This window comes from Schistocerca gregaria, chromosome 1 (assembly GCF_023897955.1).
Source record: "Schistocerca gregaria isolate iqSchGreg1 chromosome 1, iqSchGreg1.2, whole genome shotgun sequence".
Taxonomy (NCBI): domain Eukaryota; kingdom Metazoa; phylum Arthropoda; class Insecta; order Orthoptera; family Acrididae; genus Schistocerca; species Schistocerca gregaria.
Window position 1 is genome coordinate 525,445,445 of NC_064920.1, and position 72,089 is coordinate 525,517,533.

At 42.8% G+C, this 72,089-nt stretch overlaps 1 protein-coding gene across 1 annotated transcript; it reads left to right on the forward strand.

The window, feature by feature from the left end:
- The first annotated feature begins 15,528 nt into the window (after window positions 1–15,528).
- Window positions 15,529–51,511, forward strand: LOC126279021 (uncharacterized). Its single transcript, XM_049979454.1, has 8 exons — window positions 15,529–15,777; window positions 28,944–29,093; window positions 29,331–29,534; window positions 29,622–29,815; window positions 33,010–33,109; window positions 46,784–46,897; window positions 49,447–49,602; window positions 51,452–51,511. Exons 1-8 carry the CDS (start codon window positions 15,529–15,531, stop codon window positions 51,509–51,511), a joined length of 1,227 nt encoding a protein of 408 aa, XP_049835411.1.
- Window positions 51,512–72,089: the final 20,578 nt, after the last annotated feature.

The following is a 72,089-nucleotide window of genomic DNA, read 5'->3' on the forward strand; positions in this document are numbered from 1 at the left end:
CGCAGCTCCATTACGTGTATTCCCGCACAGGGGACACACTGCTATTGCAAGTCTTTTGACCGGTATCGGCGTGTTAGTAAGATACAGCAGCTGATCGTTGCCCATATTCGAAACTGTGAATACATTTCTTGTGTTTCACGCATGCATGTCCAAAGGAACATTGCATCGTAATTCAAGCAACACAGTCACTGCAGTATCGTATAGTAGAAGACTCTATCGCCACCGGGAAGCGTCAGCGAACTCTAACAGAAGTTTCTCCCCATGGTGTGATGTATGATCGCTGGACATTTCAGACAGAGGCTTTGGAACACTGTATAGAGAGTACTCTACTCAAAAAAGTGGAATTGATAATGACGGTGTACGAAGCCTGTCAGTACATTTTACTATTAAGTGCGTCTTTTAATATTAACTGCGCCATTATTATGTTACCGACGGCAATGAATCTGAAAGGCTTGTATGTTACTTGACGCCACAGTAAGAAGGTTCCTGGGGAGGGGGGCGTTGTAAATAATTTTATAATACCTATTTAAGATCAGAAGTTTAAAACCTGTAATAAATAAAGAACTACCTTATCAGCAATATTCGCCGGTTATGATATATAATTCTTTGTCCTTCCAACATTACACTGAAACTCGCTGATGAATTTATTTGTATCTGACCTGCGCTAAAACAGTCCTCAATTCAACTTGTAAATCGCGTCTTCGTGAAATTACATTATGAATTTCAACAAGATACTACACAGAAAAACTGTGAACATGACTGAGATGTACTGTATCTAAAGACTTCTCTTAGCAGTATTTGAATCACATACTTAATGGAAGCAGTAAGTACTTCTTTTTCAAATACAGCTTGCGCAACTCTAGAACATGGCGAATCTTGAAGGCCATTTACAGTGATTTATGATCATCCATTCCTCCATTTCCCTTTTTTCGTATTAGTTCTTGGATAAGAATCTATTCGCTTCATGAGTTGCAGTTACTTGTTCACAAAGTTTTCCGTATTTGCAGCAAAAGGTACTAACGGATATGACAACGAAATTTACAGTATAAATATACAGGAGACTTATCAACGTGTAAATAGCTAATTCTGAATCGTTTCGTATACGTTTAGTTTCTGTTGCTGAATGTGACATTCCATCCTTTACACCAACCGATTCGACAACGCTCGTTTGCAACAATGAAATCGATTCAACAATATCTTAGTACCCGTACGTAGTAAATGTAGTCTCTAAGGGCGCCTTCCCTCTGAAGCCTGGGTAAAAATATTGGACACTTAACTCGCTAAAGCAGTCCTGTCGTGGATCGTAGGGACCTGCCCAACTAAAAACCGCTAAAACTAAACTGCAGTCCTGTGGTGATCTAAAAATTCGTAAATTTCCCTTTCAGGTATTCTTTATTGCTGAAATGTTTAGGCGCAATAGTTACTTAACATATAGCTCCATACGATGAAAGCATTTGTAATATGCTTATTTCACAAAAGAAATACATTGGTACATTTAGAGTCAGCTTGCTTCGTATTGATGACAATTCCCATTAAGTGTTTGTTCAAAAAGTATCTTCCAGATTCAGTGCCGCACAGGTGGTATATGTAGCGAGAAAGCATTACGTAAGCTTTTTAACTCATTGCGGACGGTATTACTGTCGATCAAGAAGTCGTAATCATATATTCACCTATTTGTTTCATCTTAAGTGCCAATCGAGTAACAATAACAGCTTATCTTGAGAAACAAATATATGTTGCATCAGCATCATTTTCAGGGCCCGTTAAGTGTGCTCCATCGTTTGACGTTACATAATGTATCACACATTCATAACGAGGTGAAAACCCTCATATTCTCTTCTAACGAGTTAGAATGATTCATACATCTGTCTCGAAAGTCATATCAGAGCGTTACGAAGACGCCTTCGGAAAACACAGGGTATGCTTAACAGACAAGAATCATGAGCCAATAAAATGGAAGCACCGTTCTTGTGCCTTGACATTCCCATGAAACACGCGATCCAAGACTAATGCTTTAAACGAAGCAGCTGGGGTTACTTTCTCCACTTTCGCATTAGCCCTGCAGAGAGCGACTGGTGAACTGGTGGAACAACGTCGCGGAGTAGCCCAAGGTTTGTCAATCTCGGATTCTCAGCATCTCTTAACCAATTTATTTTTTATATTTTTGAAAAAATTTTTACTTGCAATGAATGTGTCTTCATACTTCCCTTCTGACTGAGGTCAATATACTTCTAAAAAAAGGCGGTACATTTTTTCTCTACAGTAAAGTTTGTATGTAAAGCTTGTTCCTCGTCGTATTATCAAGTTCACACTAAAAGTTACTGTATTCAAACAATGACACACTACCTATTTCTGGATAATACGTAATGCATTGTACACTAAACATTTAAGTATGTTCGCTTAACTCTAGTTGTTCCTTGGTAATGAATAGTCCTACGTCGTCAGGTGTACACACTCTCCACAATGAGCCTGCTTATGCTTCATACTCCCAATTTCCTGAGACACAGTTCTGTAGTATTCGGATAATTGGCAACGAATAAGAACGCCATATTAATACTTAGGCAGAGTTTATAGACCTACGACTGTCCTGCGATTTTCCTGTTTACATTTCTGCTTATACTCTCCACCGTATTACAGATCCCCTTCTTTTTTATACAGAGTGTTCTAGGAGCAATGGTGAGTATACAGGGATACGACAGGAACGGTTATTCAAAAACCTCTAGTAAACATAGGTTTTAAAACGCCTACCATGAGAGCTACGAGCGTTTGTTCATTAGAAGCTATGTGTTTCACAGTAGAGAAGACGAACAAATGTTCGTAGCGCTTAAGGTATGAAGGTTACAACCACTGTTTACTGGTCTTTCTTTTTGTTTCGCTCTGTCGTACTATCTCAAAAAACACTGAAAGCAAAGAGTCACAGTACCGAAGATCAATAAGTGCTCATAGATCTCAAGGCGTGCATTTTAGATCCCATGTTTACCAGACTTCTTTGCTTCGAATGATAGTTCCTGACGCATCGCTGCTGGGAGACCGTGTATAATATTACAGTTTTATAATTCATAACTGTAAGAGCTGAAACTGGTTCGTTATCTGCAAAGCTGCCATGTATCAAACAAATTTATTGTCAGGGAAAGCGAGAATTGTTCAACACGCCAACAGTAATTCTACACACTAGGCAGATTTATTATTCTGAGCCTTCTACCTCACATACAGTGGCCAACCAACTATCTAGTAGCATTATCGATTCATAAAGTCATACATTTCCAATTAATTTTTAATTTTATTACTGCACGGGATTTGGGAAAAGTGGGTAAGGGTCTGTATTCGCCACGATTCTTACCTAACAAAGAAGCAGTAATGAAAATGTGAATGTTAATGTTCTTCAGCATATCTTATGCCCCTTCAGGAAACTGAATGATCAAATGAAATAGTCCATATTTTTTCAACAGTGAGATTAGTACATAATTGGAAGTCTGATTCCGTTTGCAACAATATATAGAGGTACATTTAACCACACCGGAGCTCTGTTCTCTGTAGAGTAATCAAAGATGTATTCCGTGTGATGTCCGAATTCATCTTGAAAATTTGGAAAAAAACAGGGTAATCTCTGGCAGAGCGAGCTTCAATTCAAGCTTAGACGAATTTGGAAGATTGATGCTAAACGCTTTGTGATTATGTTCCGCCGTCTATTCACAAGGGCGCTTTAATATACAATACATAACACAATGAATGGATCACTTTTTCGAAAACCATAATTATTCCCGATTGCGAATGAGGTGTCTGAAATTTAGCAGAAAGGTGCCTACGACACTTGTGTGTAACGATGGGAAACCACGGCACTCTGTGACGTCACCCTCGGCCTCGCCGACGCTTCAGACAGCAACGCGTCGACAAGATCTAAGAAAATGCCAGAGCTCAGAAGTTCACGAGAGCTACAAGGTGAGTTGATGATGTCACGTTGGCACCAGATTATACCACAATGCTGCCAAACGTAGCCAGGTACCTGTTAGACAATGAGAATATCGTCAAAGTACCTCTTACATATCACCGCCTCTTTTGAAACATCCACGACGGGGATTTTAAGCTGCGAGGCCCAGTGTTAAAATCATGGAGTTTTTTAATTGTGACTGAAGAAACGGTCTGCTCAGAATCGACATAAAAAGGTTTCAGGATGCGGCATGAAACCAACCATTCCCTTGAGGCGCTGATACACACTCATTTTGCTATCGATAACGGCTGTTCACAGTTCGATGAGCAACAAGACGACGACCTCGACACTCTTTGACACTCCTGGAAGCTTCAGTCCTTACCGGAAGATGTCGTCGACCAGCAACCCATTACACATACTCCCATATCTTTGCATGCAGTGCAACTGCAAGGTTTGCTCTGATGTACGGTGTTGAACCACAATGGTCCGTTGAAAACCAGTGGACGAATTTTGAAAGCGATTCGAAGCGTGCTCATGGATGGCTGCAAGACTGATACTTGCAGGAATAAAACGGCAAAGCGTAGCTCTAAGATCCTACAGTTCGGCAACAGCCATAGTGCAGCCCGACTACCATTGTTGAGAAACTTAAAAATTTATCTTCACTTTACTTCGGTAAAGACAACTGCACCATCTGCTAATGGTCTTAAAGAGCATCCAACGCTTTCTAATAGATAATTTACATACATTGTAAACAGCAACAGTCCTATCACACTTCCCTGTGGTACTCCGGATATTACCCTTAAATCTATCGATTTAGTTCCGTTAAGAGCGACGTGTTGAGTTCTATCTGCAAAAAAATCTTGAATCCAGTCACAAGTCTGCTCCGATGCTCCGTAAGCTCGTATTCTTTCATTAAACGACAACGCGGGACGGTGTCAAATGCCTTACTGAAATCAAGGAACATGGCATCAGCCTGAGTGCCGTTGTCCACTGCGCTATGGATCTAATAGAGGAACAGAGACAGCGGAGTTTCGCAGGATCTCTGTTAGCGGAATCCATTTTATAAAGGACCTGTTCATTTACAAAGTACGTCATAATTCTTGAACATGAAACAGGTTCCATAATTCTACAACAGACTGATCTCAACGATATAGGTCTATAATTGTGTGGATCTGTCTTACGGCCTTTCTTTTTTCCAGCTGTTAGGTACCTTTCTTTGCTCGAGCGATGCACGATATATTCCTGCTACAAATGGAGCAATTTATTTCACCTAATCTTTCTAGATTCTTATATGTATCTCATCTTGTCCTGGCACCTTTCCAATGCTAATCGATTGTAGCTACTTTTGAATTCCGCGATCGTCTGTCTCAATGTGTGCCATTTCGACGTTCGTACGACGTTTGAGAGGAGGGACAGAGTTACGATCTGGTGCGGTGAAACAATTTGGGCAGACCTAATTCAGTATTTCGGACTTCTCTCTGCTATGTTCCGTTTCTGTACCGATGTGGTAGCTGAGAGAATGAATAGATGATTTTGACTAATTTACTGATTTTATATATAACCAAACTCTCTTAGGGTTTTACTCAGGTCGATTGACAATGTCTTACTTTCAAAACCATTGAACGCTTCTCTCATTGCTCTCCTTACGCTCATTTTCGCTTCGTTCTGCTTATTTTTGTCAGCTAGATTTTACTTCTCTTTGTTACGTAGCGCTTTTCAAACACGGCTATTAAACCACGATGGATCATTCTCATCCCTTAAAACCTTACTTGCAATATACTTGTCTATGGTATATTGAACGGCGCCTTTGAATTTTTTGCATTTGTCCTCCACATCTTCGTCCCTATCACCGAACATTTGTGTTGACTTATGAGATATTCTGAAATTCGTATCCTGTCACCCTTGATGAGCAAATATATCTTCCTGTCTTTCTTAACATCCCTTGTACGACCCGTCGTCATATATACTGTCACAGTCCTATGATCACTGACACCTTCCTCTACATTAAGATTCGATAAGTTCAGGTCTGTTTGTTTTCAGGAGATCAAGCCGTTACCGTCAGGAGTTGGTTTTCCATCTTTTCAAGGTAATTTTCGGCCAAGACAGTCAGAACAATGCCACACGAATCCCTGTCCCTGGCACTAGTTCTGATGACATCACACTCCCAATCTATAGCTGGCAAGTTGACGTCACCCCCTATTATAACAGCATGACCAGGAATATTACTAATGCTATTCTGCAGTTTCTGTCTGAAGCGCTATACAATTACAGATCCTGACCCAGCTGGTCTATACAAGCATCCGATCACCATTTTTGAAAATTCTTTGATACTCAGTTTCACCCAGATTAATTCATATTCCGAATCCGTGATAACCTCGCTAGATTTTAACAAATTTTTTACTACAATTAACACGCCACCACCATTGCCTGCATTCCTGCAATTTACTAAAATCATATTAATCTTTTCTATCTCTGATCTGGCACTATTTTCTGGGGTCATTGTGGCTCATTTAACAGGCAAACCGTCTTTGATCCCAAGGGAGGGGTTCTTTAACCGAAAAAAGCCCCATGTGCACGCTACACGTACTCCGATACCCTAGTATCCACCTTATGCGTGTGGTGCACGCTTGACATATCAAAGAGAACCCTTCAATTCTGCATCCGATAGCGGAGGTCGAAAAATTCGCATCCGATACTGTAACAGAGTCGTCTGAGCTCCTGGTTTAGACCTTCCACCCTGTTCCAAATCAGAGGACCGCGATCAACACTGGGTACTATGATACAAATAGACAGCTTAGCCTGCACCCAACGAGCATTGCTAGTAGCCTTCACCAATTCAGCTAGCCGCCGAAAGAAGCTGAGGATGGCCTCAGAACCCAAGCTGCAGGCGTAACTTGTGCCGACATGCGTCACTACATGCAGCAGGTAGCAGCCAGTGTTCTCAATAGCCTCCAGCAGGGACTTTTCCACATCACGGACGAGACCTCCCGGCAAACATACCGAATGTGCACTGGAATTCTTTCCCGCCTAGCCTTTTATCTCCCTGAGGGCCTCCACCACCGGCCTAAAATTGGAGCTCCCAGTGACAAGCACACGCAACCTCTGTACTTGTCCGGACTAGGCAGGAAAGTCGACCGCTGGCCCAACAGAAGACGCGTCCTGTGCTGGCTCAGAGCTGTAATCAACACTGGGAAGCACCTAGCACCAGTTGCTAACAAGGGAACCTCCCCATCGCGCACCCCCCTCAAATTTAGTTATTAGTTGGCACAGTTGAGCACAGATTAATCGTGAAAACAGAAAGAAGTTGTGTGGAACTATGAAAAAAATTAGCAAAATATACAAACTGAGTAGTCCATGTGCAAGATAGGCAACATCAAGAATAATCTGAGCTGAGAAGTGCCGTGGTGCCGTGGTTAGCTATAGTCGGCTTTCCCTGATACCAGAAATGCAAAAAAAAGAGACATCGAAAGCTAATCAACACAAAACCTGGGCTGATGAATCGGATGAAATGAATCAAGATGAAGAATTGAATGAAATTGGAGGAACGGAACAGACTCCTACCCCAAGAGATCAACTGAACACGATGGATACATCATTGCAGGAACATACATGTGAAAAAGGATTTTCCTCCGACAGCACTTCGTATGACGAATATTGACTTCGGTAATGAATAGGACAATATGAACGCAGCACAATCGTACAAAACCGCTACGTTGAACATTAATAAGATACGCTCCTCCCTGCATTTACAACATTTGCAAGACTTTCTATACGCAACTGACGTTGATATACTACTGTTACAGGAAGTAACAGATATTAAATTAGAAAAGATACGTGGATACAACGCCATAATAAACCCCGCTATCGGTGCAGAGCTGGGAACCGCAATTCTCACGAAAGCAGGCATCTGTGTCACACAAATAGCAAAACTTGAAAACAGCAGAGGGGTTGCAGTGACTGTTAATATTGCCCGCATCATTAACGTTTATGCACCGTCAGGCAACAATAAGAGGCGTGCTGGAGCGGATTTTCTTTTTAAGTGAAATCGTTCATCTCTTCGGTACACGTCAAGATTGTATAATCCTAGCCGGCGATTTTAATTCTGTACTTAGCCCGAAAGACCAGACACCGAATTAAAACAAGTCCTTAGAACTGGAAAGAATAGTCAACCAAATGCAGTTAACCGATGCCTGGGAACATACCCATGGCGCGCAGGCCGGTTTCACATATTTTACCAATCACTCAGCAAGCAGGCTAGACAGAATTTACTTCTGTCCAATCTTAAGAACCATGTACTGCAGTCTGAGGTCTGACCCACTATGTTTTCTGACCACGCCGCGTACATCACCACAGTAAATTTGGAAAAACAAGAGACTTACCGAGCGAGGGGCATATGGAAACTCAACATTACACATCTACAGGATGAGGAATGTCGGGTAGCATTTACTAATGTGTGCCAAGAATGCGAGAAACGATTCCCGCTATACAGTTCTGCCATAGCTTGGTGGTTACAATGTGCAAAGCCTAAAATAAGAAGAATGCTGATCGATTACTCACGACAGAAAAGTTCCTGGATTAAAAAGACGACTGAATTTTATTTTAGCTGCCTTAGAGACCTTTACACCTTGGGCACACGATTAATGGAGAACTTTAGCCCGATTCAGAAAGTTAAAGCAAAACTTTTAGCACTGAAGCGGCGACAGTCAGAAGGTTTTAAAGTCAGAGCGTGAATACACAACTTTGTAGAAGGGGAAGAAACAACTATGTACCATGTAATACGTGAGAATAAGAGATTAAACAGAAAAATACTGACAGAAGTTAAGTTACCTGATGGAGCAAGGCACACAAAACGGCATGAAATTCTAAACGCTGTTCATAAATATATCTCAGATATGATGACCACCAAACCTACCGTCGACGAGGCGCGGCGTGATCTTGTTAGACACATATCAGGACGAATTAGTACGGAGCAAGTAGAAAATCTCACGGCTGAAAAAGAAGGGGGCGAACTGAAAGACGCAATAGCACAGAGTCCTAAAACTAAGTCTCCAAGACCTGATGGTATCCCCGTGGAATTCTACCAAGTATTCTTGCCACAAATGAAAAGCAAGTTGCTATGTATGTACATTCGAAATCATGAATGGCTCTGTTGCCGCTCCCAAAGAATTTCCTGAAGGGAACATAGTTCTAATTCCTAAAAACTCACTTAGCAAAGCAATTGAAAACCTTCGCCCAGTAACTTTACTCAACAGTGATTACAAAATTATGACCCGCGTATTAGCAAGAAGAATAAAAATGGTTGTTAACTCTGTAGCTGGCACGTACCAAACATGTGTAGGCTAAGACAGAAACATCTATCAGAATATATGCGAATATAGGGGTATAATATCGATCACAGATGTATGCCGAATAAAATGTGCTTTAGTGTCATTAGACTTCGAGAAGGCGTTTGACAGAGCAGATCATAAGTATCTCCTTGGTATCATGGCAGTAATGGGATTCCCAACACGATTCGTGAGGATTATTCAACAAATTCTGAAAAACTGTGTGGCACGTATAATGATAAACGAACAACTAAGTAGAGAGATTGAATTGACTGGATCCGTACGTCTAGGTTGTCCAATGTCAATGGCCCATTTCGCAATAGCAAAAGAACCTCTCCTCGCGACACTCATGCATCACCTGCAAGGATTGTGTGGAAACGGCAAGAAAATAGTGTGCAACGCCTACGCAGATGGTGTGGGCATCCTGGTTATAAATGAAGATGAAGTGGCGATAGCTCTTCAGATTGTACACATATATGAACTTGCTTTCGGCGCCAAACTAAATAAGAGGAAGTCAGGCATCATGAACCTAGGCAGGGGAATATGCATGCAAAATCGGGGACAATTGACGGAAGTATCCACATTGAAATGTTTGGGTATTGAATTCAGGAGCAACATCCAACACACTATTGCCGTCAATTACAAAAAAAGTACTTGTAAGCATACGAGCATCTGTACAAGGAAACAGTATGAGGCAACTGGACGAGATACAGAAAACCAAACCAGTAAATGTGTATATAACATCCAAACTTAACGATGTTGTCCAAGCTTTACCGATGCCATTAGAAACAGCCAGAAGAATTTTATCCGCGATAAGAAGCTTTGTATGCCAAGGCAACATTTTCAAAGTGAAGTTCAATACACTAACACTCCCAACAAGGAAAGGAGGTTTAAACCTTGTTGATGTCAGTTACAGGTCACGAGCGTTATATGTGTGTCGCATGTGCAATCAATGGAAACAGATGCCCGACAACTTAACGGCCCACTTGCTGAATGAAATTGCTCCAGCAAGCATGCAGCCGCCAATAGATGTGAAGCATATACCAGCTGGTCTTTGTCACCTAAAAACTTTTCTTGTTGAGTTCAGTTATATCTCTTCGGGGCTCTCAGAACAGCAGTTGAAGAGAGTAAAGGACATCTATACATATTTGATGGAAGCTAAGGAAGGAAATATTATTGAAAGAAAATACCCCAACGACGACTGGTCTGCAATTTGGAAAAATATCCACGATCGGAACTTACCCTCTAAGGTTAGGTTAGGTTAGGTTAGTGGTGTTTAACGTCCCGTCGACAACGAGGCCATTAGAGACGGAGCGCAAGCTCGGGTTAGGGAAGGATGGGGAAGGAAATCGGCCGTGCCCTTTCAAAGGAACCATCCCGGCATTTGCCTGAAACTCTAAGGTGAAAGCAACTTGGTATAATGCAGTCAACAGGAAAATATCAACTAATTCAAAAATTTCATGCTATACATCGTACTAATTCATCCTTGTGCGCGTCATGCAACCTTCTTGAAACTGAAGAACACCGATTCGTGTGTGAAAGAGTAAGATACATATGGCATATAGTTAAGCAGATATTAGCGACCGTTAACAGAACATCTCCAACCGTTTTAACCGCCGCAGATTTTTTGACTCCAGACGCAGTGCCATATCCTAATACGAAAAGAAATGCTGTTAATTGGCTAAAAGGGCACACAGTGCACTATATCTTGAAGGCAGGAAATAAAGGCAAAGAAGATTACTGGGTGTATCTAACGACCCAGCATCTTCACCTTATGCGGGAAAAAGACTACAAAAAAAAATTACGCATGCTTCCTAAATAGAATCATGGAATAAAATTATACAGAGAACAATAACAGATTAAGATAGGTACGGATTTCAGAGATGTCAGCCTTGCACGATTACAGATAACTGGAACCGGAATGTCTTCGACCCTTTCAGGAGACACTACAGAAAAGAAATCAAGTCCGTGACAAGACTCACCGGGTTACATCCTCCTGAAGAAATTAGAAATCAATTTTTATGTATTTTTTTAATCATCTTATGCCATACGCAGAGAAGTTTTAAATTCTAAAAAACGTTTTTCAAGGGGATGCAAGATTTTATGTTTTCCTTATGAAGATGAGAGCCTTCACGTTTCAGTTTATTATAATATACTTGTCTTTCCATTAGCAGGAGGAAGATTCATTACCTTTAATTAATATTAAGAAGAAATATTTATTCTAATTTATGTTAGCTAAGGTAATCCAGTGTACAGCAAAAAATAAAAAGCCGAAATAAAAAATGAAAAAATAAAATAAAATAAAATAAAAAATACAAAGAACGAAAAGTGGCTGAGCACTCGCAAAAGTAAGAAAACTGAGGATTTGGTATCAAAAACATAAAACAAGTTCATAAAATAAAAAAGTAAAAAAAAAAAGTTGGTAGAAGGATGTACTCATAATAATAATAATAATAATAATTACGACAAAAGCAAAGAAGCTAGTCGAAGAAGGCAAGCAAGGTGAGCGTTTGGAAGGGCTGTGAGGGGAGAAGGGAGGGCCTAGAAAAAAGAAAAATGAAAAGAAAAAAAAAAAAAAAAAGAAAAAAGTGGTTAGCGTGAACATCTGCGAAACGAGAGATCCTTGGTTCAAGTCCTCCTCGATTGAAAAGTTTACTTTCGTTATTTTCGCAGAGTTGTGATCTGTCCGTTCGTCCATTGACGTCTCTGTTCACTGTAATAAGTTTAGCCACCGCACCGCAAAACCGTGCGATTAGTAGACGAAAGGACGTGCCTCTCCAATGGGAATCGAAAACATTTGATCGCAAGGTCATAGGTTAATCGATTCCTCCACAGAAAAACACGTCTGATATATTCTATACAACACTGGTGACGGCATGTGCGTCACATGACTGGAATATGTTGTCGACCCACCTAACATGTACACTTGGCGAATGGGTAAAAAGATTCTTCTACCTAGCGCGATTTAGGTTGTCTTGCGTATGTGATAATTACTCCTAAAAAGTGATGAAAACAGAAAAGTTTGTCACATAAACTGAAAATAAAAAAATTAAACTTTTCACTCGAGGGACGACTTGAACCAAGGACCTCTCATTTCGCAGCTGTTCACGCTAACCACGGAACGACGCCGCTCCTGAGTTCACCGTGTCCTTGATGTTAGGATTGAAGTACTCATTTTGTATATTTTTCTTATTTTTTCATAGTACCACACAACTTCTTCCTGTTTTCTCGATTGATCTGTGTTCAGTTTTCAAGGCCTATCCACTGTGCCAACTTATAACTAAATCTGAGGGGGCTGCGATGGGGAGGTTCCCTTGTAAGACGTAGGGAGCCAGCCGCACGGCCTGCTCCCTCTTTTGCCATCCGCCCAGTGACTCGAGAACCCACCACTGCCTGCCACCCACTCTGGAGTGAGGACGGACCGCTCAGATCTTGTGTATCAGAAGCCACAGAGACGTCCGGGTCACCATGGGATTCCAGTTGCACAAAAGGCGTTGCAGGTCTCGTCACTACAGTTGTTAGCAGATCTAAACAGGATAAATACTGAAAGTAGACGACAATGCTTATATTCCATTTATTATATAACAGCAACGTCATTTTCCGTAGCTATTACTGGATATATCGCTTTGAAAGAAGAGGGTAGATTCTGAAGAAATTATTTAACTAGAAAAAACGTTTTAATATATGAAGCTATTCGAAAGAAATACGCGTGTACAGCCGGTAGACTATTTCCGAACAGATCGTACTCGGACTTGCAGGAGATACAGTAGGTACGTCTGACAGCACACACAGTGAGCCAAATAGAGGAGAACAGAAGCGCAGAAGCAAAAACGATGCCTCCCTCACCTATCGTTGTCAGTGGAAAGACCAATATGCTGAGACAGCCGAAATTTAGATTTTTCATTTAACCAAAGGTGAAATTTTTCATAAAGACAGTTGCCACAAAAAACCATTAAATTAAAAATAGAAAGTTTTGGCAATTACTTTGTGGCTGTCCTTGAGATGAAATCATATTATTGGCAATAGTTGTATACTTCTGATGCATATAGCTTGGTTTCTCTAAAGGCGAATATTTCTCGTACTGAGCAGTAGGAAGCCGAAATCTAAAGAAAAAGGCATGTGTAATGTCTTTAGACCTGTTTCCATGTATTCTGACAATAAATATTAATTGTAAATCTGTTTTGTTATTAAAATAGAGTTTTGCCGTGTAGATGATGCGACAGCAATCTTAAATTGCCTGATTAGGTTAGTCTACAAAACATGAGGCTTACATATGAACTGTAACAGATGTTTTTACTGGCGTCATCAAATGCTTTCTATACGTCGCTATGGATATTGAATCATTTAAAAGTTTTATTCAGCACTTCGCAGGTCTACAGATAATTTTCTTAGGACGTATACCTTTTTTATGAGAGGCAAACTTTGATGGGCTGAGTACCTCAGTAATAAGCTGACGTGAACCTTGTACATTTTCGAGGAAAATTTTAAAACAATAACAGGAGACAGGAACAAGAGTCGAAATCACATTGTCGGGTACAGAAAGAAATATTTCAGAAGCATTGATTGACCAGTGACTGAGACTGGTTGGCTCATCTACAGCGATGATTCTTTCCTGCAGAGCATTATGTCTTACGTCTGAGCTGAATCATTTCCTTAAACAATGGGAGAAAATTGATGCCTAAGCTTCCATGTGTCTCATTTTAAGTTTACTGTCCCTTATTGAACTTTATTTTCCACCAAATTGTGAAATATTCTTTTCTTACTGTTCAGCCGAATATTGTTCCACATTATCGTATAAAAAATGGAGAATTTGTTGTGTGCCAGCATGGAATATTTCTCCTCCAGGCCCTATAGTTCCATGCTGTCTTAATAGATCCAGACCTCAAAATGGCGTCTGTAACCGAGGTCCGTTCCAAGCAGAGAATTTGTTTTGGGGGAAAGTCGGAGCATCGCCTATATTCATAGGCGCTTGGTGAATGTCTTAGAAGATCTGGTAGTGAACAAAAACACGGTGAGTCGTTGGATGAGACATCTGTCATCATCGCAACAAGGTCGCACAAACTTGTCCGATCATCTGCGTGTCGGTCGGCAGCTGACAGGTGTGACTCTTGCAATGTTCGAACGTGCGGACACTCTCATTCGTGGTGATCAACGGATCACACTGAAACACATCGCTGCACAACTGGACGTCTCTGTTGGTACGGGTGACACACTCGTCCATTTGTTGGGGCAGTCAAAGATGTGAGCCCTCTGGGTTCCTCCCCGGCTAACAGAAGCATCTTCCGATTTCCATCTGATTGGCCCAATGAAGGATGCACTCCGAGGGAAGCAGTACTTCTATGACTGGGAGGCTAGGATGCAGCAAGACGCTGGCCCCATCATCAACCAGTACAGACTGTCCCAGTAGGTGGCGTAAGGCTGTCGCATTGAACGAATGTTATGTCAAAAAAAGAATGCTTTGAAGCAAAAGGAGCAGGAGTAATATTGTGTATTAGCATTATAAATAAAACCAATCTGCTTTCAGAAAAATAAATGTTGCCTACTTATTGAATGCCCCTCGTAATATCCTTATCACAATTACTGGAGTTTTCTATTATTGTCGCCACATATTTTTAACTTCTAGAGGATTTTACCTCTCCTGCTCTGTGTGGGTTTTCACCAGATTCTATCCCAGACTCAAACCTTCCGTCTTCTTCAGATTTATTCTCTAGTCACGTTTTGTATACTGTTCCTTAAGGTTTGTCAGTGGGCATTCCATACCCTCTTCATCTTGAGAGAATAATACCAGGTCATCAGAAGTGTGGAGAGTGTAATCACCAACCTTCACTGTCGTGCCTGACCATTCAGCGAACCAGCCATTCAGTGCCTGATCCAAATAAACGTTAAACAACATACAGACATTCCACTCCTAATCTTAGACCTTTGTTATCTAATACATTGCGGGTAACCATTTTATCCATCTGATCACTGGTTTTGTGTTCTTGCATCACTTTCTAATCACGCCAAATCAAAGGCTTGCAAAGTTTCTTTCAAAGGATACGGCTAATTTCCCACACCATACTTCACCAATCTGAATTTGTGCCTCATCTCTGTCTCGACATCGACGGGACTCTAATCTATAATACTTCTTCCCTCACATAACTGAATATCGTCCAAGTTGTTCTACAACGCCTAACCTGAAAGAACTCAACTGCCACCGAAATTGGAGAAAACGTTGATGATGTTGCAGGTTCGTCTCACAGGACATTAGCTGGCTGTGGAGCTGCGACTTCTGTGATGAAGCAAACCGAGCACCACTCTCTGCTGGGCTTTGGAGCCTCCATACGACGTCTGCTGGGCCTGTGGTGGTACGAGGGGCGATGGGGGCGCATCTGGTCAGCAGCGTCTGCGTCCGTGACGCTATTCTGCCTCGCGCTGCTGCCGACTTTCTCGGCTCTCAAACTTATCATGGATATTCCGCCAGAGCTCGAAGAGATCGCATTATGCTGTTTCGTTATTTGTATCTGCTCCGGATTTCTGATCAAGGTTGGTGCTAAAATATCTCATATTTTCTGTTTGTAACTATCCTGTTCCCAGTCGTTTTCGAAGCCAGCATTTAATTTTGTTCACGTTACTATATGTTTTCGCTTTCTGATCTCCAGAATTCTATTTTGGTTGTTAATTTGAAAAAATTGACGTCCGAAGCACTGAAAATTAAATTTCAAATCTTGGTAGCGAACTAAGGAAACATCTTAGGGGTTCGTCCACTGGTCATAGGTGGATCGGAATTATATACTTATCGGCTTTGAAATTTGGTTCAAATGGCTCTGAGCACTATGGGACTTAACGTCTGAGGTCATCAGTCCCCTAGAACTTAGAAGTACTTAAACCCAACTAACCTAAGGACATCACACACATCCATGCCCGATTCAGTATTTGAACCTGCGACCGTATCGGTCGAGCGGTTCCAGACTGTAGCGCCTAGAACCGCTGAGCCAACACGGCCGGCTGAAATCTGGTAATTACACTATAGATACCAGTGATTAAATGAACCACAAACAAACAATGAAGTACTGATAGTGTAGCAGCCATATACAGGTTGTACATGTGCTGTGGTTTCGATGGTTACCACAATTAGCACAAAGTATCCACTATATCCACACTGGGTTTTCCCTGGAGAATGCTTGTTCTACAGGCAAACAATGGACGTACTGGACGCACCGTAGGTGTAGGCCCAACCTTATAAAACAATAACAAGTGAATAATCAGAAATTAAAATTCAAGTAATGAGGGGGGAAACGGCGGGGGGGGGGGGGAGACCTGTGAGGCACGTTTATTAACAAAAAGGCCATCATATGGCACGCAGTGGTGCCTTTCTCGTGTGATTCTCTGTCTTTTTGATATGTCACAGGATGCTCTTTCAATACGAAATTGTTACTTTCTTTATTGTGGGGCCTGCACCATACATTATATCACAATAGTACCATTATTGCTATCTGTTGTCGTTGGATGAAATACTTTTTTTCAGCGACGTTCCAAAGTTGTTCGCTAATTTGCTGTTGCACGCAGATTACACTGAAGAGACAAAAAAGTGGTACACCTGCCTAACATCGGGTAGGGCCCCCGCGAGAGCGCAGAAGTGCAACAATGGTTCAACGATTGTCTGAAGTAGTGGTGGAGGGTACTGACAACAGGAATCCTACAGGGATATCCATAAATCCGCAATAGTACGAGGGGATGGGGATCTCTTCTGAACAGCACGTTGCATGGCATCCCAGATAACCTAAATAATGTTCATGTCTGTGAAGTCTGGTGGCCAGCGGATGTGTTTAAGCTGAGAAGAGTGTTCCTAGAGCCACTCTGTAGCGATTATGGACTTTTGGGTTGTCGCGTTGCCCAAGTCCGTGTGAATGCACAATGGACATGAATAGACGCAGGTGCTCAGAGAGGATACTTAGGTATTTGTCACCTGACAGAATCGTATCTAAAGGTATCAGTGGCACCATATCTCTACAACTGTACACGCCCCACACCTTTACAGAGCCTCCATCGTCTTGAACAGCCCCTTCCTGACATGCAGGGTCCACGGATTCATTGGGTTGTTTCCATATCCATACAGGTCCATCCGCTCGATACAATTTGAAAGGAGAGTTCGTCCAAGGAACATGTATCCACTCCAACATCGGTGTTGACGGCCACAGGCGAGGCGTAAAGCTACGCGTCGTGCAGTCATCAAAGGCACCCGCGTTGGCCTTCGGCTCCGAAAGCCCATATCGATGATCTTTCGTTGAATGGTTCCCACGCTGGCACTTGTTGATGGCCCAACATTGATATCTCCTGCAATTTGCGTATAGGTTGCACTTCCATCACTTTGAACGATTCTCTTCCGTTTTCGTTGGTCCCGTTTTTGCAGGATCTTTTTCCGCCCTCAGCTGAGATTTGATGTTTTACCCGATTCCTGATATTCACGTTACACTCGTGAAATGGTCATCACTAACTCGGGTACGCTGTGTCGCATCGCTCATGCACGGACTGTAACACCACGTTCGAACTCACTTAAATCTTGATAACCTGCCATTGTAGCAGCAATAACCGATCTAACAGCTGCGCCAGACACCTGTTGTCTTATATAGGCGTTGCCGACCGCAACGCCGTATTCTGCCTGTTTACACATCTCTCTAGTCTATTTGAATACGCATACGTTCAAATGGCTCTGAGCACTATGGGACTTAACATCTTAGGTCATCAGTCCCCTAGAACTTAGAACTACTTAAACCTAGCTAACCTAAGGACATCACACACATCCATGCCCGAGGCAGGATACGAACCTGCGACCGTAGCAGTCCCGCGCTTCCGGACTGCAGCGCCTAGAACCGCACGGCCACCGCGGCCGGCAATACGCATACGTATATCAGTTTCTTTGGCGTTTTAGTGTATTATTCGCAAATTTTTTTAGCTGACAGTTGCAGAAATTCAAGTTTGAGGAGAAGCTGTCTTGCGTTAGCCAAATCAAGCGTACCACGCTAGAAACGAGACAAAGTCTGAACAGATGACGGGTGTCCCGTGTATATCTAGAGGCATCTTTTTGTTGGCGTTACTGAGGGACTTGTCTTCACCTTCCGATAGCGACACCTGTTCTATAAGATACGAGTGGCTGTCAAACTTCGAATTTCTTCAACTGTCAGATAATGAAAAAACATATTATAATATACATGCAACAGCAAATCATTGAGCAACTTTAAAACATCGCTGGAAAAAATACGTCCAACAGCCACATATAGCAATAATGTTTTACTCATAGTTGACATATGTCCATACACAGCGTCAAGACATGTAGTGATGAAGGCAATAAAGCCGAAATAAGTGAATATACTAAAATAACATGTCAAACAGCATATTGTCTTTCGATTCTATGCATACTGAAAATTATGACGTGCATTCAAAACAGTTATTTCCAAAATGGCAGTCGTGTTAATAAAACATTGTCACACGATTCTCTCGTACCACCGCTTCCCCTTTTGCTGTCCCACCCCTGTCACCCACCTCACAGTAAGTGATTTTAAAGTTCTGAATATCCATCAGTTTGGTTTTGAATTATGCTCTCACATTTCCGGATGACGACCCTTTAGTGTGGCAAATACAGTGCTTTGTATCTTTAACAGCAAATCTGTTAACTTGTTGGATAAAAACTACAGTTATTCGTGGGACATCAGTTGGTTAAGTAATTGTCAATGTCAATGAAATCCACCAACAGCCGTGCAACTCAAGGTGTTATTTTATTTTATTTTGTGTTGAAGGCTACCAGTTTCAGAATTTCGTTATGCCATCTTCAGGTATACGCCTCGATATACACTAAATAGTCGACTCTTTTATTCTGCAGGGGCCTGAAGATAGCACAGGGAAATATTAAAACTGGTATCCTTCAAAATAAAATGAAACAACATCTTAAGTTACACTGCTATTGGTGAATTTCATTGAGACTGACAGTTACAGTCATTTGTAGTCAATTTTTTAATGCTATATTCCAATTGTATCTTCCAGCAAAGGTGTCGCTATAGAGAGGTGAAGGAAAGTGCCCGGAACAAAACCAACAAGAAGTTGCCTCTGTTTGTAAACAGGGTGTTACAAAAAGATATGTTATGTGGATATGTATGCGGAAACGCTTACTTTCCATATTAGAGCTCATTTTATTACTTCTCTTCAAATCACATTAATCATGGAATGGAAACACACAGCAACAGAACGTACCAGCGTGACTTGAAACACTTTGTTACAGGAAATGTTCAAAATCTCCTCCGTTAGCGAGGATACATGCATGGAAACCTTGATGCGCTGATGCAGCCCTGGAGAATGGCGTATTGTATCACATCCGTCCACAATAAGAGCACGAAGAGTCTCTACATTTGGTACCGGGGTTGCGTAGACAAGAGCTTTCAAATGCCCCAATAAATGAAAGTCAAGAGGGTTGAGGTCAGGAGAGCTTGGAGGCCATGGAATTGGCCCGCTTCTACTAATCCATCGGTCACCGAATCTGTTGTTGAGAAGCGTACGAACACTTCGACTGAAATGTGCAGCAGCTCCATCGTGCATGAACCACATGTTGTGTCGTACTTGTAAAGGCACATGTTCTAGCAGCAAAGGTAGAGTATCCCGTAGGAAATCATGGCGGTGAATCGAGGAAACTAAAATGAGCTCTAACATGGAAATTAAGAGTTTTCGGACACATGTCCACATAACATCTTTTCTTTATTTGTGTGTGAAGAATGTTTCCTGAAAGTTTGGCCGTACCATTTTGTAACACCCTGTATAGGAGACCCGCCAACTGCTCTGTAACATAGTCTGGTTACTAGCACGGCACGTTTGATTTGGCTGGCACAAAAGTGATGCAGTATAGGAATTCTATGGACTATTTATATTACAAAAACACTGTTCCTGCATCAGTAATGGATCATTATTTCCATGGCTATTTCACTGTTTGACCTAATGATGAAGACAAGTTCGGCATTGAAACATCTTGCCCAGTTAGAGGACGCAATAAATACAGTGAACGGATGTACACATGACAGTACATGTCACGAAAATACAAATGACACTAGGACAGTACGTATTTAATGTTGTGACTGCCTCCGTTATGGAAGTAACTGAAGTAATTCCAACCGTGATGCTACTACATGCGTTTTTTTGCTAGAGTACGATGACATCAAGACACAAATACAGAAACCATGCAAAGTATTGTGTCCCGCAAAGAACACAATTTGCGACTAAGACTAACTGCGGCCCTTCATTGCGATAATGAGGATCTAATGCGGGGTGGGTCTTTTTTCACCTTTTCATGAGCCCTGGAAGGCCCGTCGTCTGCTATGACTCACGATTCGATCCAATCCACGCACTTCTCCCTAAATTCTTTCTCAGCTCTGGCACCCAGTGTTGCCCAAATTGCCTCGGTCTCACTGCTCGTACAAAGGTTCATCATCAGAAGCCGTCCTTTGCGGACGTCACTAGTCCTGACTAAACTATCCCTAGACCGAGGGACTGATGGCCTTGTTGTTTAGCCCCTTACTTCTCAATCAGCCAATCAGCAACGATTAATTACCTCCTGAGAATTTCAAGCAGAATAAAATATTCCTGTAAACTGAGTGGTGTGTTACCTGGTGTACAGCAAAATCTGTTCCTGCTAAACACCCATTCAATAACACTTTCATTAAATGAGAAATAAATTAGGTGTCCAAGGACGCTGAGTGCGATGCTGATGGTCTTGCCACTTGCTGTTGGTGGAATTTCATATTTTTATGTGGATTTTGCGACAATTTCAGTCTTCCATGGCGAGTCAAAATAAACTCGTGCTCGTAAATTAAGGATAATGCTGATATACGGTGAAACAACGTTCTGGTGGGAGGTTTGCGGGTTTAAATCACCTCAGGGTATGACCATGCGGTGCATTTGATCTGAGGGTCGTCGCACGAGGGTTCTGGCAGCAGTCCACATACGCAGAAGTGTGCTGGTGCCTGTCAAAGTACGGTGCAGCGAGTAAGTGTTCAGACGTTTTCAGACGTGCTAATGGTGACTGTGTGTTGAAAATCGCTCAAAAAACATATATTGACGACGTTATGAGGGGTGAATACTAGGGCGACTGGAATCTGGTCAAACACAGCAGATCGTAGCACGGGCCCTCCGTGTGCCACAAAGTGTGATCTCAAGATTATGGCAACGATTGCAGCAGACAGGAAACTATCTAGGCGCTACAGTACGGACGTCCACAATGTACAGCACCACAAGAAGACCTATATCTCACCGTCAGTGCCCGCAGACGGACACGGAGTATTGCAGGTAGCCTAGCTCGGGACTTTACCGCAGCCACTGGAACAGTTGTCTCCAGAAACACAGTTTATAGACGACTGAACAGACATTGTTTATTCGCCCGGAGTCCTGCAAGGTGCATTCCAATGACCCCTGGTCACAGAACACAGTACATGGTCATTGGAACAGCGGTCCCAGCTTATGTTCACGGACGAGTCCAGGTATAGTCTGAACAGTAATTCTCGCCAGGTTTTCATCTGGCGTAAGCCAGGAACCAGATACCAACTCCTTAATGTCCTTGAAAGGGACCCGTATGGAGGTCGTGGTTTGTTGGTGTGGGGTGGGATTATGATTGGTGCACGTACGCCCCTGCGCGTCTTTGACAGAGGAACTGTAACAGGTCAAGTGCGTCGGGACGTCAATATGCAGCAGTATGTCCGCCTTTCCAGGCGTGCAGTGGGTCTCATCTTCTTTCTGATAGAGGATAACGCACGGCCCCACCGAGCTGCCATCGTGGAGTAGTACCCTGAAACAGAAGACGTCAGGCGAATGGAGTGACCTGCGTGTTCTCCAGCCCTAAGCCATATCTAGCACGTCTGGGATGCTTTCGGTCGGCGTATCGCTGCACGTCTTCAAACCCCTTCGACACTCCAGGACACTGGTGCAATAATGGAAGGCTATACCCCAGCAGCTGCTCGATCACTTGATCCAGAGTATTCCAACCCGTTGTGCGACCTGTGTACGTGTGCATGGTGTTCATATCCCATATTGATGTCGGGTACATGCGCAGGAAACAGTAGCGTTTTGTAGCATATATGTTTCGGGACGGTTTTCTCAATTTATCACCAATACCGTGAACTTGCAGATCTGTGTCGTGTGTTTTCCCTATGTGCCTATGCTATTAGCGCCAATTTTGTGTAGTAATACTTTGTGTGGCACCACATTACGCAATTATCCTTAATTTATGAGCATGAGTGTATATTCGTAGTCTCTCGCTTCCAGTTTTCTAACGGTGAATTAGTGCGTGTAACATGTGTTTAGCAAAATCAAAATACACCTGAAACACTGACACTGACAGCGAGGAGACAGCAAAGCCACAGACAGAATGCATTACCAAATCCAGCTATAACCATTGTCTACTTTATGAACAATTACGTAGGTATAATCGCAGTAAGATTAGTTTCCTGTTGGCATTATTCTAGTAACCGAAAGAGATCAGCGATTATTTTTATTAGTCATTTCGTCCCCCGCTACCTATACCTTCGACTGATTTACTGTAAAAAACAATTGTTAAGGTGATGCAGCTGAAAGGTAGAGGGTTATTTATTGCTATGGTATAGTGTTCTTTTAGGGTGTACTTAGTATGCTTGTACGTGATTTTAATTACCACTGCCATGTACAACAGGCTGAATTTTTTTTTTTTTTGCGATAGCCAAAAAGTAATGAAGAAACCTGCTGCCAACAATACCCAGTCCACAATCAAGTTCGTCAAACAAGAATAAAAAACTTGTAACTGAGCACTTATAGTCGAGAAGAGTCTAGAACTGCAGTGATTAACGATATTTTACTGTTTTAATAAATCAGTATATTCAAGAAAACTTCAAATGGACAAATTAATATTTTTGAATCACATTATAAATTTCCTATTGGAATCAGCGCTTGACACAGTTCATAACGAGCTCTATGAGAGTTCCAAGCACTGCTAGTTATCACACCGTCCGTTAATCAAGTACAGTTAATTGCTCTGCTTAAAAATGGTGAAAGAGGTGCGCCACTTGGAACGCTGTTTTTCTACAACCCTAACGGAGGCAAACAAAATAAAACACTGAAACTTAAACAAGCTTCCAGTAAATTATCAGGTCACCTCTACACATTTACACAAAAATGCATGATAACTAATTCGGTCGATAAACGTTAAAGTCAGTCGTCTTCAGTGCTATCCGAGAAGTGCACGCAGTCCCGGCTGACTTAGAGTACATTCTGAAGCGTAGCGACGTACATTACTGGCGAATGATGACGATGGAAATAATACCTACATACTGCTTCGCTTCTGTGGTGCTTTAATACTGCCGCTGCATTTTTTCGCCGGACGGCAAATACAATACTTGTAGTTAGAACTCCTTAAGCAACTGCAGTAGTGCTTAAATGACACTCTTTCTGACTATAAGATTCTACATACTGTTAGTTGTACGATAATTTTACAAATCTTAGCACAAAATTCAGTTTTTATTTATCATCATGAAACATAAAAGAACTAATCTCACAAAAAAACTCTACGGTATGGTTTCACATAAAACAGGACCTGCACCCAGGTTTACGACTTTCTATTTTTAAATTTCGTAGAAAGTGGATTTTTGAGGAAACTAATCATGCTGGAACTCCAAATATATAACATTATTATGATCACCTGAAAAGGTAGTGTGACATCATTTAAATATTTAACTGCACTTTAATTCATTGCACAATGCTTTGTCTGAATGCTCGTGCACACGTTAAGTGTGACCGGATTGGCCTTAACCGAATGGCGAAATAGTGCCAATTTCATTCGCTCGCCACCGTTGCTGTGTAGCCGCTGTGCTTCTTTCCCCATACTATTGCTTGTGTTAACAGGATGATGATAACGATGATGATGATGACGATGTACTGTGTAAGTTTTTGAGGTCAGCTACCAGTAAATGGGATGAAAAGAAGGAGGTAGGAATTAAGAAAAAAGTGATTAAAGAACAACTCTAGTAATTGGATTGCTATTTTTGGATAAGGGGTATTGTGTTGGACTGGCAAGTGAAAAAATACATGAAAGGAAGCTGGAACACGAAGGTTCTAATTTAAGACCAGGTACTGGAGTTTTCATCTAGGAAAAGGACGGCAGGATGAGTACGTGTCGAGGCGGATTTCAAGGTCTGTAAGAGTGAGTTTCTTGCAAAGCTGTGATAGGTTTGTCCTCATCCAAAGCGCAGAAAACTAACTCCGACAACCACAATTCAGGTGTAAATACATACGTCACATGCGGAAGATGAAGGGATAGCGAAAGTATATGAGAATATGGAAAAGGCAATTCTCGCTGATGATAATGTAATAACCTAGGGGTAATCTGCACTTAGTAGAGGGGGGGGGGGATAAAAGAAAGAGTCATTGGAGAATGGGGACTTCGTGGGAGAATAAGAGACGAGAAATAATAATAGCCCCGCAATCCGTAATAAACTGCAATAATATATACAGCTAATGCAAGAAGAGATAAAAACTTGGAGGCACGGGAAGATAGACATAGACTTGGATTACAGTTAAGCAATGATGAAGACTAGAACGAAGTTTAAAGAGACTCGTCAACCATGGTGCAAACAAGTAGGATGTTGAGGTACTGAGGGATAGTGAGATTCATAACTACACTACATCTACATACAGACCTTCAAGTCACCATGCGGTGTATGACGGAGAGTATCTTGTAGCAAAGCTAGCCATTACCTTTCTGTTCCTCTCACAAGTGGAACTGAAGAAAAACCCATTGTCTACACGCCCATCCACAGGACCTAATTTCTCTGATCTTGTGCTCATTGTCCTTACGCCAGATGTACGTTGGTGGCAACAGAATCGTACTCCAATCAGCCGCAGAAGCCGGTTCTCTAAATTTTCTTATTAGTGTTTCACGAAAATACTCTTCCCTCCAGATATTCAAATTTGAGTTCACGAAACATCTCCGTAATACTAGTGTGTTGATCGAACTTTCTGGTAACAAATCTAACAGCACGCCTCTGAATTGCTTCGCTGTTTTTCTGTAATCCGACTTGGCGGAAATTCCAGAAACCCGGCAGTACTTAAGAATGGGTTCCACCAGTGTTCTGTAGACGGTCTCCTTTTTATATAAGCTTCATTTTCCTGCAAATCTCTCAAATTGAAGTCGGCCCTAGTACCGACTTTCATTTCGTATGACTTTGCAACGTAAAGCCTAGATATGAAACGGACGAGATTGTGCCAAGCAGTACACTGCTCATGCTGTATTCGAACCTTATAGAATAGTTTTTCCTGCTAATCGGCATTAACTTACATTTTCCTACATCTGGAATAAGCCGACATTGCCACACCAAATTGACATTCCGTTTACGTGATCCGGTATCCTACAGTAATTCAATGACGACACTCTTCTGTACACTACAGCTTCAACAGCAAACACAGTCACTGATTGCTTCTCGCCCTGTGCCCCATATCGTTTGTGCATATAGGGAACAAGAGTGGTCCTCCTATACCTCCCAGGGCAGTCTGACGATACTCTTGTCTGTGACGAATACTCGCCGTCCAGGACCACGTACTAGTTTCTGTTACTTAAGAAGTCACACATATTTATCAAGAAGCGGTGACACTTTCTGTCCAACCCACCCATCATTTTGCACGACAATGCGCGAGCGCTAACAGCCCATGCTGTGGCTGCTCTGTTCGGTAGATGGAACTAGGAAGTACTGTACCAGCCACCATACTCTCTGGACTGTGACATTGATTTTATTCCGAAGATGAAGGAACCACTTCGTGGCATTCGCTTCAGAATTGTTCCAGAGATTCGATAGGCAGTAGACCGCTCCATTCGCACCATCACCAGAACAGGCTCTCCTAGTGGTATACTTCGCCTTCCACATCGCTGGTTACGGGTTCTACACAAGGCTGGTGACTGCTTTGGAGGACAGTAACAGGCGCAAACATGTAACTCTTTTGTATCTGCTGTGAGAAAATAGTTGCCACTATTTAAGTTTCAATCCTCGTATATGTAAGTCAAGTAGGTATGAAATAAATTGGAAGTGCTGGGAACCCAAGGTGAAATGGCTGCAGGAAAAAGCCAAGAAATGATCAACGGAAGGAATGTTTGAGCATATAGGAAAGTCAAATTTACCTACGGTGAAACAAACAGCAAAGGCGTTAACATTAAGAATCCAAGGGAAATTCCTCCGCTTAGTACACAGAAGAGAGGGGATAACTGGAAAGAGGAAAGAGGACAGTGAAGGCCTCTAGGACGGGGGGGGGGGGGGGGAAACTAGCCCGATGACATGACTGAAGAAGGAATGGGTGTCGCCTGGAAGATGTACAGGATCCAGAGTTTAATAGAGCTGTGGAAGACTTGTGATCAGGTAATGGACAGATAATATACCTTAGTAGTTTGGGAGGTAATTGCGAATATTCAAGTTAGAGAACTTACAAGTCTGGATACATACCGTCAGACAATCGGAAAAATATTATCCCCAGGATCTTGAAGAAAGCAGCAGCATTTGTGAGTGAGTACAGCAGCATATACGGCTTAATAGCTCACGCATCTGAGTTGTTGTCAAGAAAAACATCCATAAAAATGGAAAGGAAAACTCGGAATCTGTTAGATGACGATCTGTTTGACTAACGGAAAGGTAAGGTCATCAGTGAAGCTTTTCTGATGTTGCTATTATTGAATATGATAGCAAGAGTAAAAAAAAATAGGTTCGTGGATATGTCGACCTGTAAGAAGCATTCGCCACTGTAAAATGATGCAAGATATTAGAAATTCCCAGCAAAAAAGGAATAAGACCTAGGGGAAGACGGATAACATATAAAAAAGGGAAGATAAGGCCACAACGAAGTGTTGGGGTTAAAAACGGTGTAAGATAGGTGACTATTTTCTCGCCCATGCTGTTCATTCTTCACATCAAAAAATAATTACGGAAATAAAGAAAAGTTTCAAGTGTAGGGTTACGATTCAGGACAACATGATATTAATGATAAAATTCGCTAGTAACACTGTTAACCTTAGTGATAGTGAAGAAGCGCTATAGGTCATACTGAGTGGAATAAACGGTTCGTAGGACTTGGGATGTCGTCACGTAAACGAGACACACAGATCTGTATTATCTGGTTAGTTCGATATCAATAAAAATAAAATTACAATATTCTAATTACCGGTTTTGGTTGATTAAGATCCACCTTCAGCTTCACGAAAATAAAGAAAAAATTGCTTTCCAAAATGTCTCTAAGCACTTTGGGACTTAACATCTGAGGTCATCAGTCCTCTAGACTTAGAACTACTTAAACCTAACTAACCTAAGGACATCACACACATCCAGGCCCGAGAAAGGATTCGAACCCGCGACCACAGCAGCTGCATGGTTCCGGACTGAAGCGCGTAGAACCGCTCGGCCACAATGGCCGGCATTGCTTTTCAATTAACTTGGACTCAACCAACTTCAAAAAACATACTTTTATTTCAAAAGTATTAAAACATAAACATAGTAAAAGACGTACAGTGTTTAATAAAGAATCAGTACCAATGTACAAAGATGCCCACAGCACCAGTTGCACGAAATGTAATCCATGGCCGTGCAGTGTGGCAGCGTGGTTTGAGCCGTCATGTCACGGATTGCGTGGCCGCTCCCGCCGGAGGTTCGAGTTCTCCCTCGGGCATGGATGTGTGTGTTGTTCTTAGCATAGCTTAGTTTAAGTGATGTGTAAGTCTAGGGACCGATGACCTCAGCAGTTTCGTCCCTTAGGAATTCTCACACATTTTATGTAATTCATGTCTATGGAAATAAACACAATGAACCATGTAATGATTACGGAGATGAATTGAAAATACTCAGAAGAAAAATTAGTTAGGAGTAGCAGAAATGAGAATAGCGATCAATTTAATATCAAAATTTGAGATCACGCACTAGACGAAGTGAGGTAGATCTGCTTCAGTAGACGCAAAATAATACGTGCAGAACGAAGCAAGGAGGATATAGAATAGCAAATCAGCAGAATGTTAAAAGTTATATATACTGATAAGATGCAGAAAGAGGTCTTTGTCTGTAGAAACGGTGAAGAAAGAAACACTGACAAGAAGAAGGAAGAGATTGATATGTTATGCGTTAAGGTACCAGTGAGTAGCCTCAGTAGAGGGAGTTGTAGGGGGAGACAAAGATCGGAATACATTACATGCAAGTGCTACTCTGAGATAAGGAGTTTCGCACAAGAGAGAAATTCGTGGCTGGCCGCACAGAAACTGTCAGGAGACTCAGTAATAATAACAGGATGGTGGAGCCTACTGAAGATGCATTTGGGTAGGATACGCAAGGCTTGTAAATAAAGACAGCGTAGTACTTGGTAGTAAAGGTACAACTGCAGCGTAGAAGGGGATAAAAACCCTGGGGCCAGCCGTCTTTAGAAGGCAACATAGTGCGGGGAATGCCGCTGTTTAAGCAAAAGTTTTTGATTACTGCAGTGTACGGCATCGACGGCATAAAGATTATCATAAAGTGGTGCACTGTCAGCGCTCGCTGCGCTGCGACGGCGAAATCGACACTTCCCAGTAGAAGACTATCACAGTAGTCGGACTTATAAGTTTCTTACCAGCTTCAATTTTAAGTTATGTACAGTAGTTCGTTATTTGTTACAACGTTATTTTGACTACAAGCTTTATTTGGTTGCAGGCAGCGTTCTTCATCTACCAAGGTGACTCTCTGAAACGGCTTCTGAAGCTTCTGTCCGACACCAGAAGAGTCTACAGGACCGACGAAAGCAAAGAGGATATACGACACTCTTACCTGAAGCTGTCACGGCGAGTTTCCCTGCAGTTTCAGGTGCGAAGTACACATGCAAAGCAAATCCAAGAGAATGTTTTAAAAATACATTTCTACGTATCCCGTAGTATGTAAGAAGTTTTTCGTTCAGTATGTTTTCAAAATCCAACTGAGATAATACCTATAGGCCTACAGTGTTTTCCTCATTGCCGATAGGTATGAAAGTAAGGATCTGTATGCAGTTTCTTGCAATGGTACGTCTTGGTATAGTTCTGACGAACGCTTGGTATTTCACAGTTTGCGTCGCTGCCGACACTCGCTGGTTGGGTCTCCACTCCACTACTTGCTCGCATTTTTCTGAGTTCCGAGGATGATTCGATTGAATCAAATAACCAGTTCCCAGTGCCTCTCTGGTTTCCCGGAAACATGTACCTAACGCCCACCTACGAAATACTCTATGGTATTCAATCTTTCAGCATATTAGTAGCCACCCAGGTTACGGTTAGCATAAACTGTTTCTTCGTCCACATGATGCTCATGGTTGCAGGTGAGCTACAAGTTTTGAATGAAAACATCTCACTCATGCAGAAATTAAACGTGAAGGTCCAAGGATATAAACATGAGGAATGGAGACTTAAAATTAAAAGAAAAAATGATGAAATGAGTTTTCCAAGAAATGAAAATCCACCATGTTCTACCCATCCTTGGTCGGAAGATGTCTCAGAAGAAAAAATGTGTTTGCAGCTGGTGAAGAATATTCAGCATCATCAGGAGATTATCAAGTAAGTAAAGATGGATAACATGAAACGTAAAATATTGTCTCACTATTTGCTTCACCTCGATAACGCTATTAGTGAGCTTTAATTTGGTCACACAGTTGACACATGTGAAGTTACACAGCTGGTTTAACATACACAGCCTGCTAAAAAAATCACAACACAGAATTATCGCCAATGTCGAACTTCCTATCACAACTTGCTATCACAATTTACGGACAACGAGAACACTTAACCGCCACTTTCCGATTTTTACTCGCCTCCCTCCCGTTTTTTTACTAAATGACAACCCTACACGGATGAACCTAATGGCTGTCCCGTGAGTTACAAATTAAGTTCTAATCTCACTCTCATAACTATCAGTGATAATTATATGACACAAGTCGATTACAAACCATCTGATTTGTATGCTAATTTTGTCCTTCAGTACTTTCTCAACAATCGTGACCTTTTGGAGAATATTACCTTTTTTTTCCTATTTACAGATTTTTTCCCAATGTTCTATAATTTATTGAACATAGACCAAAATAATTTCGAATCAGACATATCTGTTCTGAGAAGTCATTTAAATGCTGAACCATTCAGTTTAAGCTTGACTTTACATATTTTTCCCTCAACGACTGGATGCTGCCTCTGAAAAACGACCGCCAATTTCATAGGAAATACTTGTCCAGTCAGAGCTTATAGCTCGTCTCTGATGATTCCTTCGTTGATGCTGCCTATAACCGTCCTCCCTTTCTCCGCTTTTAACGCGGTACCTCATGTACATCATGAAATGCTAAACATGTGGACCACTGGAACTATGACGTGTACCATATATGAAAAAATTCGTATTTCAGAGCCGTCAAGGGCTTTCGTAAAAAAACATCCTTCAGTAACAGCAGGTTTCGATCGTCATATCATGTCCGCAGACCTACTGGTCGACATTAATATGCGCTGTGTACATGTGTACATAGTTCGCCTTGATGATGGGTTCATCTCTGTTAGGGACACTTGCAGTGACGTGTCTGAGTGTCTGTGGAGGAATGACAGACCGTTCTTCCTCAAGAGCAGAAACCATAGAAGATGGTCATGTTGAATGATGGAGTGAAATAGATGATCTAGCTCATCACAAAGGTATTCCATTCAGTTCAGTCCGTAACTCTGCGCAAGTCACTCCATTTCAGGAATGTTATTGTGTTCAAACTAATGTCTTTTCGTAACAGGGAGCATTTTCATGATTGTAAAAATAATCATCGCCTCCAAAATGTTCCTTTGCTCTACACAAAACACAATGCTGCAAAATATGTCCATGTCCTTCAGCGTTTAGCATTTTCTTCTGTGCAATAAGGAAGGCACAACCTAACTACGCAAAAAACCACATTCCTGAACACAGCCTCCACCACACTTCACTGTTCCCAATTCAAATGATGTCAGATAACGTTGTCCAGGCATTCACTTTATCCAAAACCTTCCACCGGTTTGCCTCAGGGTACTGCGTGATTCTCCACTCCAAATAATTAAAAATGGTTCAAATGGCTCTGAGCACTAGGGGGCTTAACAGCTATGGTCATCAGTCCCCTACAATTTAGAACTACTTAAACCTAACTAACCTAAGGACATCACACAACATCCAGTCATCACGAGGCAGTGAAAATCCCTGACCCCGCCGGGAATCGAATCCGGGAACCCGGACGCGGGAAGAAAGAACGCTACCGCACGACCACGAGCTGATGACCCAGATAATTAATTTCCAGACATTCACTCTCCAGTGCCGTTGCTCCTTGCTTAGCACCGATCACACGAATTTGTGGCTTATGAGGAGCAGCTGGGCAGTCGCGCCAACCACACATAATACAAGTAATGCATATAAGGAGACTCGACTAACATGCGTAATACGTTCGGAAAGTACAGCAACTACATCATATTTACTGAGAATGCAGAAGGCTCTCACACAGTTTGCACTGTGACAAACGTCATGAGATAGAGATATGCGCATATACAAAAGGCGTCATTATCAGGTACACAAGTACAGAAGGGTAGTGCGCGGCGAAGCTGTCATTCGTTCTCCGATGATTCATGTGAAAAGGTTTCCAATGCGATTATGGATGCACTGCAGGAATAACAGACTTTGAACGGGGAGTGGTAGTTGGTTCCAGATGCATTGCACGTTCCATTTCGGAATTGGTTACGGAATTCAGTACTCCGAAAGCCACTGTGTGACGGGAATGACGGGGATACCAGATTTCAGGCATTACCTCTCATCATCGACAACGCAGTGGCCGACGATCTTCACTTAATGACCGAGAGGTCCGGCATTTGCTTAGAGTTGTCAGTCCTAAGACTGTGTGAAATAAACGCAGAACTTCGTGGGAGGCGTACGAAAAACATATCCGTTGGATCCTTGACGACTGGAAAACCGTGATCAGGTCGGATTAATCCCGATTCCAGTTGTTAACACCTGATGGTAGTGTCAAATTCATGGACCCAGGTTGTCAATAAGGCAATGTGCATGCTAGTGGTGGAACTCTAATAGCGTAGGCTGTATTTACATAGAACACACTGATCACTGTCTGGAAACGGACGTGATGGGTTACTTGGAGACCATTTGCAGCCATTCATGGATTGATATACCCAAACAACGATGAAAGGTTTATGGACACCAATGATCCATGTCACTGGGCCAAAATTGTTCCCGATTGGTTTTTAAGAACCTTCTGGACAATTCGAGCGAATGCTTTGGTCACCCGGGCAGTCCAACATGAATGCTAACCGACATTAATAGGATATAATCAGCAGGTTGGTCCGTGCACAAAGTCCCACACCGCAAGCACTTTCGCAATTATGAACGGCTATATTACTGCAGGGGCTTCACACGACGTTTTGAGTCCATGCCACGTCGGGGTGGTGCACTACGCCGGACAAAATGTGTTAAAGCAGGAAACCAACGCTACGGTCGCAGTTTCGAATCCTGCCTCGGGCATGGATGTGTGTGGTGTCCTCAGTTAGGTTTAAGTAGTTCTAAGGTCTAGGCGGCTGATGACCTCAGATGTTAAGTCCATAGTGCTCAGAGCCATCTGAACCATTTGAATCAGTAAACCAAACATATACAGCCTTTTCTATTTCAGTGTATGTAAAGTGCATTGAATCTGAGAAATATAGAAATTTGTCTCTAAAATTCTTATTAATGTTCAGTACAAGTGTTCTAAATTTTGTTACAGATCTTTTCTCCTCCTGCAGAGCGCAATGAATGTGTCAATCTTCACCCTTCTTTTTGTCAACATGGCGGATTTGTGTTCCTGTATCTTCGTTACAGCCGTGGTGAGTAAATTTCGTAAATATCTGATCACTAGTGACACTTCAGTTCTCAGTGGCCACAGTTTAATGTGAGCTGCATTCAGTCGCACCAAATAAGTGTAATTTAACAGGCTTACTACAGCCTCGCCACTTTGTGTTCCCACAGCCGCCATACTATAATATCACCCTAAGACGTGACTCTTGAGAATTAACTCACTGTGTGGCGTCTCTAGCCACATATCTCATTAAACTAATTTATTTTTATGCTTACGGTAAAACGCCTACTTTTTATATATTTGACAAATAAGAGGCGTTTATCGAGTCTAACTCCAACAGCGATGAGCCAATAACTGCCCGGTAAGGCACATCACATACTGCACGCAGCCAGGTTGCATGGCGGGACATTATCCTTCTGTACCGTTGCTCGAGCCCCACCATTTTCTTCTACCTGCGCCCGCGTGCGTCGTCTCCTCAGGAGCCGTTGATTTGGCGCGGTAACTGGCAGGCTTGCTTTACTGAGTGAAAAGCAAGGCGCTTTAGGCAGCCGATCTGTAATTTTTCTCGGACAGTTGCAAAGAAACTATTCGGTACAATGCCTCGTGATGACTGGGTGTTGTGTGATGTCCTTAGGTTAGTTAGGTTTAAGTAGTTCTAAGTTCTAGGGTACTGAGGACCACAGATGTTAAGTCCCACAGTGCTCAGAGCCATTATTCGGTACAAAAATTTCATTCGCGCACATCTCGTAGCTTAATTTCTTAATTTCACAACAAAGTGAGAGTGTGGCAGATATGATACACGAGTTGGGATGGAAGTCATTACAGCAAAGACGTTTTTCGTCGCGGCGAGACCTTTTTACGAAATTTCAGTCACCAACTTTCTCTTCCGAATGCGAAAATATTTTGTTGAGCCCAACCTACATAGGTAGGAATGATCATCAAAATAAACTAAGAGAAATCAGAGCTCGAACAGAAAGGTTTAGGTGTTCGTTTTTCCCGCTCGCTGTTCGGGAGTGGAATAGTAGAGAGATAGTATGATTGTGGTTCGATGAACCCTCTGCCAAGCACTTAAATGTGAATTGCAGAGTAGTCATGTAGATGTAGATGTAGATGTAGATTCCGTTAGTGATCGTAGTTATTGTAATATTTCGAGAGTTAATTTATTGTTAACTACATTAATTTCTTCACTTAAGTATTGACCTCTTTCTATAGCTACATGCGGTAACTGAACAGAACCTTCCAGTGAATTAAACGCTCGTTAAATTTCTTTCTTAAGAATAGCTTCACTGCTGTTTCTCCTTAGTGGTCCCATTTGCTCCTTCCCGGCGACGTCACGCCGAGTAACTATGCAGTACACGTGTAGCCGTCACAATTCTGTCTACAGTTTCCAGCTTACACTCAAAAGGCCATTTAAACACACGAAACCAGGAAGTCGCTTCGTGAAATGCAACGCCACACTTTAATTTGCATGAGAAAGTTTGTAGTTAAAAACTTTCTTTTAGACATTAGCAGTAACTCGGGATTTAGGGTAGAGTCGCATTACGTTTATAATAATGGAAACGTCTCATCACTTACGAAAACGTAAAGGGCTCCTAAGTTCTGAATCACAGTCGGAAACTAACTGTGGGGGGAGATTTGCAGTGTAAATTGCAGAGCATGCTTTGCGAGTGCTGGGCCACCAAGGAGCTGTGCAGTGCGTCTGCTGCACATAGTGTTCGCTGACCTGTTGAAACACTTGCTCTGCTGCGAGCATGTGCGGTGGGCCTAATAGGCGACACAACACACTTAGCCATCCAGGGGTGATTCTCAGCGACATGGAGCATCAGTAGATGGTACACACTGTGTAGGAATACGCCTCCTGCCGTAATCGATTGTTTGGTCGGTATTTTTTTCTTTATTGAATGTAAACAACCTCCGACAGGGCCTCCTGGAAAAAAATTGTGAATGCCTTATCCATTAATTGATAACACTTTCATTGAATTTTGTCCTCAGATACTTTTACACAAAAGGTGAATTTCGCAGGGATAGCTAAGTGTGTCCAAAAGGACACGATAAGCCGACTGCAAACATTAATGTTCACTAAGCTCTATGGAACATATAAGCCACTTCTCCGTGGCAACGTCATTGTTTTTACACAGTGTTGTTGTGGGGGAGCGGTTATTATCAGTCTTCCTGAAGTACCGTTACTCCTTGGTGTCTTCAAATAGTGCTATTATCCTGTCAGTTATATTTGACAACGTTTACCACGGTTTCCTCTCCTTGCCGATACTGCGTAGAATCGCTTCATTTCTTATCTTTTTAATATATCAGTCCGTCTAATTTTCAATATCCTGCTATAGAACTACATCTCAAACGCTTCGATTCTCTTCCGGTGTTCCCACAGTCCATAATAAACTTCGATTAAGCGCTATGGACTGAACTTAAACTCTCGGAAGTTTCTTCCTCAAATTAAGGCCTGTACTTGACAATACTAGATTTCTTTTGGCTTGGAACGCACTCTTTTCACCAATCTGCTTGTTAGGTCCTTACTGCATTGTCATTTTCCATGATCTACTTCGCCGTCCTAAGTTCTGATATTAAGTTTATCACTAAATTTATTTCTACTATTCGTCGTCACTTTCGTCTTTCTTTGGTTTACTCTCAATTCATTCTGTGTTCTCATTAGACTATACATTCCATTTAGCAGCTTCAGCAATTCTTCCATACTTACACTGAGGATAACAATCTCATCAGTCAAACTTACGATCGGTAGCTTCTCATGCTGAATTAAAATTCTTTCATTTCATTTCGTGATTACTTCTCCGATGTATAAATTGAATAGTGGGAGCGAAAAACAATGTACCTCTCTTATAATGCGAGCACTTCGTTCTTGCTCTTCCGTTCCTACTTTTCCCTGTTGGGTCACATACTTATGGTATAGATTCATTCAAAGAATCCCCAGGTAGTGTAGAATTCCGTCCCGCCGACACTTTAATACCATTTGTTAGTCTGAGACCATTACAAGGATCAAACTGAGGAAACCGAAAGAAAAGCAGCATGTGTCTTACCGTTAAAATTCCGAGAAGCTACGGTCCTAGAAGAGTCAAACAATTAGCGCTTCCACATGCATATATTTCGCAAGAAGAAAACGAAGACTAGTTTAGTGGGTTCGAACTTGCAGATAGGCTCACCAACAATCGATCTTTCTGTATTAGTTCTAAATTCTCGAATTTCCTCTTCTAGTCATTTCGCGAGCTGTTTGTGGGGGAAGTGAAACATTTTCCGACTCTTCCCGGAAAGATCTCTTCCGAAATTTCAGTAGTAAACCTCTCCGTGTTCCGACTCTCTTGTAACGTCTGCCATTGGAGTTTATTGAGCATCTCTATAGCGTTCACGCGCTGACTAAACGATGCCGTGACTAAATGCATCATCCTTCATTGGATCCACTCTATCTCTTGTATCAGTCCTATCTGTTAAGGACCCGAGATAGAAAAAGATATTTAAGAATCAGTCGAACAAATGCCCTGTATGTTGTCTCCTTCGTGGAAGAGTTACATTTCCTTAATACTCTTCCTATGAATCTCAGTCTAGCAACTGCTTTTCGTATTATTTGCTTTATGTGGTCATTCTACTTAAGATAGCTATAGACAGTTACTTCTGGATATTTTATAGTAGACACTGCTTCCAGCAATTTGTCGTCGTCAGTCTACTTGTGAAGCAGTGGATTTGTTTTCTATACATGCTCAACCTATTACATTTATTTACGTTCAGGCTCACCTTCAAAATCCTGCACCATTAATCAGTCCCCTGCAGGCCATTCTGCAAATCGATACTTCCTTCTGGCGTTGCTACTTTCTTCCAGAAAACCGCATCATCTGAGAACAATCTTAAACAGCTTCCAACGCTTTCTACTATAACATTTTTATACATTATAAAAAGTAAAGATCCCATCACACTACACTGGGATACTCCGGAAATTAGATTTACATCTGTCAGTTTTGTTCCTTTAAAAGGGACGTATCGAGTTCTATACACTTATATGGGGTGGGACGCTACGAATATAATGTATGGACATACAAGATGAGAAGGTGGGTCTCGCGGAAGGCGTGCGCGAAATAGTCCCTGCAGTCGCGCTATCCTCTGTGCCCTCAGTGGCTCAGATTGCACATTCCCCAGAGTTGATCGAGGAAGTCTCACGGCTCAACTTCGGTGGTATCCCAGCAGATACGGCGGTTGACTTGAAGTCAGAGGTGACTGATTATGAAGTCCGAGATGCGATCCGGGCAGGAACCATCAATCGCCCCCCAGGACCCGACGGTCTTCCCCTCGAATTTTATCACACCTTCCGTGATTTGTTAGAGTCCACCTTCACCTCCATCTGTCGGGAACTGATGTCTCCGGAAGTACCTGTGACGGATGCTTTCATGGGAGGAATTCTTTTTCCTGTACTTAAAACGCATGGTGGCAACAATATCAGTGATTATCGGCCCATCAACCTCCTTAACAGCGATATGAAAACCTTCACTCGCCTTTTGGCGGCACGACTTAAAAATGTTGCCCGATATGTTGTGTCGCCAGACCAAGCATCTTTGGGAGGGGATAGTAAAATCCGCACGGCTTTATGCCGCTACAGGGATATGATCACCGTTACCCAAGCACAACGTCTCTCTGGGGCACTTGCGTCTTTAGCCTTTTGTCAAGCTTTTGATAGGGTTGACCATTCGTTCCTTACGACCGTCCTCCACCATATGGGTTTCCCAGTCGCCGTTATCACGGTAGTGATCCGCCTTCTGCGAGGTGCCTCATTAATGATTATGTACAATGGCAGACTCACTCCTCCGATAATAATAGGTCGAGACGTACGTCAAGGTTGCTCTGTATCAGAAATTTAGTACGCCTTTTCCTTGGAATCCTTGCTATGTGGACTAAGACAAGGTTTGGTAGGGTTGTCCATAGATCGCTACCGATTCTGTTGCACGGCCTATGCTGACGTTGTAGTCATCTGTTTACGTAATGCCGAAGATGTTCGAGCTGATCTGACGTGGGTAGCGACTTATTGTGAGGCGTTGGGTAGCTCTTTAAACGTACGTAAGTCACAAGTTATGTTCATTGACACGGGACTTCCCGTGAAGTGCGTTACACCTCTCACCACCGTTGATACCATTCGCTGTTTGGGAATAGATTTTTCATCTGATCTCCGGCGTTCAGCCACCATCAACTGCCGACGCCTCCTTTTAATGATCAGAGCAGGTCTTATGGACCATCGCCTTCGATCCCTTGATATTCTCCAACGAGCTCGATATGTCAATTTATATATCGCATCCAGAGTTCCTCCTGTAGCACACGTTCTACCTTCCCGCTTCCTGTGACACGTCGCATATTGGCGGCGATGGAATCTTTCGTCAGCTCTGGGCTGTTGTTCAAAGTTAACTATGCAACCCTTACTCTCCCCCCGTGAACGAGGTGGGGTAGGTCTGTTTCAAGTGCCGGATAGAGTTCGCGCCCTATTTGTCAGCTCCCGGATGACGTTATGGACACGTTGCCCAACGAGCCTCACTGGTCTCCTCCTGTCGGCATATATGCCGGTCTCACTGTCAGCCCCAGTGATGATTTCGGGTGTTCCGGACCACTTCCATTATATAAGATACTTCTTTCTTGAACTCAGTTATCTACGCCTCACCTTACCGAGACAGCTTTTACTCAAGACAAAGACAGTATACAATGTACTTCACATAGGTCGTACACCTAACCCGATTGAACAGAAGTTCCCCCAACTTGACTGGCGTCATGTATGGCGCGCGGTGTTCGCCTGTTACCTTGACACGAATGTGTCAATGGTAAGCAAATCAACCAATCTCGCCTTCATCGTATCCACCTCGCCCAATCATCTCTATGTTCCACGCGTAGAGTGCCAGACAATAACGAACATCGGTTTGTTTCCCGACCGGCGGCGGAGGTTTGGCAATTGATTCGTCGTATTGTGGCTTTTCTAATGCGGGACATTCCCGATCGGATTACTCCCCTTTCATTATTATTTCCGGAACGTGACTATTTTCCTCGGACAAAGACCAATGCTGTGAACTGGATTTGCGGACATGCTATTCACTACCTATTTGGACAAACTGTAGACTCTGTACTCGATTTTTGGACATACCGCAATGACCGTCATTATGTCGTTGTCCGTCACACAAAATACAGACAATTTTTCTCGAACTTCGTTGGGAGTGCTTTCCACGACCCGCCTCGCAGCTGGAATGTGTTAAGCCAAGAGAGAAGAAGGTTTCCTGTTTGAACCAATGAACATTTCTGAACAATTGCACGGAACACATCAATTTCGAGAAGATATGATTCAACATATTATCAGCGGGGCGCAGAAGGCCTCTGATTAATTACGCAACAAAAATAAACAAAAAATACAAATAAAAATAAAATTCAGAAAAAGGATGATTTAGGTTTGTTTGTAAGGATAGCCCTAACCTTGCTTTCCCATATTTCCCCTGGTATATAGGCAGCTCTGTGGGGTAGGTTTCGTCAGGAGCAAACGCCTGAAGTGGACCATTTTTTTGTTGTTGTTGTTGTTGTTATAGGATGGAAAGTGGCGATGGCACTTAGTTTCTTTTTTTGGTTCCAGTTTGCTAAGGGGCTTAAAAAAAGGTAAGTTAAAAAAATAAGATAAAAGAAAAAGCAAAAAACAGATGAATAGAGCGCCTCCCATGTAAGGAGGACATCCCGCGGTCAAGTCCCGGTCGGGGCACACATTTTCACCTGTCCCCGTTGATATACATCAACGCCCGTCAGCAGCTGGAGGTATTAATATAATTCTAATTTTTTTGTATTGAGTTCTGTCTGCGAGGAAGTCTTGAATCCAATCGAAAAATCTGGTCCGATACTCAGGAAGCAGTTTTTTTTCCCTCACAAAACGGCTGTGCGGGACGGTGTCCAATGCCTTCGAGAAGTCAAGGAACAGAACATCAGCCTGAGCGCCGTTGTCTACAGTGCTACGGATCTCATGGAGGAACAGATCAAGATCATTTTCGCAAAGTCTCAATTTGTGGAATCAATTGTGATTTCTAAAGGAGAGATTTTCGTTCTCAACAAACGTCAGAATTTTTGAAGATAAAACATGTTCCACAATTCTACAACAGAATGACGAGAACGATATAGGCCTATAATTATGTGTATGTGCTGTGCACCCTCTCTTGATAACGGCAATGACTTGAGTCCCTAGGTACCTATAATTCCTCCAGAGATCTACGATAAACTGATTCTAGAATGGGACCATGTTCTTTTGCATTATTCTTATAGCATTTTATAGGTATCTCACCTCGTGCTTTTGCCTGTCCAATATTAATGGATTTCAGTTGCTTTTCTATTCCATTATCGGTTATCTCATTATCTGCCACTTCGATGTTTGTACGATGGTTGAAGTGATGGACTGTGTTACGATCTTCCGAGGTGAAACAATTTCGAAAGATGTAATTCAATATTTCGGCCTTCTCTCTTTTATCTCATGTTTCTGCGCCAGTATGATCAGTGAGTGAATGAACATAGTGTTCTTAACCGTTTATTGATTTTACGTAAGACCAAAACCTCTTAGGATTTTCACTCAGACCATTTGACAATGTGCATATGATATTAATTGAAATTTTTGTACATAGAATACTAAGATACATATTTATATTATTTTGAAACGCTTAACACTTAATAAAGAAGTCTCCAATCAAGGTCTTTCTATATTTCAAAGTCGCTTGCCTCTACCATTGACGAATTTCTCCACCAAGTACTAGAAGCTCTCTTTGTTTATGGAGCAGTTTTCTAACTCTGTTATTAAACAACAATGGGTCTCATCCCTCAAGACCTTGCGTGGAAAGTACTTCTCTAGAGTATATTGAACGATGCTTCTCAATTTCTCGTCCTCTACACGGAATACCGGATGCTCTCTATTCAGTTACTATGCATCTTGTATCCCGTCACGTTTGCTAAGAAAACATATTTACATATCTTTCTTAACATTCCTTTAAAACATGTTGTGGTATTTGATATCAAAGAATTTTGATCACTGATATCTTCCTCTAAGTTATCTGATGATGAGTTGAGTTCTCTTTGTTGCCAGAAGGTCTAAGATATTGCCTTATATAGTTTTAATTTTCTGCTCGAATTATTTTTCCGACAACTCATTCAGAATAATGTAAGAATCCCTGTCTCTGCCACCACATTTGATGGCATGACTCTCCAAGTTTATATCTGGCAAGTTTAAGTCACCTCTATTACAACAGAATGGTCGGGAAAATTACTAACGATATTCTGTGAATTGTCTCTGAAGCACTCAACTGCTACAGCTCCAGATCCGGACGGTCTATGAGAGAATCCGTTTACCATTTTGACCGACCTTTGATGCTTAACTTCATCCAGATTAATTCACATTCGGAGTCCGGGACAACTTATTTTACCGCAATGAATACGTCGCTACCATTGGCAACTAAGCTATCCTTACGATAAATATTTCAATCTGAACTTAGGAGCTCGTTGCTAGTCACTTATGGTTCCAGTCAATTCTTTTGTCACTGATACTATCTAGGCATTATAACCTATAATAAGCGATAGTAATGGTGGGACATTTCCTTGAATGCTCTTGCGGTTTACTAATGTCATATTAATCCCTTGTATATGCAATATGCGAAAACAAGTATTCTCGAGAACATTGTAGCTGATGTAAAAATGATTTTGGCTCGCAATTCGTCTCTGATATCTTGGAAAGGTAAAGTGCATTATAAATGGGCCACGATGCCCCTACCACAAACATACAACTGAGCCGTTTGTATACGGCAGCTGATCACATTCACGTTTAAGGATTTCGATAAAATCGTAGGATTTATGTCGTCAATGAGCACCGATTTTTGAAGCCGCCTCTGATTCCTTAGTATTTTCTCTTTGATGGAACATACGAACAGTATACGGAGAGGGGTTGCGAGGAGCAGCCCACTGTCAGCCGTTATGGTCAACTTTCACATGGAGCACGACAAAAAGGAAACGTTGTGCTCATATGGATATGGTGTCTGTTCATTCGTGGGGCTTGCGGAAGCCGTGCGTGAGATAGTCCATGCAGTTGCAATACCCTCTGTGCTTTCGGTGGCCCAAATGAATATAGCGTCTGCCATGTAAGCAAAAGACCCCGGGTTCGAGACCCTGTCAGAGCACGCATTTTCACCTGTGCCTGTTGATACATATCATCGCCCGTCAGCAGATGAAGGTATTAATATATAATTCTAATTACGTTCTAGTTGGCTGCGGATCATCAATGGTGTCTGTTCTTTCTGCCATGTCCGAAACAACAGACACCATATCCATATAAGTATATAGTTCTGGCAATACCAGCCATGACTTTCCTCATCTGTGAGGATACACATATATTACCCGAACTCATACGGGTCTTGGCAAGAACGTCTTCCACGAGAAATGAGTGTGTTGGGTAGGAGCACTGCGAATGTAGTTCAAATGGTTCAAATGGCTCTGAGCGCTATGGGACATAACTTCGGAGGTCATCAGTCCCCTACAACTTAGAACTACTTAAAGCTAACTAACCTAAGGACATCACAGACAGCCAAGCCCGAGGCAGGATTCGAACCTGCGACCGCAGCGGTCGCGCGGTTCCAAACTGTAGCGCCTAGAACCGCTCGGTTAGTGTGTGAACATATAAGGTGAGAATGTGGGTCTGGCGGGAGGTTTGCGCGAGATAATCCTTGCAGTCGTACTATCATGTGTGCCCTCGGTGGCTGAGATGGATAGTGCGTCTACCATATAAGCAGGAGATCCCGGGTTCGAGGCTCGGTCGGGGCACACATTTTTACTTATCCTCGTTGATATATATCAACGCCCGTCAGCAGCTGAAGCTATTAATATACAATTCTAATTTTAAACGTTGTGGTTTTCCTACCTAAAAGATATCTCTTTCTTTCTGTATGTCAACGATGCCCTCGATATTTTGGCACATAGAAGAGATGAACTGGAAGAATTCCTCACACACCTGATGTCGACACTCGAACATCGTACTGACGCAGAGTTGCAAATGTACGCTGTCATAACTTTTCTAGACTCCTATTAGCAAAGAGGAAGGCGGATCCGACGTTGGGTGACAAAGTATTCTACAGGAAGACTCAAAGGTACGGGTTATCTGCTCGTTCAGAGCTGCCGTGATCAAATTCAGGGAAGTATTGAAAAGCCCTAGGACACAGGCTACCCGAAGAACCTGTGCTGTCAATTAGAATACCTCAACGTGCTCTTCAAGAAAAACGACTGCACTGAGGGGCGTTTTCAATGGGCATTACGAACTATAACTTCGTTACTACCCTTCGAGACAGCGAAAGCGAAAGAACGGAGCGGGTGGCAATACATTTGTGTTAAACACAAGGGAATTGTCGGTGAAAATACACTCCTGGAAATGGAAAAAAGAACACATTGACACCGGTGTGTCAGACCCACCATACTTGCTCCGGACACTGCGAGAGGGCTATACAAGCAATGATCACACGCACGGCACAGCGGACACACCAGGAACCGCGGTGTTGGCCGTCGAATGGCGCTAGCTGCGCAGCATTTGTGCACCGCTGCCGTCAGTGTCAGCCAGTTTGCCGTGGCATACGGAGCTCCACCGCAGTCTTTAACACTGGTAGCATGCCGCGACAGCGTGGACGTGAACTGTATGTGCAGTTGACGGACTTTGAGCGAGGGCGTATAGTGGGCATGCGGGAGGCCGGGTGGACGTACCGCCGAATTGCTCAACACGTGGGGCGTGAGGTCTCCACAGTACATCGATGTTGTCGCCAGTGGTCGGCGGAAGGTGCACGTGCCCGTCGACCTGGGACCGGACCGCAGCGACGCACGGATGCACGTCAAGACCGTAGGATCCTACGCAGTGCCGTAGGGGACCGCACCGCCACTTCCCAGCACATTAGGGACACTGTTGCTCCTGGGGTATCGGCGAGGACCATTCGCAACCGTCTCCATGAAGCTGGGCTACGGTCCCGCACACCGTTAGGCCGTCTTCCGCTCACGCCCCAACATCGTGCAGCCCGCCTCCAGTGGTGTCGCGACAGGCGTGAATGGAGGGACGAATGGAGACGTGTCGTCTTCAGCGATGAGAGTCGCTTCTGCCTTGGTGCCAATGATGGTCGTATGCGTGTTTGGCGCCGTGCAGGTGAGCGCCACAATCAGGACTGCATACGACCGAGGCACACAGGGCCAACACCCGGCTTCATGGTGTGGGGAGCGATCTCCTACACTGGCCGTACACCTCTGGTGATCGTCGAGGGGACACTGAATAGGGCACAGTACATCCAAACCGTCATCGAACCCATCGTTCTACCATTCCTAGACCGGGAAGGGAACTTGCTGTTCCAACAGGACAATGCACGTCCGCGTGTATCCCGTGCCACCCAACGTGCTCTAGAAGGTGTAAGTCAACTACCCTGGTCAGCAAGATCTCCGGATCTGTCCCCCATTGAGCATGTTTGGAACTGGATGAAGCGTCGTCTCACGCGGTCTGCAGGTCCAGCACGAACGCTGGTCCAACTGAGGCGCCAGGTGGAAATGGCATGGCAAGCCGTTCCACAGGACTACATCCAGCATCTCTACGATCGTCTCCATGGGAGAATAGCAGGCTGCATTGCTGCGAAAGGTGGAAATACACTGTACTAGTGCCGACATTGTGCATGCTCTGTTGCCTGTGTCTATGTACCTGTGGTTCTGTCAGTGTGATCATGTGATGTATCTGACCCCAGGAATGTGTCAATAAAGTTTCCCCTTCCTGAGACAATGAATTCACGGCGTTCTTATTTCAATTTCCAGGAGTGTAGTACGGATCTAGCGGGAATACCTCACTGATACAGTATCCCACCCACTGACTGAGAAACGAACGTTACACCGGGATGTCAAGGACGTCTTCTCAAAGTTAGTGTGTATTGCTGACATCCTGTCAATGGCGGTAAACCGTACATCAAACAGACAGTACGCAATATCAAAGGGAGCTACCGAGAACATCAACGACGTACTCGTTTAATGCAGCCCAACAATTCAACAGTCGTGGGGCTCGTACATCGGAAATACATGGCATAAAGTATGACCACGTCACACACCTGGCGCCAATATCTCATCAAATAACCTATTAAGGTACGAAACTAAGGACAAGCTAATCCATCACGATGTTGGCTACAATACATTAAGGTTTTGGGGCACGACCCTTGCTGTAATAAGGGCGAAGCGCAGAAAATATGTCGTACTACTACTGGAAATGTTGCAGCTGCCCCCGCGACCACGCTGGTGCACACTGTGGGAAGTCAACTGTGGAAGGCGTGCCAGAATTTGCGGCGATGGGCACATCGGAGTGCTCAGGGATTAGAGCATCTGTCAGGCAGTGGGGGAGAGAGGAGTGGTGGTTGGTGGGGGGGGGGGAGTGTTGGGGCTACAGACAGCCTCTGAGCCACCGTCAGTCCAGTCAGAATACCAAGGGATGATGAGAGGATCAACTGTGGAAGGCGTGCCAGAATTTGCGGTGACGGGCGCATCAGAGTGCTCAGGGGTTGGAGCATCTGTCAGGCATTGGGGGAGCGAGGAGTGGTGGTTGGGGGGGGGGAGTGTTGGGGCTACAGACAGCCTCTGAGCCACCATCAATCCAGTCAGAATACCAAGGGATGATGAGAGGATCAACTGTGGAAGGCGTGCCAGAATTTGCGGCGATGGGCACATCAGAGTGCTCAGGGATTGGAGCATCTGTCAGGCAGTGGGGGAGAGAGGAGTGGTGGTTGGGGTGGGGGGGGAGTGTTGGGGCTACAGACAGCCTCTGAGCCACCGTCAGTCCAGTCAGAATACCAAGGGATGATGAGAGGATCAACTGTGGAAGGCGTGCCAGAATTTGTGGCGATGGGCACATCGGAGTGCTCAGGGATTGGAGCATCTGTCAGGCAGTGGGGGAGAGAGGAGTGGTGGTTGGTGGGGGGGGGGGGGGAGTGTTGGGGCTACAGACAGCCTCTGAGCCACCGTCAGTCCAGTCAGAATACCAAGGGATGATGAGAGGATCAACTGTGGAAGGCGTGCCAGAATTTGCGGCGATGGGCACATCGGAGTGCTCAGGGACTGGAGCATCTGTCAGGCAGTGGGGGAAAGAGGAGTGGTGTTTGGAGGGGGGGGGATGTTGGGGCAACAGACAGCCTCTGAGCCACCGTCAGTCCAGTCAGAATACCAAGGGATGACGAGAGGATCAACCAGCGAAATTTTGTGTCCTTTGGACGCCAACATCCGGCCGTGTAACTGCATATTATTTCGCAAAACAAAACTAAAAAGCTAATAGGTCTGCTAACGATATTTCATTCAGCCAAATTTCGAATTACGCAAAAACTGTCTCTCATAGACCACTCAGAGTGATTACTGCTTTTTGACCTTTTGCCATCCAAACCAACTAGCCAACCTATTTTTTCTCATAGCCTCCATTCGAAATTCTTCGTTATCATTTATGTGACAACAACTTTGGAATCAGCAGGATCTCTTCCAAAAAGAGGGAAAATTAGAAAGACTTTTAATACATCGGTTTATAATGTACTGTACGTCATCACTCCGCTTTGTTTAAACTTGAGAGTTAATCATTTGCACAATCTATTAACGTAATTTTTTATGTATTTTTATAGCATGATTTGAATGTTTCTTGCACATCGTAAAACCATGAACTTTGTAGCTGTTGCAGAGAGACGGGAACGTTACAAAAGCTTTGAAGCCAATGCTGACAATTCCACCGCTCCTGTACGAAACTGGCATCTACTGCATCTTCGGGCAGATCATAACTGATCAGGTAAGTGAAGAGTGATACATCTCAGTGCAGATCAGTGAAGGATAATGTCCGTAACAAAGAGAAAGAACTCGGCAGAACCCTACGGAAAACCTGTGGAGCACTGTGGCTTACGTAAACATCTAGCGTCTATATTCTTACTAAGAAGTGATATGAAATGCAGTGAACAGTTGAAACTACTGGAAGAGAAAGTAGATGGTAGGAAACCGAATACGAAATATTATTGCAATCAGTGTAGAATCTGTTGCAGAATTATGGAACATGTTTTATACTTCAGAATTATGGTGTTTTTGGAGAACGAAAATCTCCTGTATAAACATCGATATGGATTCAGGAAACATGACGCTTTCGAAACTTAGCACACTCTGTTCCACCACGAGATCCACAGCCGGTAAACAACGGCTCTCAGTTTGGTGCAGTGTGCCTTGTCTTCCAGCTAGGCATTTGACACCGTCCCACACACACGAGCTTACCATGTATTTGCACTGAAGATGGTTACCAGCTGATTGAACGAAATTAGATACACAATCCAAGGATAGTACTTAGTTGTTACAGGAAAATAAAAATGTAACGCAGATGCTCAGAGGACATAAAGGGGAATCTCTGTAAGAAATACGACGAGTTCTTCAGTAAATTTTATATGTGCCGTTCGATGAAGTAATACCTGAAGATGAAAAAGAGAATACAAAAAGGAGGAAAATTGCAAATATAGCGGCTGAAGAAGCAGTACTAAGAGCAGATGTAGAGATAACTCCAGGTCCTGTTCGAATATTGCGTTAACAGTTACTCCCAACGCTCCGGTAGTAATATCAAAGGTTAATTAAATTACTGAGTCACAGGTACGTGACCATGTGTTGCAAGTACCCCATTAATTTAAAATTATTTATACAACAGAAGTAAATAGAAAATCACTTCTAGTTATACACACTGTTCAAAAACTTTGCCGCGTGAAGTGGCCGCGCAGTGAGCGCCATATCACGGATTGCGCAGTCCCTCCCGCCGGAGGTTCGAGCGCTAACTCGGGCATGGGTGTGTGTGATGTTCGTAATTGGTTGGTTGGTTTGTGGGAGTGAAGGTACCACACTACTAGGGCCATCGGTCCCCGCGATGTTCGTAGTATAAGTTAGTTGGTTGGTTGTTAGTTTGTTTGGAGAGGGTGACCAGACAGAGTGGTCATCAGTCTCATCGGATTAGGGAAGGATGGGGAAGGAAGTCGGCCGTGCCCTTTCAGAGGAACCATCCCGGCATTTGCCTGGAATGATTTAGGGAAATCCGGAAAACCTAAATCAGGATGGCCGGACGCGGGATTGAGCCGTCGTCCTCACGAATGCGATTCCAGTGTCTAACCACTGCACCACCTCGTTCGGTATAAGTTAGTTTAAGTTACTTTAAGTAGAGTGTAAGTGTAGGGACTGATGACTTCAGCAGTTTGGTCCCTTAGAACTTCACACACACATTCAGAAACTTTTGTGCCACCTTTATCAATTGGATAACCTGTTATTTTTTCCTAAATCTTTTTATGTCTTTTCATAGGAAAATGCTGTGTACTTCCACGTGTTAGAGCCCTTGTTTAATGGACTGTTTTGGTCCTTTCTGCCTCCCCTAAAATTATGCAAACCAAATAGCGTGCACTAAAAGGCATGTGTTTCACAGTACTGAACATGAGGAAGTGCTCATGCGTTTTACGGTCAATATTTACTAGATTTTTCGTTCTTTGTCCAATACTGTTTTCTCTGAAAGTTACCTACCGTAAAGTCTTAGCAACAACAGTACCTGGTAAACGTATTCCACTTTCAGGGGTACAACAAAGAGATTCGCTTACAACATCCGAATCGGCTGTCTCCTTACCAGTGTCCCTTGCCTCAAATTCATACATTTACCCTTCTCCATCAACCCAGAAAGTTCTTAGCAACATCACGGAATCACTCTACATGTGCTAAACGCCTCTTATCGCTATCGAGTGTAAATTGATGCCTGTATATAATCGGGGTAGCATTCCCCAACATATTTTTCAAACCTGAAGTTAACATTTCGCTGATAGATTTGTCTTACAAACGATACACAAGAGCATCAGACGGCCATTTCGTGAACACCTTCTCCCAATAGGCAGGAATCATCCACGTGAAGTGCTTCGCCTGCACTGTCTCCTAACACAAACCCGAGTGACCACCCGAATTCACATACTGGATGAAAACAGGAAATCCTGAGCAAACACGTCCCGATCATCCTGTAGACACCACTGATATTACAAAACATGGAAGACTTCGATTTTACAGACGTGACAAGTCGTGCACTATCGATCAATCTATATTAGTTTATGTTTCTCATAGTTTTAAATTTTACTGTAAACTGATTTATTTTGTTCCATTCGATTTATTTCATTATCTGGTCCCTATGAATCTAAGTCACCACACGTTCACAGATATGAAGCTTCTACAATACTTTTTTGATTACATTATCAAAGTTTGAAGACGTGTGAAGGTTACCTCAGAGAAGTGACATTTTGCTGTTCTCTCTATTGTTGGTACGACAGTCAGGGGTTCGTGTTTCAGAGTGAAAAGCTGATGGACTCCGCCATCAGCAGTGGTTGGGTCGATTGCGACGCTCGCTTCAAACAAGACCTCCTGTTCTTCCTCATGGCCGCCAGCAAGCCTTTGGAGATCACCGTGGGCAAGCTGAGCAAGCTGTCTAGGCAGATGTTAGTGCAGGTTGGTAGACATGACCTTAGCCCTTTTCTCGACCGTTAAGTGTACCACTAGAAATGTCATAGATAATTCACACTCACTACAATGAAACGAATCTATCGCAAAAACAAATTTCTCACTCCAGTAGCAATCTGACTTTCTAACAACATAAACCCTTGAGGCCTCTCCAGTACCAGCTGAAGGTAGCTCTTCACCACTTTTACACAAGTAGGCCAGTAGGGCTCTTCCTCCTCATAAAGAAGAATATGTGGCCAGCTTCTTTCTGCCTTCCGGAATTTTTTATCAATTATCTCACTTCTACTGTGAGATGAAAATACCGACACTTCTTACGCAAGACGATACTTAAATCAGGGTCGTGTGGGTCACCATAGTGAGGGCCAGCAGTGAAACAGGCACAGCAGAAGACAGTTGGGGCCTAGGTACCGTCGACACTGCGACCAGCAGAATCCCAAATAATTTAAAGAAAGGCAAATGCCGGATACTTATAACAAATTTGAAGGGGTTTATGTAGTACGCTGACGTTAACGCAGCGCATATTGAAATGAGTTTTGCTGTTCGTGATATTACTACCTCATCCAGTTGTGATGGTAACATGGTTACCCTCTGCCACAATGGTGCTTTGTCCAGCTGACATGCCCCGACGCCTGTCTCTGTGCTTTCGTACTTAGTCGGTCCTAAACCTCATCTAAGTGTTTCACTTACCAAATTGAAAATTATATATAAGACATTTCTCTTGCTAACTCCATGTCCATATGTTATCATCTAAGTTTTCCATGAACATTGGCTGTCTAAGATCCACAGTAGCCTATTTGCTTCCATTTAATTACCATCTCTCTGACGATCGTCACGTACTTAATAACGCTACATAAGTTGGTAACGTTGAAAGAACGTTTTTCAGAAAAACTAAGCACGTTTAGGAGCTACTATGAGAGAGTGGACATTTTAGTCTTGAAGTAACAGTTTACTGGCTGATCAGTTGATGACAAAATGGTGCAAATGGGTCTGAGCACTATGGGAGTTAACATCGGAAGTCATCAGTCCCCTGGAACTTAGAACTACTTAAACCTAACTAACCTAAGGACACACATCAATGTCCGAGGCAGGATTCGAACCTGCGTCGGTAGCAGTCGCGCAGTTCCAGACTGAAACGCCTAGAACCGCTAGGCCACCGCGGCCAGCAGTTGATGACAGCTGTCACATTCGTTAGTAAAACATTTCCCAAAAATAATCAATGAAATATTTCAATACATGTGATTCAATGTGATGAAATGGGAGAACTCTAGATGGAAAAGCCAATAACGTGTTCTTGTTTGCTAATTTAGAAATATCGCTATTAACATGAAACAATGGACCATTTTCACCACTGATTGGAAGAAACAGTAATGATGTTGCTTGAATTTATGACTTCTAGTATAAAGTTTCTTAAAATAATTACCACTGAGAAGTTACAAACTTTGTCTGCCACACTGCTCCCCTCTTGTGAGAAAGAAAAGTGAATGAGAGAGCTGTGAATTAAGTTCGGCTAGCATTATCTGTGATTGGTACAGCTTTGTGGCGCGAGAGTATACTCTGTAACTGACGGGATTTTCGTTTTCCTTATTTGTAAAATTTTCGAAGAAAAGTTATCTCTCAAACTGATGCTTGTCAAGGAGTTTTAATAAGACATACCACTCTAATTATCTGCACAGTTACCACTTCAACACTACGCCTTGTTTTATTGTTTAGTATGGGGAGCATTTGTTAGTATTTAAATTCTGGTTTAAATAACTGAGAAAAGATATAGACCAATATCTCTGAAACTTTTGGAATATAAAAAAGTGCAAGTGCTTTAATATGTTTTCTATTTTCACAGGTGCTGAATGGATCGTATGGTTTGCTGAATTTGCTATATCATTTTCATAGTAACCAGTAAATTGAAGGAAAGGAGAATGTTGTAGCATATGCTAATCACAGTTCAACCACCTACCACAAGATCTATATTCATGAGGCGAACGCTGTAACTGAACGAATTCACTATGCACATGGACAAACACAGCCCAGAATATACTTACACAACGGACTCTACATAAGGCTTGGAATCTAATCAAAACCATAACTACAAGCTAAGAAAAAAAATTTCCATTTAAGATTAAATTTCGTCAAAAGACAAAAGTTTTGTATTTCTTAGACATAACTATTTCACCTCATGTTTAACTCTGTAAAGCAGATGGTTCGGACTTGCTAAAGGTCCACAAACTGGAATGCTGTAAGGACCTTATATGTAGACCTTATATTTAGTAACAGAACAGAAAATTATGAGTACAATTCAGTCTGAATTTGTAGCTGTGTAAAAATTGTCTACTTAGGGAGAATTAACTGATTGTGTGGATCAGAGACTGGATCTATGAGAGAAATAGCAGTGACTTACAGATGCACTAAAGTAAAAAAATTCGCCGTTTACTGAAAGAAATTAATTTCTTCGTCATTTTGCAGAAGACTTGTATTATAAGCACAGGTCTGGCAGATGTACAACAGAGATCCTTAAAAAGTGAGAGAGAAGTAGTCAGACAGTGGCGAAATCGGTAGAGTTTTGATATCAAATTGATATGAAAATTGATTAAATTGATCAATTAATTTCCCCCCACACCAAACCACGCCGTCCGATCCCCTGACCACGACCATCCCCAACCACATATGACAACATGTGTTTTTCTCAGAGTGCACGTGGTCCCCAGTCCCCTCCCCCCTCTCCACCCTCCACCTCCCAAAGCCTCACTATTGATAGGAATTTCGAGTTTTGGTGGAAATTTCAAATTTTTGTGTGAATTTTGAATTTTGGTGGGAGTTTCTGAGCTCAGGGCTGTGCTGATGTCACATCCCCTACCCTTCTCGAAATTGCTGTAAAATTAAAATTGGCGGTACCCTTTGTGGGACTCGAATATTAGTCCTCCTGGATGGAAAGCCCAAGTGTACCTCCCTAACATAACTGTAACTCCAGATGCGCTTGGAATTGATGTTCAAATATTCAGACGTCTGTGAATTTCTAACAGGCCAAACTGCTGAGGTCATCGGTCCCTAGACTTACACATTATTTAAACTAACTTATACTAAGAACAACACACACACCCATGCCCGAGGGAGGACTCGAACATCCGGTGGAAGCGGTTGGAATTGATGAAAAATTAAAAATGGCGGTGCCCTTTCCACGACTTGAACCCTGATTCCACTGAAGGAAAGCCCAGGTGCACCCCTCAACATATAGAAACCGTCCAGATGCAAGAGAGGAAGGTTAGGTTAGAGTACTTTATTTGATTTGGTTGGGAAAATGATGTAGTGATAGGTCCCAATTACATAATTAATCATTAAGTATTAGGCCTAATTACACAACTATATGCGTAGCGCTACACGAGGACGATCTAAAATCACCATACACCTCAAAAATTGATGATGCTATACGTGTTGTTATCCTGCTGGGAAAAAAGTTTCTCAATACTATTCGAAACAAGTGACTGACATACTCAAATTTTACCCATTACCTACAAGCTGGCAGGGATAAAGGCTGGGATGGAAGGTACTACCTTTATTCTTTTTGGTGGGACTGTCGAGATGCTGTAGTTGGACAGAGAAGAGTTTAATATTGCGTTACCTGCAAGCATACAATATCTAGCGTTGTTTGACGTCAGAGTTTGCTACAGACGCCTGCTCAAAAACCACCCTGCACCCTAGGTAACCGAAGCCAATACACACTACCACAACTGGTGGAAAAAATGCACCACAGTTCTAATTACACTTCGAAATTGTCTTGAAAAAACCACCACTCATAATAAACGGTTCATAATGCAACACATGTCGTCCCAAAATAATGCAGAAGGGGCGGTAGTTGAACGTGTGTTCTACTCAATGTACAATCACAAACTGCCTAAATCGAGAACACTTATCATGCATCTCTCCTCCTCCCTCCATCACACCCCTCTCCATTCACCTACATGGAGGGTACAAGCTATTTCCTAATTTTCCTGATAAGAAACACCACAGTAACTGTTCATACTGATTGTTATACTACCTCGTGTTGCAGGAGCAGGCTACATTAGGCACTGACCTTACACATTGTATCAGTTGGTGCACCTACGACAACATGTCGAGTGGTCAAACCATGGTACTATAGCATTAAGTCAGCTCACTCTGTTTCTACACAGGTTGCAGAATGTGGTAGATATAGTTCTCCCCGGCTTCTGCTCAGTTCTGACTTAAATTGGGACAATCACATGCTCAAAGCTGCAGAGATGGAGGGGCAGTGTCTGAAAGCAGTTACAAGATGAATATGGACTATCTAAAACCACATTGAAATTTTACTGTAACTGATAATTTCGAAAAAAAGTTACTCGTTTTGAGGAATGAGAGTAACATGAATAACATTCATCAGTCGCTGTAATCATTAAAAGGCGCTTAAGTATGATCCAATACATGTACACTATGTGATCAAATGTATCTGGACACCTGGCTGAAAATGACTTACGAGTTCGTGGCGGCCTCCATCGTTGATGCTGGAGTTCAGTATGGTGTTGACCCACTCTTAGCCTTCACAACGGCCTTCACTCACACAGGCATATGTTCAGTCATGTGCTGGAAGGTTTCCTGAGGAACGGCAGCCGATTCTTCACGGAGTGCTGCACTGAGGAGAGGTATCGATGTTGGTCGGTGAGGCATGGCACGAAGTCGGCGTTCCAAAACGTCCCTAAGGTTTTCTATAGGATTCAGGCAGGGCTCTGTGCTGGCTAGCCCACCACTCCGCCACAGGCCGTGCATTATGAAGAGGTGCTCGATCGTGTTGGAAGATACAATCGCCATCCTGAATGGCTCTTCAGCAGATGACGTTCATCGGGCATTCGCCATACCCACACTCTGCCATCTGGTCGCCCCATTGTGTACCGTCATTCGTCACTCCACACAACGTTTTTCCACTGTTCAGTCCTCTGATGTTTACGCTCCTTGCACCAAGCAATACGTTGCTTGCCATTTACCGGCGTGATGTGTGGCTTATGAGCAGCCGCTCGACCATGAAATCTACTTTTTTTCTCTCCTTCTGCCTCACTTTCATATTACTTGCAGTCGATCCTGATGCAGATTCGAATTCCTGTGTGATGGTGTAGATAGATGTCTGCCTATTACACATTACAACCCTCTATAACTGTCGGCGGTCTCTGTTCTGCGGTCTCTGTCAGTATCCTGTCACGTTTAGACTTCACTTTCACATCAGAAACAGTGGACCTAGGGATGTTTAGGAGTTTGAAAATCTCACATACAGACGCATGAGACAAGTGACACCCAATCACCTGACCACATTTGAAGACCGTGAGTTCCGCGAAGCGCCCCATTCTGCTCTCTCACGATGTCTAATGACTACTGAGATCGCTGACATGGAGTACCTGTCAGGAGGTGGCAGCAAAACGCACCTACAATTAAAAACGTACTTTTTTGGTGGTGTCCGGATACTTTTGATCGCATAGTGTATGTGTTTGAACGCAAAAACTTGATTCCAAACGCACGCAGCATTTCTACCAGAAAACGTAAAACAAGCGAACTGAAAAACCCGTGTACATTTCTTACCACCTCAATCAAGACACTGTTTACTGTATTTGGTCATTTTCGATCAACCATCACCTATTCACCCCCTCCCTCCTTCCCCCCACCTCCCATGCTGCGAACAGAAACTAGGCTGTCGCTGTGTTTTTAACTTTGCCTATTTCCTAACTGCTTGTAATGAGCATCGCTGACCTCTTTGTTTTTTATGTTTTCTTCACAACTTCTTCGCCACGTACCAGTATTAAACAGTCACCGTTTTACCGTATCTTTTTGTTTTTATATCTCCTCATTATGGTTGCTAACATTATCTGTCGTCTGCAAAGCGGTGTATTCCGCTGCTGCCAGCACCCCCCCCCCCCCCCTTCCCCCGGCTCTGGGGGAATCGAAATACAGTAAAAGAAGAAATCACCTTGAACCGTCCCCTTCGAAAAATTACACATGACTGTGCTTAAACTGACACACAGTATTTTTGGCGCAACGCAATCTGACGTTCAAAAATCCCTACAAAAGAATGGCCCTCAATAACGTTAACCTATAACTTTCACAAACCACTTACCTCACAAAAATCTTCGTTACTCGAACTACTGCAATACAGCGAGCGCCAGTACTGCCAGCTAAATAAAAGATATCAAACTACGGAAGTCACTAACTACTGATAGGCATAGTTATCAAATGAAAGATTTTGATAGAGAACAAACAATGTATCTACCTTAATATTCATAATATATATATATAGCAGTTAATGACACCCAGTCTTACAAATTTCAAAACTCCGCCATCTCCCACCCCACATAAACCACTGCTGATGGCTCACCTCCAACTGCGTAACGCTACGCGCTGTTAACATCCAGCTGCCCAACACTACAATGGCGAGTATTACAACAATACCAACCAGCACAGTCAGTGATTTTGATACAGAGCACTACATGGCGTTACTAATATAAAAAACCTAAACAGCCTACTTACATAGCCTCCATGCTCCCCACAAAAAATTTTACTAATTGTTTTGGCCACTGCCAATACATATTTGTTAACAAAATTTCACAATTACGATAACAAAGAAATCAAATGCACACACTTATTGATACAATGTTGGTCAAAAGCTAAAATTTTCTCTCAGTCCATAGAGACAGTCCTGATCATTCATCACAGTAAAATTGCAGTGTTTTCCTCAAAGTTTGAGCATTAAAGGAAAATGCACACGGAAGTAGTGGATATCCATGCAGTCTTGAAGAAATAGGGATGTCCTTCCAGGAGGAAGACAGTGCTGACTCTTGACATGTAGACAGGTAATGGGCTACAACAGAGCAGACCCACAGCAGAGTCAATCGAAGTTGTGAAGAATATTGGTAGGTAGGTCATCACAGAGTAGACCCACTGTAGTCCTAGTAGAGATAATAGTATGGGTGGGCCATCAAAGATTTAGACCCACTGTAGTCCATGTAGAAATAATGGTATTGGTGGACCATCAAAGATGCAGACCCACTGTAGTCCTTGTAGAAATAACGGTATTGGTGGACCATCAAAGGTGCAGACCCACTATAGTCCTTGTAGAAATAATGGTATTAGTGGGCCATCAAAAATGCAGACCAACTGTAGTCCTTGTAGAAATAATGGTATTGGTGGACCATCAAAGATGCAGACCAACTGTAGTCCTTGTAGAAATAACGGTATTGGTGGACCATCAAAGGTGCAGACCCACTGTAGTCCTTGTAGAAATAATGGTATTAGTGGGCCATCAAAAATGCAGACCAACTGTAGTCCTTGTAGAAATAATGGTATTGGTGGACCATCAAAGATGCAGTCCCACCATAGTCCTTGTAGAGATCGCCAGCAGCCATCTGTTGCGACTGGGCAGCTGCACAATCACCATCAAAGAGTCTTGTGGACAATATAGCAAGTCCATGAACCACCACTTGTGCATTCACAATTTTTTTTAAATGTCCTTAGAACCAGCAATGCTGTTATCCAGTCCCTTACTGAATTATTAACACATGTGCAAACACTATCAGTCCCTACTTCTCACATATTGTCCATATACTATGACCAACAGAAACGTGTGCAGTGAAATGTAATTTACAAGTTACTTAATTTGATGAACTGGTGTCAATTACAATTTTATAACATAAGAATACAATAACAAAGGTACAAAAATATCATTAAAGAACATAATAGTACAGATAACATTTGCAGTAATACAGGCTTTACAAAAGAATCGAAATAACATATACATCAGTGTTACAGGAATTATGACAGGAGCACATACATAAAAAATCAGAATAAATTTCGAAACATCAACTTCATGAATGAGCATTAGAACAAAACAGAATAAATAATGTGTAAACATCTTTACAAAGTAAATATCATGTTATTAATGCAAATTATATTTGAGGATAACAGTATTCCTCATCATAGTGAATGTAGCTTAGTATTAGAAAAATTCTTCAACATAAGTCTTATCAGATAAACATATAAAGACAGGAAGAAATAAATACACAAGGGTACACAAACACATAGTGGGATAACACAAGGAAAGGACAGAGTTTGTTTTACTGCAGTATTTTGCAAACAAAACTTTCTTTACTTCTCGGAGATCTCCCTTCGTTCTTCATTATTTCCAAAAAGTCCTATCTATATATACCTGATTTCTGTACTTTTTTCGTATAACTTCTCAATGCATTTCTTCCAATCCATGGCAACTCATTCTCTTATATAGGCTACCCCCTCTTAAGCTAACTTAAATCTACTGAGCTCAGATGCTTAACTAAGGGACAATGCAGCAGCAGCAGCAGCAGCAGCACAAAACAATTAATACAAACAGCAATGACAAAAAAAGGCAGGGTCGCCATATGAAACGTCCCCTTAGAAAAATTATACAAGACTGTGCTTCAACTGACACACAATATTTTTAGCGCAACACAATCTGACTTTCAATAATCCCTACAAAAGAATGGCCCTGACTAACATTAACCTATACGTTTCACAAATCACTTACCTCACAAAAATCTTCGTTACTCAAGCTACTGCAATACAGCGAGCGCCACTACTGCCAGCTAAATAAAAGATTCAAACTACTGAAGGCACTAACTACTGATAGGCATAGTTAGCAAATGAAAGATTTTAATAGAAAACAAACAATGTATTTACCTTAATAGTCATAATATATATATCAGTTCATGACACCAATTCTTACAAATTTCAAAACTCCGCCATCTCTCTCCCCACGTCCACCACTGCTGGCGGCGCACCTCCAACTGCCCAACGCTAAGCGCTGTTAGCATCCAGCTGCCGCTGCCAAACACTACAATGGCAGACAACAATGCAAACCAGCCACAGACTGCACACAGCACAGCCAGTGATTTTCATACAGAGCGCTACGTGGCGTTGGCGTTACCAATAAAAAAACCTAAACAGCCTACTTACAGTGTGGAGGGAAGTCATATATCGTGTAATATCGCTACCCAGTCTTTAGCACAAGAAGTGCCCTACCGCTCGATCTGACCGGTGAGTGATGTTTAACACTTAACAGACGACTTACATTTTAATTAATGAGCCTTATTTATCTTGTACCTTGGTAGTTTATAAATACTGCTGAAGAAAAACATCTATTACCAAATCCGAATTGGAATTATAAACATTTTTATCTTAAAGGACCGCAGCCCTTCATTCGGACAGTGAGATTTTTTTACGTTTCATATCTATAAATGCGCAATTATGGATTTTATATCCGATTAGCTCATTTTATTTCATTATTGCGATCTGCTTCCCTGTCTCTCTTTACATTTTACTTTATTTACTGGAAGAGTTACTTTGGTTGATGTTCCCTGCCAATATGTTGCTATGCTCTGCAGACTTTTGGCGCTCCTCCTCGTTATTATTGTGTGCCAGTGTTTCCTTTCGTATGAAGAATTACTGAACTACGTGAACAGTTTACCAGAGGTTTCTGGAGGAGGAGGTATTTTCGAATGTGAAACCATAAACTGGTATCGAAGATCGCAGGAATTCTTTTTATTCCATGATTACCCGTTTCGGCGAAACTAAAGCCGCCATCATCGGATCTTAGAATTGGCTACAAGTTTATTGTTTTACAAGCATCTAGATCTCTCCCACATGAGCACAGTGTGCTAACTACAAAATTTTTGAATGTGATGATTTGAATGATAAACAGAACAAAGGCTGTAAATATGAATATTCAGTACTGTAAAACAACATACAAATAGCCCAGTGCTTACATTTTCGATTCTAGTGGCACTACAAATTTGTACTGGCAGCTGAGGAAAAAAAATCGGAGAAAATCGCATCTATCTCAGCATCCGGAGGAGACCGCCGCCAACAGAACACTGTGGACACTAACTGCACCAGAGCATGCACCTTGAAGATTAGGGCGTCAGAAAATGTTGGTAGAATCTCCCGAGCCAACTTCTAATGCTAAGAAACTTATAGTCGCAGGTAGTTAGCTGAGTTAATGGCGAGTGTTAATAGACAATAATATTCTACAGAACATAAAATACCTTACAGAAATTAGACTCCATGAACTTCTCCGGGATGACACGTGGGTACTTAAAAATGCCCAGTTAGAAGCTGTCATAGCTATAATGTGTGGACACACGGTGTATGGGGCGTATGGAGGAAGGAATTTCCCCCTGAAATTTCTGTGCTCGCAAATGTGGGGACTGGCGTTTTTCTCACACTATTTGAAGAAATAAGGTCACAGGTGTCATGCGATTTTTAAGATTTGATGATAAGCACACTCGTGCCGAAAGACTCAACACCGATGGCTTCGCAGCAGCTAGCCCATTCTGGAACTCATTTGTAGCTAATTTGTATCCAGAACTCTAAACTACATGCATTTATAGCAGTAGATGAGCAGCTATATCCATACAAGGCTCTTTGCCGCTATAGGCAAGCCATGAATAACAAATCAGACAAATTTGGTTTAAAATTCTGGCTTGAAGCAGATGCCAGTAGTAAATACACTGAAGACCCAAAGAAACTCGTACACTTGCCTAATATCGTGTAGAGCCCCTGCGAGCACGCAGAAGTGCCGCAACACCACGTGGCATGGATTCGACTAATGTCAGAAGAAGTGCTAGAGGTAACTGACACCAAGAGACCTGCAGAGCTGTCCAAGAATACGAGAGTGGAAGGAGGGGTGGGGGGGTAGTGATCTCTTCTGAACATCTCATTGGAAGGCATCACAGATGTATGCTCAATAATGTTCATGCCTGGGGAGTTTGGTGGCCAGCGGAAGTGTTTAAACTCACAATAGTTTTCCTGGAGTCACTCTGTACCAAATCGAGATGTGTGGGGTGTCGCATTGTCCTGCTGGAATTGCCCAAGTCCATGGACATGAATGGATGCAGGTGGTCATACGGGACGTTTACGCACGTGTCACTGCAGGTTCCATGGATTCATGAGGTTGTCTCCATACCGGTACACGTCCATCCTCTCGATACTATTTGAAACGAGACTCATCCGGCCATGTAACATTTATTCATTCATCAACAGCCCAATGTCGGAGTTGACAGGCCCAGGCGAGGCGAAAAGCTTTCCGTCATCAAGGGTACACGACTGGGCTTTCGTTCAAAGGTTCGCACGCTGACACTTTTTGATGGCCCAGTATTAAAATCTGCAACAATCTGAGGAAGGGTTGCACTTCTGTCACGTTGAACGATTCTCTTCAGTCGTCGTCGGTCCATTCTTGCAGGTTCTTGTTCCGGCGGCAGTGTTATCGGACATTTGATATTTTACCGGATTCCTGATATTGGCGGTACTCTCTTGATGCGCTCGTAAGTGAAAATCCTCAATTCATCGTTACCTCAGAGATGCTGTGTCCCATCGCTGGTGAGACGACTGTAACACCACTTTCACACTCACTTAAATCTTCATATCCTGCCAAAGTAACAGCAGTAAACAATCTAACAACTGCGCCAGGCACTTTTTGCCTTATACAGGCGTTGTCGACCGCGGCGCTCTATTCTGTCTGTTAACATATCTCTGTATTAGAATATGCGTACCTATACCAGTTTATTTGGCGCTTCAGTGTATATGGTGAATGGATTTCCTGTTGCAGAGCGTGTTTTTACACGTTTGATGTAACCTTAGACTTCGAAACGAAGAAATATAATATGGGGCAATTTCTTCACAAACAAACATCTTCAGAGCAGCTGAAGCAGGAGAACCGCACTAAAGAAAATCCATAAGGCACATCCTCCATCAGCGAAGTCCACTGTCGTATCTTTTCATGATCATATTTTATACAAATCTGGTGACACAACCAGGAAAGTGTACTTATATTGAGCACAATGCCCCAATCGGTTGCAGTGGACTAACAAACACAGAAGAAACTCCCTTAAACTGTAATCTTCTAGAATTCCACTATATTTGGAGTTGATGTTCTGGACTAGAAGTCTCGTCTGTACACAGTCAGGTTTGTCTGCCGCAGATGGCATACGGACGTATTTTTCAACATCCTATATCTTGCTGGAATCAAACGCCTGGACCCTTTACGGACAGACAACAGGAGAAAAAGTTATCTGGCGAATGTTTCTCTTCAAATCAGCAAAAGAACTCTCCTCTGCGTATGTACAATAAAGAAAGGACGTGTTCATACGTTCCTTGCCACCACTGAAATATGTAAGGAAAGCCTGCCAGATAGGAGTATGCAAAAATTCGAACAAACCTGAAACGCCGTACGTACAGTGCCAGAAATTCGTATGTGGTCCATGTGCTGCAAGTGCGCAGTAAGTGTGTGCAAACTGATCCGGCAAAGGTGGTTGATTGAAAACATGTCACAGACAGAAGAAAACGTTATTTTCTCGTTATTGCTACAGTAATTTGTGTCCCTTTTTCTTTATTTTTTGTACTAAATATATGTTTATCACCTGTTTGGTGCTTTGACTGAGTACAAGCCATACAAATAAAAATGTTATTCTATCATTATATGTTTATTTGCATCTGTATGGTAATGTAATCTTTCCACCCATCTTTCTTAATTAAATATACTTTCTGTAGAAATTTTAAGTATAACACATTTGTAATATAAATATCATGCACTGCTGACCTAAAAAGACACCGTAACGAAGTAAGTTAATAAGGAAAACTGAAGACAAAGAAGAAAACCTTCACCAGTCAAAGTGACCGATAGTGGTCCTTATGGGTAGTTCACTAACGTCAGTCTTCTCAGTGTTAAGCAAGAGTAATAAGAAGTAGTGAGAAAGCTGCCATGAAGTACTGGATTAGCAGCCTCAGGCTCCTAGCCACACAGTGAAGACATGCGGGTCAGAATAAACATGCACATCAAGGGTCTGCTAGAGAAGACGGGCCACACCCAATGGAAAACTGCACCATGCAACGGTAATAACCATAGTAGACAGATAAATGTCACCTCATTTCCTGCTGATATAGGCATCATAACTAGGTGCCAGGCCTTAATGAAACCTCGAAGGGATATAAATTTGCCTGAATGTTCAGGCAGAAGCATTCTCACCGCCGGAATACAGTCGCACTACCATCACGCCAGGCCGACGCCGGATATTGAGATCGCTGCTTATCGATAGAAGCAGCCATGAGTTCAAGACAAGGCTGCGCGTGTCACTGCCAACATTAAGTTCGTCACGGGACTTAGGTCCAGAGCACCAGCCACCATCCAATTCCTGCCAGAGAGCAGTGGGTTGGATCCCACACACAGCAGCATCCGTATCACTGAAGTGAATGTGTATGAAGTCGAGGGGACATTCCGGGCGCCATCGCCAATGGACAATGGAGAAGAAGCACATCGCTGACGTCGTAACTGTGGCCTACAGAGGATGCTGGCATCAGTGGGCCTGCCGTCAGCTACGCAGGGAACCTACAATGCGTTCTGTCCTGTGTGTGAAAACTGCCATCTGTACTCCACCACTGGCAAGATTGAATAAAGCCTTATTTATTGTTCTACTAGGCCCTTCGTCCCATCATGGTAACCATTCACCACCCCGACTGCCACTGAACTTTTCAGAGTGATGTCAGAAGTTGGATCTTAGAGCCCATCACCACACTGTTTGGTGATAGCATACAATGGCTACAACTCCCATCCAAGGTTGAAGAAGATAATTGGATGAATGCAGGTAAGGTTTTACCATCGGCTGAGTGTCACTTGCAAGTTCAATAGGTGGCAGGTGAACTCAGGCGGTATTCTGAGGAGGTGTATGAGTGTCAGTTTTCACCCAGTTGATGTGTTCGATAAGGCAACGTAGGTGTGGCTCGTTTTCTAGTGGTATAAGCTCTTCACCGTTAGTCTTGCTTGAAGAAGAAACATTAAGTTTGGGCTTTGTTTAGATGTGTAGTAGTGATTATGAGCGGCTGCTCACTGGGAGTAGTTAGGTGGGAATAGGAAGTTACATGATGGTGTTACTGCTAAGAGGTCTCATGATTTGATTTTGTTTCGTGCAGAACAAGGAACAAGGAACAAGGCTCAGTATTTCAGCATGTAAGATAGTGAGGAGTTAGTATAACGGTAGGCTGAAATGGTTTTTTTCTCGTTTGTGATTGTGTGGTAAACTGATAAGAGGTAATCATGCCATGGTCAGTACTACAGGAAGCAGGGTCTTCGATACTACAAGGGACTGCCACAGAGGATGTATTGAGAATTTTAAGAGGCCTTGTACGTAAGTCACTAGCAGAGAAGGTAGGGTGGTCTAAGAGATTACAGATACTTCATACTTAGATGAAGGAAATAGCTTATCACCATATTCCAGGCTATAGGGAGAAGTTGCGGAGAGAGCACGAGAGCCGGATGATGTAAAAGGAGATCTGAGGAATACGATAATTATGGAGAGAATGAAAAGAAGGGGAAAAAGAGGAAGCAGAGAAAAGGGAGGAAGGAAAACATGAAAGGATAGATACAGGCTGGCGGATAGTTTACCTGTTCCTGCAGTTGAATCTGTCCTGGAAGATTAAATTACTTGTAAATGGTGTCAGAATCCACGTGCCTGACGATTTACGTGAGGGTTGGGGTTGAGTTGTTTGGGGAAGGAGACCAGACAGCAAGGTCATCGGTCTCATCGGATTAGGGAAGGACTGGGAAGGAAGTCGGCCACACCCCTTTCAAAGGAACTATCCCGCAATTTGCCTGGAGCGATTTAGGGAAATCATGGAAAACCTAAATCAGGATGGCCAGACGCGATTTACGTGAGGCAAAAGGTAATCACGTTGTTGAAATCAAGAGGAATGATGTAGAAGTACTATCTCCGATATCCAATGTAAATGTTGTGTCTGAGGTAGCGGAATGAGTGTGGGTTGTATCAAAGTGATTAACTATGATGAGTTAACTAACATGAGTGATTTAAGTGAAGTAGTGTCTGCGTCGTAGGATGAAAGTGGGAGTTGCGTTGGAACCAGGCAGCCTTGGCCAGATCCACGTGTATGTGTATGTGACGGTAATGTTTGCATCGTGCAGAGTGGAACTGCACACGAGATTGCTGTTTTAGATAATTTTAGATGGAATATACAATAACATCATGCCACTTTGTTGTGGGGTTCAATGAGGATAAGGAAGAGGAGACGAGTTCGCAGAGTGTATGATCTGATTAATAGGGCTGAATCGGTTAAAGAGTGTACTCCAGAGACCCAGGGTGTAGCACAAATGCAAGTACTGGGTCACTAACTTGCACGACAAGCCACTGACGTGCGTAGCGAGCTATTTACAAGGGAATCGGATGTACACAACAAGTATGAAGGGGGCAAAGGGTATACTGTGAGCCTGAAAGTATACGTTCCGATTGGACGTCATGCCAAAGTTAACTTCTGGGGCTAAAAGCTGTTGCCAGGGTAGAGCTCTCACGAGGCGTGTCTATTATACAAGACAAACACGGAACCGTGACCAATAACACTAAGGAGTAATTCACAAAGTATAGAGCCACGAGGCACCGGGAAGCTGTATTGGGTGAGCAGGAGTACCAAGTATTTGGAGGAGAGTTCAGTCTGTAATGAGCGCTACGATAGAGGGATTAAGTGGGATTACTTGTTGGAATGTTGCGAATTGTAGTGGCGTATGTGGATTTCACGTAAGAATAGGTTCTCGATTATGTTATCTTGGGAAGCATAAGGAGAACAGCTGTTGCAATGTCTAAGATCCCTGAACAAAGGGCTAAAAAACCACCGGACAGACAGATGAGGTGCGAAGCAAAGAGTTTAGTGAAGGTATGTCGTTGAAATTTATATGTTAAGGGTAATTAGTTAAGAAAGGAAGTAATTTTAGTTTGTGAGTGTGGAATGGAGAGCTAGAAGTTGTGTGTGCATAGCAAGAGAACACGCTTTGCAGTTAAATCATTTTCGTAATAGTTGTGTTGATGAGTTGGGCAAGCGACCCGTGAGAAATGTTGTGGGATTATGCAGTAAGAGTAAAAGATGATAAATAAGTTAATGGAGATTTTACAGATTAATATAGTAGTTGTACAGTAGTTAAGAATACTCCATGTAGTAGTAAATTTTTGCGGGGGGGGGGGGGAGGGAGGGCGGGGGGGGCTGTGTGTGGTTTCGCTACCTAGTCTTCAAAAATGGAGGAGGAGGAGGAGGAGATTATTGTTTAACGTCCCGTACACAACGAGGTCATTAGAGACGGAGCGCAAGCTCGGGTGAGGGAAGGATGGGGAAGGAAAACGGCCGTGCCCTTTCAAAGGAACCATCCCGGCATTTGCCTGAAGCGATTTAGGGAAATCACGGAAAACCTAAATCAGGATGGCCGGAGACGGGATTGAACCGTCGTCCTCCCGAATGCGAGTCCAGTGTGCTAATCACTACGCCACCTCGCTCGGTCTTCAAAAATGGTTCAGATGGCTCCAAGTACTATGGGACTTAACATCTGAGGTCATCAGTCGCCTAGACTTAGAACTATTTAGACCCAACAAACCTAAGGACATCACACTCATCCATTCCCGAGGCAGAATTCGAACCTGCGACTGTAGCAGGAGCACGGTTCCGGACCTAAGCGCCTTGAACCGCTCGGCCACAGTGGCCGGCACCCAGTCTTCAACAAAATAATAAGAAGTGAGAAGGTAGTAGTGAAGTATTGCATTAGCAGCTGCTGGCTGGTAGCCATAGTGTGGTGACATATGTCTCAGGATAAACACCTATGCAAGGGGATTACGAGGTGAGGCATGTCTTGCGCAGCAGGATGGTTGATGGCACCACGTCAGGCCATATCTCTCATTATGAACGAAGTGAATAGTTTCCAGCCTTTAGTAAAACAAATGCTCCTGGGAGTGACAGTGAGCCTCCTGGGAAGCGCGCGCAGCAGCCTTGGGTTCGAGACAGGGCTATGTCCTTCGCTGCCAGCACTAACTTTCTCACGGGACTTAGTGCCACAACGTTGCCAATCTGCCGTTTGTACATGCTGGAATTCCCTTCCTGGGTCTTAGTGGCAGGTTGATGTTGGTTGATTCAGGGGAGGGACCAAACAAGGCGGTCAATGGTCCTGTCGGATTAGTGATGGAAGTCGGCCGTTCCCTTTCAAAGGAACCATCCTCGCATATGCCTGAAGCGATTTAGGAAAATCGCGAAAAACCTACATCAGAATGGCTGCGGGCATGTTTGAACCTTCGCCCTCCAGAATGCAAGTCCATTGTGCTAAGCACTGAGCCACCTCGCTCGGTAGGTCTTAGTACCACAATGACTGGCACAGTCCGACTCATGCCAGAGAACAGAGGCTCAAATTCCACGCACTGCAATCTCCTCGTTGCCTCAACGAACATGTGTAGAGCGAGGGCCCGTTCTCAACGCCATAGTTGATGTATATGTAGCACGCCACTGGCATTGCGACCATGGTCTACAGCGGTCAATGGACACCCCATGGAACTGGCTTGCCGTCAGCAATGCAGGGCGCCTACACAGGATCTTCTTAAGAGGACAGAAGACGCCGCCCGTACTTCAGCATTTGGTGGGATCACCAGAGTGAGGTGAGTTCTGCCTTTCCGACCCAGGACAGGCGATGTGTCGAAGTTGAATAAAGCCTTCTTCATTGTCAGCTGTGCTTCCAGTGGGCCTCATACCCATCACCACCACCACTCACCCCTCGGTGTGTGCCTGCACTTTTCAGTCTGCAGGGTTCATGAATGATGAAGAAAATCCTCCATCTCTTATACACAGAGAAGTTTTCCCAAATAGCCGCAAGGCTCCAGCTAAATACTTTATTATTAGAATTTTTTTTACAACTAGCAACAAGAAAAATAATGTTTTTTTCTATTCAAAAGCTTGCCGACCTCTTAAAATTAAAAACTTTTGTTTTTCATATCTCGAAAACAGTATAAGTAAATGTATATGAGCTTGTTCGTTACTTGCTCAAAACGATGATGCCTAGATAATTTAGAATTTTCTAAACATTCCTCTACAGAGATTTGAAAACGTACATTAGATAAAAAAAGTCTGCGAAGGAAATTGCTAAAGTAGCTCTTTCAAATGGCACGATACCTCAGTACATTAAAGGTTACTAACTAATATAAAGAACTAACTTACTATTCATATCAAACCGCTTAGTTGTTGATAACAATTCTACCAATCTAACGATGTAGCTGGCCACGCACAAAAGTTAGGTATCACGTCGAAAATGCGTTACAGGAGAATTTTCTTTTGGGCAAAGCTCTACCCACACATGCTACTGGAGTTAAAACATTTGGCATACATTCTGTAATGATGAAACCAATCCCTAAATGGTATGATAAATGTCTTTATAAGTTATTAAAAATATTGCCACAGTCGGTTTTAGTAGACATTACATCATCCACAAGCAACCTCATGCAGAAAGAAAACACCCCTAGTAATCTGAACGCTATTACTGAGGTCATAAAAATATTAGCTTCGTAACATATAGGGCAATAAATAATTGTGCATTGAAATTTTACTTCCTGACAAAAAAAAAAAAAAAAAAAAGAAAGACCGAAAGTCGAGAAGGAAGAGAAATGAAACTTTAAGAGATGAGGGGACATATGATGTTATTTCGGTGATTACGATATCACTATAATGGTATACTGTAATGTGAAAATCTCAAGAGGTTGTCAGAAGTGGTCCACTGGAATATTAGGTTACTCTCACCTCTGAATGCCTCACAAATAGAGGTACAAAGCGATTCGACTAGATGGCAAAATGGAAATCCACTTTGAGGCCGCGTTCAAACTCTGTCATGTGATGACAACACTGTTCTCACGAGTACATGACCTCTCGTTGTCCTTTACGTCACACATCAAAAGCTGCTCTGGTCCCTTATACACGCTATCAAGCCTGGTAACAACACTAAACATGAGCACCAATAATGCAGTCTGGTTGCTTTAACAGAGAACTCCAATCTACATTATTTATGTACGTGTAGATACTACGTAAATGTACAAATTACACCGACGTCCTACCATGTCTTCTACGTGCTTCACTTTTTTATCTGTCACCTAACAGTTTGATCACATAATAAGTGTACATACAGCTTCTCTTTTGCATATTTAAATCAGAGGTTATCTGGAGGAAATATACCAACACGTATCTTTGAGCTGAGGAACGAAGTGCATGCTTTCTTTTTAAAACACAAATTTGATTTGAATGGAAGATTATTTCAAAGAAACTGGTAGTTTCAGGCTGCTTATTTAAGTCACATTTTTACAAAGATTTAACCTTCGAGGCAAAAAGTATATACATTTCTCACGAAAATATTCTTTCAAAAAAAGATACTGTTGTGGCTAATATGTATGAGCTGCAATAGGTTCATTGCTTCCCAACACTAAAAGGCTTCTCAGAAGAGGCAAAAACTTAAATAGGAGGGACAACTATTGAAGGCGCCATTCAGCGCATGAATAATATAGTGGCGCTCTTAATCATAACTTTGCAGAGGAGCAATTGACTAAGTATCAAAATGAAATATCAATTGAGAACCCATATTTTTTCAGTTGAAGTCCATGTCAGCAGAAAAATATGAAACATTTATCGGACTGACATCTGATCCATTACTGGAAGAAGAATTTAAATTAATGCCATTAGAGGCATGGTGCAGTTTTAAAGACGAATATCTTCCATTAAGTCTGGTAAAGTAAGGTCTAATATGTATACCTTAAGAGCTAAGAGCTTTTCTTCATATTCGATATTGTGAAAGAGACCTCTTTGTTTGTCATATTTTGGGATTTGGGAGGAGATAGTATAGAACAAAAAAAAGTTTAGAAAACATGGGCTCCAAAACGCGTAGCTAATGAACTAAGAGCACTTGTTTATCTTCACCACTGAAGACAAATTCTTCTTCTAAACAAATTCTCATAACTTATACGGTATGCGTTTTAGAGCCCATTTTTTCTACGCAATTTTCTCATGTTTTGATCCATATTACCGCCTTCCAAAACAGTGAAAGCAAAAAGCTGGCAGTAGAAGAGATTTGTTTAATAATGTCGAAGGCGAAAAAGTGCTGATAACTTGCAACGTTTGTTTTTTAGGGCTATGTTTACTAGATATGGAAGCTCTCATACTCATCAGTATTGATCATTCATCCTGGGATAATCTGTGTGCAGAGTGAATCATCTGAAACATGCAACGCAAATATTGAAGAAATGGAAAGTGCTATTCATGTGCTGTTTTCATAGAAGCCAATCAACCAATTGTAACAATATTTGGAAAGTGTATACACATTTTGAAAGGGAATAATGCCTACTAATACTAACAGACTAAACGTAAGGTGCATTAGAATGTCAGTGGTGTTCATAGCAAACTTATAGTGTGAGTCGCTTACGAAATATGTTAATTTGAAAAATTTCCACACATACTATTGTTTGTGCCACTTTACTTGCGTAATTTTTAGGTATGTTGTTATTATTTTTTCTTACAGTGTGCTTGTGTGTTCCGTGACTGTGTTGCGACTTGCTAGTCAGTCAGTTTGCGGTAGTTCAAGCAGCAAGTCGTGACTGGACGAAGGGATTTACCAATGCAGAAAAAGACGTCATGCTTATGGTGCGTGGGGAGCGTAGGAAGAATGCAGTTCGTTCTTGTATTGTGTATGTGGTAAGATATTCCAATAGACGGCAATAGTCTCGGCAATTATTTATCATCTTCAGACATTACGTAAAAGTGATGGCCTAAAACCAAGTGATGACAGTACAGGGGGAAATTAATGTTGTTGCTGCTGTTGCAGCTGACCTGCATGTTAGATCCCGCGCAATCGCACGAGGAAGTGGCATAAATAAGGCAACTCCTATGCATTCACCATCGGCACAAGTTCCATCCCTAACTCATATACCTACTTCAAGAGCTGCATGAAAATGACTGTAAGAACCGTGTTAACTTCTGTACATGGGCGTTAAGACAGGATACTCCAGATATATTATGTATCTTCTTCAATAATGAAGTCACATCTAGCAGTCATGGCCAGGTAAACCGCCGAAACATGCACTTGTAGAGTCTCTTTTTATTTATTTCTTGTTATTCTTATTATTTGTCAGGCATGGAGAGCTGGGCTACATGGGTTCTTCCCTTGGCTCAGAGGATGAGGTACAATAAAACATTATTTATTGACAAACATTTCCTTGACAACAGTGCATTCAGCGGACTTCAACCGGTTTACTTTACTCGCTTGGTTCAGTGCTTCCGTAGCAACACGGCGTAGTGGCCTCGGTGCTGGCGGCGGCGGGAGATGCTAACGTAGACTGCAAGGAATGCCCCAGAAACAGCAGCTGACGATGGCCGCACGTGGCGAGCGCTGCTTACGCGGCAAGACTGTGTGCCTAATGACTTGACTCGGAACGAAGACTCGACTTCTGTGACTTACTAGCGAAGGGACGACATCTTCTTCTTTCTTCGTAAGTCGTGGTAACTAGACGCTGTTATCAGGTTCGATGCTGTCCTATGACCTCCATAGCTGCCGCTTCTTCTTCATGCGTACCGTCGGGAGTACATCAGCACGCCCAGCAAACGTCACGAGGCCTACGGAACATGACAAACGTACTCCATAAGTTGACCAGCACTTCCAGCAGACTTCGAGCAGACTCCCAGCAGACTTCAGAAGAAGCTGCAAACTTCGAGAGGGAGCTGCCTCTTTCCGAGGTATTTATTTCGTGTTCCTGCTGACGGCGTGACGTTTGTAGCACAGTGACTGACCTCTGTGGTTCGATGCTAGAAGGTTCCCTCGTGTATCGTACACGTGACTTATGCTGGCTCCTGATCCGTCTGCCCTGCTTTCCAGCGGGGCGGGCAATGTCCTCCGGACGACGCCCCCAGTAGACTGCTGACTGCTTGGTTCGCATACTCGATCGGACGATTACCTCTCCGCGGTCCTGCTCCACTTCCGTGTATCTGCTAGCGTGCTTGAGTCCCTGTAACTTCCTTCACCAAGTCTTTACTTAATTTTATAACTAATATTTACACATACGATCACTACACCTATTACAAACTACTAATCTGTTGACGATTCTCGCTGTCTACGTCAGGTGGAACATCATCATCCGTAGAGTATAAAGGCTTGGAGTGGGATAATAAACCGTCAGTTCATAGGCCCGTTTTTCATAGACGGAACACAATAGGCATAGGTATCGCAGCCGTCTGAGAAAACGATGTTTCACGGATGCTAGAAGACCTTCCTCTGCAGATGAGTTGAAACTGTGGTATCGACATGATGGGTGTCCAGCCCATAGCGCACAAAGTACTACAACATGTCTTCGCGAATTGTTTCCAAATCATTGGAATGGACGCAGAGGACCTGTACCTTGGACAGCCCATTCCCCGGATTTGCCGCCTCTAAACGTTTTTCTGTGGGAAAAGCTGAAAGACGCTGTCTACAGGGACATACCAACTGCATTTAATGATATGGAACGACGTATTAATGCAGCCTGATCGGACGCCTCCGCTGAAATGCTAGCACTTGTGCAGCAGTCGTTCAATACCAGACTGGAAGCGTGTACTGTCGCTGCCGGTGGTTATTTTGAACACAAACTGTG

Bases quoted from the DNA above. Each gene is read 5' to 3' on its own strand.
- LOC126279021 (XM_049979454.1), top strand. From the start codon at position 15,529: ATGAAGCAAACCGAGCACCACTCTCTGCTGGGCTTTGGAGCCTCCATA. The intron at 29,535-29,621 runs GTTAGCATAAAC...TCACTCATGCAG, and splicing joins TAGTAGCCACCCAGGTTACG to AAATTAAACGTGAAGGTCCA. The intron at 33,110-46,783 runs GTGAGTAAATTT...TGAACTTTGTAG, and splicing joins GTATCTTCGTTACAGCCGTG to CTGTTGCAGAGAGACGGGAA.